The sequence below is a fragment of the Protopterus annectens genome, chromosome 7.part0 (genome assembly GCF_019279795.1).
Source record: "Protopterus annectens isolate FY-2018-M chromosome 7.part0, PAN1.0, whole genome shotgun sequence".
In the NCBI taxonomy this organism is placed as follows: Eukaryota; Metazoa; Chordata; order Ceratodontiformes; family Protopteridae; genus Protopterus; species Protopterus annectens.
In genome coordinates, this window is record NC_056739.1 from 1,256,637,362 (window position 1) to 1,256,709,450 (window position 72,089).

Consider the following 72,089-nt stretch of genomic DNA (forward strand, 5'->3'; position numbering starts at 1 on the left):
TGTGCAAATGTGCAAATTGGTACAATGTGTGTACTATGAAGTATTGTCTGGCATATAATTTTACTTGCATATTTTTGCAATCATAAGAGCAGTACATACTTTTGTCAAGTCTCGTGTGCTAAAATTCTAGCATACAAACATTACTTTGATTTTTTTAGTAAACACATTTTGTTAAATTTTTCCAAGCAAGAATGTTTTCCGCATAAGAACATACAACCTCTGACAAACATAAATAATACAGGCTTAATAGTACATTTAAGAACAAATTCAAGCACAGAAAAAAAAAACAACATTTCATTTTGAAGAGAAGCATTCAAAGAGTACGAAGAATTTAGTTTGAGATGTCAAACGACATTAAAATCAATTTTTGATAAAAATCAATAAAAACAAGCAAAATGATAATATAGTTAAATAATAGCATACCATTGTGAAAGATTGTAAGATGATTATGCTTTCAATCATGTATGAACAAGTCTATCCCATAGGTTTAAAATTTTGGGGGAAGATACCAAAATCTTGACAAAAAAGTACAGAGTATACTTGAATGATGTTTCTAAAGTTTCAGTGAAATTAGGGCTCTGTTAATCCAGTATTTCATTCTAAAAATGTCACCAAAGCAGAGCGTAACCTAATTATCACATTGTTGTCTGACCCTGAATTAATAGTGCCTATATTAAGTAGGCAGTTGAAGCAGTCCCTGTCATGGAGAAGGACATGCGGCTTCCTTAAAGAGAAGTTTAATAGTGACCAAAGTTGGTGAATTTTGGAACTCTGCTAAGAGGTATCCAGTGTATCTGAGAACCTTTTCTTACAAAATGAACAGCATGATGACACTGGGATCCCAGCAGCTGCTCATTTCTAGTGTGTGAGATATGACTTATCCAAACTATACATTTTAAGAAGGGCAGACGTTTATGAACATTAATGCCAACTGAGATACAGCATGGATTCATATTGCATTTCTCCAAGAGTTGTGGTAGTAGCTAGATGAACAGATGAATAGGAAGGTAAGTTAATTGGAGTTACATGTAAAATATGCATCATGTTTACCTTTTGGTTTAAATACCCAAGTGATATTTATATTTAATTTAGCCAAGGACATTACTGGAAGTAATTGACATAGGGCTATAATATTAGGTTTAAGGTTGAATGTTGATGTGGTTCCGGGGTCCAGGTTTAAGGTTGAATGTTGATGTGGTTCCGGGGTCCAAATGGAAGTTAGTTTGGGATCAGACAACAGATTTTGAGAGGTTAAAATCACGTTTAAATATTTTTTCTTGTTACATAGAGAAATTCTTTAGAGTTAGTGGTTTATTACTGACAGTGATATTCAATGAGAGGTTAAGTCTTAAATTCTGGCATGAATCCTATATTCTGTACAAATGCCTGTGTGCTCACCGTTGCAAGAATTAATGGCTAAACTTTCCGTAAAAGGAGATGCAAGAGGATTAACAGCTAAAATATTGGCAACTAACCTAAGTATGCTCACCCAAGACATTGAGTTATTAGGGAAATGGCTGACATGAAATTCAGCAACTTGACCATCTTTGAAAACATAAATCCAAGATTTTCAGTCCCCATTTGTTGTTGGGTTCCCTCAAGTTTTTCAGATTAGTTTTTCAAGATTTTTATAATGTATACATATGCTTAGGAGAGCATGTAATGTCCAAACTGTGTTACAAGTCAGTACTATGGAGCATTTTCTCTTGTGTAAATGCCAAAACCCGTAATAATAGGAACTGTTACAATGTCTGTAGTTATGGGTCTTTTCTTCCTTGCCTACAGTATGATGGGGCTTTGTTCATTTAGCTTTTCTCCATAAACATAAATAAATAAATAAATAAATTAAATAAATAATAAGTAAATAAATAGAATGATAGAATTCAGTACTTACAATTCACTTTCTCTTATACATTATTGGACATGACACTCTGTCGAGACCTACTTCACTGTAATACCTACCTGACAGACATTTGTAGGAATTAAAACAATACACTCTGCAACAGTGATCTCAGACTCATGGTGGCTGTCAGCCAGGGTGGCTGTCAGTCTGCCTCAAACCAGCATAATTCTAGATGAAGGAAGCTATTAAGCTATAATCCTAATTTCATTGATTATCTTTTCTTTCTGTTTTGGAGACTGTGGCTCTCAGCTGTGTGTGATGTTCTTCATGCAGCCCTTAAGGTCATTTGATATCATTGCACTGATGGCTTCTAAAGGAGATGTCAAAATTAAAGATGGTATTCCATCCTACTAGCTGGCAGGAAATTGTAATAAACTTCTCCTAGCATTAATGGTCACTGAGTGATTATATAGAATTGAATCTAATTTAAAAGCACACTACCTCACATACACTAAATACCCCAAATGACAGAAGACATGGTATAGTTTCATAATATTTTTTATACGTTTACTATTACTGTGTTCTTTTCATATCATGCTTATAATTGTGTCATTTGTATACCACGATCATTCCAGGGCAAAGATTAAAGTCTCAGCTAGCTACACATCTGTGTTAACAATGAGTATTTCAATGAATATTATGCCAGTTTATTTTTTTTTAGGAATAACATTTTTACAACTGCTTAAGACATTGTTTCTGTGTAATATATAATACTTATGATTATTTTATTTCTGTCAGGGCATATTTTTTGTTCAAGTCAAGCTACTGTCATTGTTTTTAAGTGACTTAGAATATCATTAGAAACAAAAAAAACATTATACATTGCAACATCAAGATACTATCAAACTTGGATCTACTAAAGTAGTTTATAACAGTTAAGATGTAGTTCAACAAACATTTTCCATTTATTTGTACAAAACTAAAGATGACCATGGAGTAAAACACAATCAAAGGAAACATAAAAAGTTAGATTTAATTGACAAATGAAAAAAATGTTAAAATCAAGTAAAATAGGTAAGTGCTTTCACATACAGCTTCATCAGAACATTGAAAGCATAGTCAATGTGCCGTATATTTAAATCAAAATTCAAGCACGTATAAACCAATCAGTGTTCAGCAAACAAATAAATGTAACAAAGTAGCATTGCATCAGTTTCCATTTATTGCTTACTGTAAATTTTCTTGGTATTATTTACATTTTTCTTTACTGTTTTACTTATATTTAACTGTTTTTTTTATATTTGCGTGTGTATACATGTGTGTGTATGCATGTGTGTGTGTGTGTGTGTGTGTGTGTGTGTGTGTGTGTATCTATACATGCACACACACACACACACACACACACACACACACACACACACACACACACACACACACACACACACACACATGGTTACAGCTCAAAATATTGAAAGCAGATTTGGCTGAAAGGTTTTTGAGGGGTGAATAGAACTGAAAGCACAAAATATCAAAAGCACATTTGACTGAATGGTCTTTTTTATACTGTTTGTAAGTAGAAGTATACAGAAAATGAATGTTTGAAAAGGGTATATTGTTTGATGTGTATGTGCAAATGTTCACTGGTAATGATAAGGGTTAGGTAAACGGACAGATTTACTCTTTTATGTGTTTGATGCTGTGTGTTCCTTTTGTCTTGTGTAGTGGTACTGTTAGGAGTAGGGTTTTTGTAATGTAATTTTTAAGGTCATGGCAGAGTTATGGTTAAGTTTAACACATGAGTAAGGTGTTACAGGGGACAAAGCCCTTGCTCATCTAACTCATGTGAGCTACCCCAAACCCTAGCCCTATACATTACTGAATACCCTACTTGATTTAGATTTTGTAGTTGGTGTGTGATATAGGGTATCTTTAGTTGGGCAGAATTATTCAGTATTTTGTGATTTCAGTGTTTTGTGCTTTCAGTGTTTTTTTAGATATTTTGAAGTTCAGTATTTTGAGTTTTGGATATTTCATGACATATACATATACGTGTGTGTGTGTGTGTGTGTGTGTATATATATATATATATATATATATATATATATATATATATATATATACACACAGGGGTTCCTGTTAACTACTTGAAATACCAGCAAAATGGTTCAAAGATTCACATTTTGAACTTTCATAGGTTCATGTCTGCCTGGAATGACATGCTTGAAAAGCCACGCTGCTTCGCAAGGGACAGCTTGCACCTGTCACCCCTGGGTTTCCGGATATTGGCAAAGGCTCTTGCCACCCCCATAGTGCCTTTTTTAGACAAGGCTCAAATTCTAAACCCACCGCCCTAGAAAACAATAATGGAAAAAAACTAAGGGTAATGCTGCTCAATGCCAGAAGTCTAAATCTCAAGATGCACGCCCCCGAAGCCCTCCTCAGTATGTAGAACATCGATGTCTGTGCTGTGACTTGAAACCTGGTTCAAGGCTCCTGAGAGCACCCCGGCACTATCAGGTTTTACCTCATATCATGCGTTCCGGCCCCAAAACCCGGACCGTACCACAAAAGGAGGGGGTGCATCCATATTCATCAAGGATACCCACACCTCCAGGCTGGTGGCAACTCACGAAGCATCAGAGACCATTCAGGTGCAATTAACCATAGGCAAAACTGCTCTACAGTTTGTAGCATGTTACAGGCCACCCTCTCAAACTCAGGAACCCCACACAGCCTTCCTGAAGACACTGGAGAGTATAAATTTCTCTCCAAACACCATCATATTGGGTGACTTCAACTACCCAAACATAGACTGGGAACATTACTCAAGCCCCAGTACCCTAGCCCAAAGGTTCCTGGAGTTCATAAACTCAAATGCTATGGAACAACTTGTCACCATTCCCACAAGAGGTGAAAATATACTAGACCTGATCATCACAAACATGGAGACAAAATGCTCCACACCGGAAGTATATCCCTCATTGGTGAGATCAGACCATAAACTAATCTCACTGGAGATCCACATCCCGCCCCCACCCCCAACAAAAAAGACCACAGTGAAGAACTTCTCAAAAGCCAACTTCACACTTCTTAAGACTGGTGTGGTATCCTTCAAGGCCCCTGAGCCATTGGAAACCACAACCCACGCTGCTGAATCCCTTACAAATGCTTTCTACGAGCACCTCCAGGATTGTATGGATCAAGCAATCTCAAATAAAATCAAGACCCTTTCCACCAAAGGCAAGCGCCCGATCTGGTGGACCCCAGCCATAAACAAACTTTACAACAAGAGGAGAAAGCTACTACAAGATAGAGCAAAATCCCTAAAAGGGAAGACATCTCTGATCAATACTAGTAAAAAACTATGATCACTCATAAAATCATCCAAGGCCAACTTTGAGAGAAAAATCGCCAAGGACTCAAAAGACAATCATAAGGCCTTCTTTAGCTATGTTAGAAATATGGGTGGAAACTCCCAGATATGCTCAGAATTAGTCCAAAATGATACAAAAATCACTGAACCCACAGACATTGCAAACATACTGGCAGACAGGTTCAGTGAAAATTTCTCCCCTCCCTCCCCCCAAAAGGAGAAATATCTATCCCAGCAGAGTGTAGCCTCCCAATCATCTCAAATGCCCAGGTGAGAGCTGCTCTCTCTAATGCTAAAAACACAGCATCAATGGGACCGGATGGTGTCCCCAGCTGTGTGCTACACGAACTCAATGAGGAACTAAACCCACACATAAGGCTGCTGTTTAATCTTAGCCTTACCACAGGATATGTACCCAAAGAGTGGCATACGACAACTGTGGTCCCACTCCACAAAGGCGGTGCTTCTACGGACCCTGGTAATTACCGCCCCATAAGCTTGACAAGCCTGGTCTGCAAAGCTATGGAGAGGATCATAATGGAACTCATAAATAAAGACATAGGGGACCTACAGACATTGGATCCTACCCAATTCAGCTTTATCAAGGGCAGATCATGCCTCTTGAACTTGGTCGACTTTTTTGAAACAGTCACCAAGGCCATTGATGAGGGTAAGGCAGTTCACACAGCCTACCTTGACCTTGCAAAAGCTTTCGACACAATATCCCACTCGGGTATCATAGAAAAGCTCACCATCTTAAATGTAAACCCATATGTCACAAGATGGGTTGCAAACTGGCTCAAGGACAGAACCCACAGGGTTAGAGTTGCTGGTGCCATGTCAGACTCCAAGCTGGTCACAAGCGGTGTCCCACAGGGCTCAGTCCTGGGCCCCCTCTTGTTCGGCATCTACTTTTCAGAAGTGCAGGCAAACATAGGAGGATTGTGGCTGACAAAGTTTGCAGATGACTGCAAACTGGGTGCTATAGTTGAAAATCCATCAGACACAGATATCCTTCAGAGAGGTCTCATAGAAATGGATAACTGGTGCCAGAGCCATGGCCTTAAGCTAAATGCTAAAAAATGTATAGTCATACCCTTTGGTAAAAACAGGGTAACCCCAAGTTACCACATAGGTGGCAATCCATTAAGCACAGAAGAGGTTATCAGGGACCTGGGGACCCAAGTTGACAGTAACCTTTCTTTTGACACTCACATTGCCAAAGTGGTTAGGAGGACCTTCTACATTGCCCACCTGATTATGAAGGGATTCACATCCAGATCAAGGGAGTTCATTGTTCCCCTGTACTCTTCACTTATCAGACCAATGATTGAGTACAATGCCCCATTCGGAATGTATCTTACCCGACACCTGCAGCAATTGGAAAGACCCCAAAAGTTCCTCACCAAAAGGATAAAGGGGCTCAAAAATATGCCATATGCTGCCCGACTGAAGAAACTCCAGCTCTATTCAGTCGCATACCGTCTGCTCAGAGGTGACCTGTGCCTGACATACAAGGCCATGTCCAACCCGGAATTAATGGACATGCTCCACCTCAAAAAATCCAAATCCACCAGAGCCACAAGAGCAAGAGACTTAAACCTCAACACGGATATAAATAGGATGTGTTGGAGGGACAGATTCATCACCCAGAGACTCCCTATGCTGTGGAACAGAATCCCGGTCCATGTGAGACAGAGCACCTCGCTGGCTCTGTTCAAGAGGAATCTTGACCAGTGGATGGGAGATCATAGGTTTACCCCAGGGATCATCTCTGTATCACTGCTGGACAGAGGCACGGCAAACTAATGGGTATAGTATTTTTCAACCTAAGGGGTGGTGAAAGCCACACAACTCTGGCTAGGCTTATAAATGCCCTAGGGCAGATAGCCTAGTATGAACCTATGAACCTATAGGTATGTACTAGGCTAATAGCTCTGGGGCCTTTACAAGCCTAGCCATAGGATTACCCTGGCATAGTGCCACCTGCAGGTATTTCATTGTGTGAAATTGTGGTACACTGCGGATTGAGAATTTACCCTTTTACCACTGCAATGTTAGAGTTGGAATATAAGCAGCAAGAGATTTGGGGGTACAGGTGGACTTGCCCCTTAAAAAAAGCTTCTCTTTTTGCTTTTTTTTTCCAAATCTTACAGATTCGCTCTTTTTTTCTCAATGTCAAAGTGATCGAACAGTTAATCACCTGACATATACTAATGTATATACATCATTTGATTTGAATTAATGCATTAGATTATGTTATTAGTTTTGACTGATATGTATTTCGAGAGTCTTTCTTCCCAAAAAATTTCTATAAATGGACACTTTGCAGTAGGACTACAGTAGAAATAATCCAGTTAATAAAATACAAATAATGAATACATACATGCATAGAAACATACAATAAAAGTAATGAAGGTAAAGACCTGGGTAATATTTAATTCCAAGCATCAGTGATATTGTGAGATATAGAACCATACAAAGATGCGAACAAAAACTGTGAGAGTGAGCACAGAACTGGGAATTAAAGGGGTCATATGATGATGTACCAAGCCAAGGATCTGTTTTGTACCACCCAGACCAACTTCCAATTGTTCATCTACTTACCCACTTTACTCTGCCACTTGATTTACACTCATTCATTTTAGAAAAGAGAGTCCATTTTGGAAAGTATTTTTGCAGGGCCCTTTACCTCCCTGCACCCCTAATTTGAGGCTTTGCTCTTGCACCCTTGATTACTAAGCACACATGCTTTGTCCCCATATTCCTTATTATTAAATATACTAATTTTGAGGCTGTGCTGTCTTTGAGTCAATGGAATTCTTTTTGGCTGTTCCCTTGCTTTTATTTAACCTTTACTTGTATAGTCAAGAAGTTCAAAATGGTGGCAGCTAGATGTCTATGAACTTCATGTACTCTCCAGTGTACTTTTGCTCATTCTTTTTTATTTAGAGTTTGATACTAACATTAGTGTCTTTTATCTATATATTTAGTAAATATTTATCTGTTTCCCTAAGTTTAATTATTTAGCATTTGCTTGTTTGAATTTCGCCTGCTTTGTAAAATGTTTTGTAATACGTTTTAATGAGTTTAGTTGAAATGAGTACATTCCCTTTGCTTATCTTAATGCAAGCAAAGAATTAGCATATTTAAAAATCAAGTGTGTTGGAAAAAGCTTTTTACATCAGAGAAGAGAAGGGAGTGGTTCAGCCGTACTGCAAAAATAGTAATTACTTGCCGGTTAACATTATTGTAATAGTGTGATAGTAAGCTGGGCAGAGAAAATGTGGTCAGGCAATCAAATGGTAGGACATTAATCAGAATTTTAAAAAGCTGATCCACAAGACATACACATGAATGGTAACACAATGTGCTGCTATGTGTTTCTTGGTAGATGGACAAAAGACAGACTAAAATTGCACAGAATAGATTCTTTTTGAAGAAAGGAAATTTTTAGTAGAAAGTTGTGGAAAATATTTAGAAATGTGACAGTATGTTTCACTGCAATATAGAACAAGGAAAGTGTTTTGTTGTTGGAAAGAAACATGGGCATAAAGTGGTAAATTAAGATACATGAAGAAAGTACAGCTTATGGGTTTTATTATCTGAGCCTGCAAGGTTAGAATTAACTTGATACTATGATATTACAATATCTGAATAATAATTGAAACTTATTTTAATAAAAACATGTTTTACATAAGTGCCATGGGTTCTTTACCATCTATTTAAGCTATCAACAACTCATTGGTTCAATGTCTTATCCAAAATGCAGAGCTCTCCAGTATATATCAATTGTCCTTCAGCTATGTGTATTATCAGTTAGACTTTAATTACGCTTTTATTCCTAGCAATGTTTTATCCATGTAGAAGAGGAAGATGACAACTATTGGCTATATATATAGCCAGCTAGTATTCCTAACTCCTTGTTATACACCATTAATTTTCTAAAGTTCATTACTACAAATAGCCTTTGTAGTAGAATTGAAATGTTTATGAGAAATACATCTTCACCATATTTTTTGTTTTCTCTGTTTATCCACAAAAAGCCATTTTAAGTGTGTTGAAAAAAAACATACACAACAGCTTAAACAAGTTGCCTGTTCTCTGGGTATCAGTGTGAATGTGTCTCTTCTGTGTTATTTGAAAATGAAGGCTGCCAGATTGTGATTTTGAATATAGTTTTAAATATATATTTTTTGACATTTCACTTTAGTTTTTCACTTTAATGTTTCAAATATGACTATCTTACTTTGAATTCCATGGTTTCAATGTATTTACTTTTTATTTATGTTTGTGTATCTTTAAATGTTCTATGTGGTCTGTTCAGTAGTCAGATGATGAAGTAGGCAATGTTATATAACAGCCTGGTAACGTAACAGCTGACATAATGGTTCTGAAGAAGTTTGTACTTTTTGTGAAATTATACCAACATTTATTCAACATTTCTGTTTCAAAATTGGGGGATTCAGAATACTGAGACTGTATCAAAGTGCATAGTCTTTCTTGTAAATATCTGACTGATAAAAGCTATGAGTGAAAAATAGAAATTCACCACTACTGAAGGAGGTGTGTATGATTTATGAACGTCAGTGATTTGGTAAATTATCTTCCAAAATATCAGGGGGATTGTGGAGATCCACATGAGAACTTGCTATGCAGGGCAACATGTCAGATATTTTTGTTTTATTTTGCCATTTCTTTTGCTTTTAGATGCATCTATTAGAGGGAAGGGTCACTGAAATTATTGCGTAAGACAAGTACCATTTTCTTCTTCAGTTAATGGACAGTAAGTTATAGAAATGTATAATATTTTTCAGTCTGACGATGAGCAAAGAAACGTTGTATATCTAATAACGTAGAAGTTGGGGGATTCTGTAGTACAACACCTGGTTTAAAAAAAAAACAACTCAAGTCTGCTGAATTTCCATCTTAGTAGAAATGTTGGCCCTAGGTGTGAATGTGTGTATGTGTGTGCTTTCTGTGGAAGGTTGGACGCCGGGCTGGCAACTCGACACTGTAAAACTCCACTGCCAATCATGAGCGGACAGGTGATCTGCTGTGGCGACCCCTAACCGGGAAAAGCCGAAAGAAGAAGAAGAAGAAGTAGAAATGTTTATAAAAGACATAGCTGCTTCTGGCATGACAACTTAGAGACAGGCTACTAGGATTAACCATCTAAAGTTAGAAAATGCAATATAAGTGTACAGAATACCTCAGTTTATAACTAATCAATTAAAGGAAATGTGTGGTAGATGAGAGTACTGAATACCAGAGCAATATAAAAGAGAAAATAATAAATTCTAAACCGAAGGCAAAATAGCAATCAGTAAATGTTTAGGACAAGGTGAGGATGTGTGTTTACTATGCATGAAGCAGTTCATAAAACAAGGCAGTGTTATCCTTCTGGAAAACTTGTGATAATCAGAAGCATTTTGCCAAAATATATCATGTAACAGGAAGCTGATGCACTGTAGCTATACAGTCATGTTATTGTATTACTGAATAGATGCAAGCTGACAAAAGCAAGATTTGCTTACTGGGACTGTAAATAATTTGGAAAATGATGAAGCAAATGAGTCGCATTAAAATACAGATACAAAAACAATTAGTCCGGAAGCTGGAATAGAAGTCAGCTGGTGCAGAGGATTAATGCTGTGAGCTGTTATAAAGCACCTTCCTGTAGTCCATTTGCCTACCTTATAACTCTGAGCAAGTGCCTAAATGTCATGGCAGAAAAATGTGGCATTGATTATGATAAGGGAGGAGAACACTCACCATGGTGCTTGCTATAAAAATATTCTAAATTTTTAATCTGAAGTGTGGTGTAATGGTGTTGTAGGAGAGGTGGTAAATGCCTTAAATCACAGGCTGTTAAATTTTACAGATGTTCTCTTGTTTGGGATGTGTCAAATGATGGGCCAATATTTATTTGTTATGTAACAGAATGTGTGAAGTTTTTTATTATAGTAAATCAAATTTACTTAAAAATTAATTCCCACTTTACTGTTCTCATTTAATTAAACTGGCTTATGTTTCAGTGGCCTACTGTGAGAAAAGAACGGACTAGATTAGAGTGATGAAAGACAAGAAAGGGTGTGCTTGAGTGAAAAAAAGTTAGGTCCTGTTTAATATGTCCATCCTATGGTATGAAAAAAATGAGTATTAACTAAGCAGATGATAGATTTTAAATTGGATAAGTATGTAATGTAGATAATAGCTACCTTGACTGACTTTATCTGTTCTTGCAGTTCTACACATGCACCTGTGCATCCTCTTGGTTGGGAGTTTGTGCACGTGCACTTCCACACATATACATCCCCTTGATTGGGAGGTTGGGTGTGTACACCTCCACACATGTCACACACGTCCATTTTCATCATTTTGGTTAGGAGCTTGTGCATGTGCACTTCCACACATATACATCCCCTTGATTGGGAGCTTGTGCACATGCACTTCCACACATATACATCCCCTTGATTGGGAGGTTGGGTGTGTACACCTCCACACATGTCACACACGTCCATTTTCATCATTTTGGTTAGGAGCTTGTGCATGTGCACTTCCACACATATACATCCCCTTGATTGGGAGGTTGGGTGTGTACACCTCCACACATGTCACACACGTCCATTTTCATCATTTTGGTTAGGAGCTTGTGCATGTGCACTTCCACACATGTACATCCCCTTGGTTGGGAGGTTGGGTATGTGCACTTAAATACATGCACATGCAGGTCCTCCTGGTTGGGAGCTTGTGCATGTGCATCTCCACACATGCAGAACCTCCAAGCCAGGACAAGCACTACTTGCATTGTAGACTCACGAAGCTCTTAATGCTGCAACTGCAATAAGGTAGGTGGGCTACCTCCCTCCCACATGATGGGTGTGCTGACATTAGTCATTCACAGCCATCCTCCTTTGCCTGGTCACAGCCACCCCAGCTCCAGTGCTGCAAATCGAACATGCAGTCTGGTGTACAAAATGCTTAGCTTTTTTATCTTGCTGAAAAGAGACAAGTTGTTATTCCACCACCAAGGTATAATACCTGAGCTTTTCTTTTGCATTTAAAAGATCTTGTTTTATCTGTTAAGAATCTAAAAATATTAAGTGTTTCTATTCAGTAAGAGGGGAACTTTGAGAGATAACAAGCCAGCCAGTCTTCCCAATACTTTCTATATATTCAGTGGAGCAGGATTAATTTGTTGTTATTTTTGGGTTGAAGTCCTTGTGACAGATTAAAATTGAGGTATTATAAAGCACCTGAAATTTTAATTTGTTGGGAAATCTTACATTGCCAGTGTAGCTTCTGTTACTGTATTTTGGGTTTAAAGTTATTTTACAGGAAGATTAAATATATTAGTACAGATGTGCAATCGAATGATTAGTGTGACAGTGACATCACTTCCCTACGTTATTTAGTCAGAATAGGATAGAGAGATATGGAAGGAGGCACTCAGCATTTGCCTGTGCAATAATACATACACATTTGTCTATACACATCTGTCTATCCATCTCTCTCTACATACACACAAGTGTATATATATATATATATATATATATATATATATATATATATATATATATATGTGTGTGTGTGCATCTGCATATCTGTATCCATATCTATATTTATAGCTATAAAATAATTTGTATGTGCATGCACATATGTATATTCACCCATCCGCAGCACCTTACTTATATGCTAAACCTATCCCTGCCCCTAACTCCAACCGTATTTATTATATTACTAAAGACGCTTTCCATAAGTGTACCACTATACAGATGGTACTTAATCTCAGTTTTGTAGCTGGGGTCTACTGATAGTGTTGTTTAGTGGGAGAGAACGTTTAGTGAAAAATTCATCTTTTGCTGCCAATTGATACAAATGTAAAGAAGCCTCCTCACCTCAGTTAGTGAAGAACAAAAAAAAACCCAAAAAACAAAACAAAAACAAATATATATATATATATATATATATATATATATATATATATATATATAGAGAGAGAGAGAGAGAGAGATGGCTTTCATTCTACTAATTTATGTCTTCAATTAAAGAGCAAAAAAAAAAAAAAACAAAAAAACAACTGGTACTGGCATTTCAGTATAATGCAGGGAATCTCGATCATGCCCTCTAGGATTTTGTACCTGGGGGTGTTACTCCATTTGCCCCACCCTTGCTACACTACTGATTCAGTGTTTTATGATTCAATGTTTTTAGAGTGCATTGTTTTGTGAAGTGCCTATTTTTCCTATATTTTGAGATTCATTGTTTATTATTTTCTACATTTCATGACAGAATCATACTTGTCAACATTTTGGTCATTGAGCTATTGAGCAGCAGACAGAAATAATAACTGAGATGGCCTTGCTAAAGCAATTGTATATATGGCATTGTGAAAAATGGCACATGGTCAAAAGCTGTGACCCCTGTCATATTTGACAAGAAGAGTTTTCATTATAAAATATTAAATAGTATAATGCCGCGATGGTGCAGCGGTAGCGTTGTAGCCACACAGTAAGAGGTTCTCCCGTTCGAGTCTCAGCTGGAACGCCTTCTGTGTGGAGTCTGCATGTCCTCCCCACAGTTGAGTGGCATTTGAAAGACATGTGTGAATGGGCATGCCTTCGTTGAAGGTTGGGCGTCGAGCTGGCACCTCGGCACCATAAAAGTCTACTGCCAATCATTAGCGGACTGGAGTTCTAACCAGGAAAAGCCGAAAGAAGAAGAATAACAACATTTCTGACATGACCAACTCTGTTGGCATAAAGTGATAAAGCTCTAATAACAGGCCAAGTGACCCAAGATGAATTGTTAGCTTGGGCACTGGCTAGAGCTGGAGCAGCACAGGAGAGGACAGATGAAGCTTAGCCAGCTCATCTCTCATTGGGGTCAGGCATAAGGGAGCATGTACCTGTGCACTCTCTCTTTGTGTTTCAATCTCTGGTTGAGATGAGGAATCACAAAAAGGTATTGTCTAAGAGAGGGCCAGTGCCATTTGAATACATTTGCATGGAGGCATGTACATATATCTTGATGGCTCATTGCATGCCCACCCCTTGAATGCTATACTCATACAAAGTGAATGCTATGGCTAAAAAGAGAAATAAGCCCACTCCATAACATGAAGATGACAGATGCCAGTCCTTGCTTGCTTGATTTTCACTCCAAGAAAATGAACAGACCACAGGGCTCCCATCCTAGGGAAACAATAAGTCAGTCAAATGATTAGAAGGAGTAAGACTAGATGGTGTTTGGGGATACCAAAAAAAAAGGGGGTGTTTTTGAGATGGGCAAAGCTCCTTTTGCTCTGCTAACTTCACTGAGTGGCACATGGATCTCTATCAGTCATAGAAAAATATTTCCTCATTTTGTAGTAGCATGACTGAAACAGGCTTTCTGTTCTGGTTTCACTCATGTAGTCATTCAACAGAATTATTCCAGAGCAGTAACTGTTTTTTTATTTAGATTTTTTTTTTCTAATAACCAGCATGCTAGGTTGGCAAACTACTACAAAAGTTAGCAGTGTTGCCCCATGAGGCTTGATTATCTGGACTGGTTCCTGTCTGGACTTCCTACTGTATTGCATGTCCATAGTGACCATGTGTTTACATGGGATTCTGCAGGCATCTCCGATGTCCTTTCTTATTACCAAAGAATTGATAACTGTTTAACTGGCAATACTCAAAATTGCTCAGAGGTGTTTGTGTGTGTGCATCATGACTTAGGACTGGTTCTTGTACCCATTGTGTGAAAAGATGGGCTTCAACTTTCCTGTGACCTATTAAAAAAATGAGTGAGTGAACCTTCCTGTCACCACAGGTGAATCTTGGGAAGTTTGAGTAACATGTCTAGATATTTAGAAGCTGTTGTGCTTAAGAGAAAATGTATTTTCCATATGAAAATAGGCATGCACGTAGACACACATGCACACACAACTACAGGTATAACTCTGTCTGCATCTTAGATAACAAATATTTCTCCATTTTCAGCAATTTCAGTGCAGATAGGCATATTGACCTGGTTCCAGTAAAACATTTTTTTTTCACAGATTTTTGGTTGGGTGTGATTAGCTAGCTTTTTTCCCCAAACATTTATAATCAACTTTTCTAACAAAGTCACTCTGATTGTTATAGAATAAACTGTTGTTTTAGACTAGAAATAACTTTTCATCATAAATCTTAGTTTTTCACTCAGAAATCAAAGGCACAATCAGAAGGAATAGGGACAAAGACCTGAAATCAGGAACAATTTTAAAATATACATGATACCATTTTGAAGTTATAACACTGTTTAGTGGCTATAATTCTCCCCATTTTGTCAGAAATTTTGTTGGGGAGTGTAAACTGTAAAGCAAACATGGGGACATTTAAGATGTATGTACATCATAATTAATGCATTCACTTCCGATAAAAAGCTGTGTGGACCCAGTATTTATCTGAAATTTGTGTGTAGTCCTGCTAAAAGAAAATGCCTGTCATATAGGGGAGACCCAGCACAGTGTCATCATCAACAGCCACCCTCTTCCTATTTTTTTACAGGTGGCCAGAGTGTTGTGTCAACTGTTGCCACCTCCCTTGATTCAGAACCGTTGTCCTATCTTCTTTAACAGTTAAGCCTGACAGTCACAAATCCTTCCGTCTCTTGGATGGATGTCTTCATCTCCTCTTGTCTTCTTGCTGTATGTTACAAATCTATTTAACAAAATTGTCTTCTTTCCCATAAATGTCACTGATGCACCCTAGTCTGTTCTTGAATGTCCATGCAGCCGGGGCTACTTTGGCTTCTACTCTGATATCCTTATTTCTTCATCTGTCCCACAGTGTGCATCCTACTTATGAACTTCACCTCTGTCAGCTCAAGTTTCCCCCACCTTTTCTGACTTCACTACCCAGGTTTCTGTGTCAGAGACAAGCACTGATAACACCACTGTTTTATATGCCTGACTCTACAACTTCATTGGCATCCTTCTATCACATGGAAAGAATGATCATGGAGATGATCAATAGACATATAGTAAACCTCTAGACAATGGACCCAACCCAGTTTGGTTTTGTTAAGGGCAGATTATGCCTATTCAACCTGGTGGGCTTCTTTGAGATGGTCACCAAAGCAATGGATGAGGGCAAAATCATTCACACTGCCTACCTTGACTTGGCCAAGGCATTTAACACAATATCCCACTCGGGCATTGTTGACAATCTCAAGAGGTTAAGTACAAACCCATGAGTCACCCGGCAGATAGCCAACTGGCTCGCAGACAGGATAAAGGAAGTTAGAATTGGGGAGTCCACCTCTATAAAGAGGCCACTCATAAGTGGAGTCCCTCAGGAATCAGTCCTTGGACCTCTCTTTTTGGCATTTACTTCTCAGAAGTCAAGGCCAATGTCAGTGGTCTCTGGCTGACTAAATTTGTGGATGATTGCAAATTAGAAGCTGTCATTGAATCTCACACTGACACAAATGTTCTCCAGGAGGGGCAAACACAGGCAAACAACTGGTGTCAGAGCCATGGACTAAAATTAAATGCCAAGAAATGCATAATAGTATCCTCTGGGAAGCCATTCATCCCTGCTATCATATTGACAACAGACCCTTTACAGTTGACCCAGTAGTCAGGGACTTAGGGACACACACAGATAGTAATCTAGCCTTTGATCATCATGTGTCTACAGTGGTAAGGAAATACTTCTATGTTGCTCAATTTATAAACAGATGTATGACATCTAAGTCCAAGGAAGTCATTATTCCACTGTATTTGGGAGTCATCAGACCTATCATTGAGTACAATGCCTACTTTGGTATGTACCTAACCAGGCATATCCAACAACTGGAATGTCCACAGAGGATCCTCACTAAAAGAATGCAGGGCATAAGTAAAATGTCCTATGCAGACCAGCTCAAGGCCCTATCCCTGTATTCTGTCTCCTACAGGCTTTTGAGGGTAGATCTATGCCTGGCATACAGAGCATTGTCAGACCCCACTCTGATGGACTTCCTGCATATCCACAAAACAAACAGCACCAGAATTACCCATTCTAAAGATTTAAACCTTGCCTGTGATATAAATAGGGCCTGCTGGAGAGATAGGTATGCATCCCAGGGACTACCCTGTCTACGGAACAGGTTCCCCATCCATGTGAAGCAGAGTTCCTCCCTAACCCAATTCATGTGCAATTTGGACAACTGGATGGGAAACCAGAAATTCATCCCTGGTTTGGCATCTATGTCTCTAATGGACAGAGGTAACCTGTAAATTGTTCATCTCCCAGGTCCATGCTTACACTTATCAAGGATATCAGAACTTGTCAGAGATTTGGAATGCATGGCTAGGCTTAAAAAAGCCCTTGTGGTCATTAGCCTAGTAAACACCTATGGACCTATGTCACCCCTGACACTTTGGCGTCCTTCTGTTTCATGCTACCCCTGACACTTTGGCATCCTTCTGTAATATGCTATCCCTGATACTTTGTGCAGGTGGCTGCAGCACCTCTGATTCTAGATTTCACAACCTTGTTGAGACTTGTTTGGCTTCTTCTCATTTCCCAAATTTACTGTCATGACCAGTGTCTTTTCTTATTAAGTTTCATCACACATGCCTTCAGTTTTTCATTGCAGTCTCCTCCCATTTGCAGAAGTCCCCATTCAGAATCTGTTGTAGTCCCATATTGTCTGAATACAGCATAAAGCAGTTTTGTTGATTTATCCCCTTTAACCTGTTTGCTGATCTAGTCCATCACCAGACTGAGCAGGTGTGGGTTAAGTGCTGAACAGTAACACATCTCCATTCCCACTGGGAACCATTCTGTGAGTCAGAGGACTGAGTACACTTGTGTTATTAGGTTCTGTACATATCCTATAATAATTCTACCACTATCTCTGAGACATGAAAAATCTCAACACTACTCATATCAGCTTTCTTGGGACCTTGTCATCTAAGTCTAGGAAAGCCCAGTTGGTCTCTTTCTACACTTCCAGCTTTTCTACTACCTGTCTTGCTGCAATCAATGGCTCAGTTGGACTGCAGGTAAATTATGTGTATCTGAGCTGTTCATCTGTTACCAATTCTGTTATGTGCATATTCATTTATCAACACAACACAGACCAACAGAGTCTGTTAGTACAAATAACGTACACAGTTTGCGGTAGTTGTTTACTATGAGATCAACATACTGATAAACTAAGAATGTGCAGTAGTTGAAATACAACAGCTGGAATTAGAGACTATATGTACATATATACACCATTCAAAATATATGCATCATTCAAAATATTAATTATAAAGATGGAGAAATGACTATGTTTCAGAGAGAGAGAGAGGGATATGTTTATTTAAAAGCTGCAGTTACTACTTTATTTTATGACACACAGGGATTACTTCAGAAATGCAGGTATTTCTTTCAGATTTTGCAGTGCCAATGGTCTTTGAATAGTATCTGGTGAGATACTATTATCCTATGTCCATACTGTGATATATTTTTTTTACTATATTTATTGGTTCCAACATCAGTTGTCATGAAAAGAACAATATAATCACATATAAAGCTAGACAATGGGCAGCTGCGGTGCTGCCGTGATTAGCATTGCTGCCTCACAGCAAGAAGTTCTCTGGTTCGATCCTCGGCTGGGGTGCCTTTTGTGCAGTGTCTGCATGTCCTTCCTGTGGTTGCGTGACTTTCCTCTGGGTGCTCCGGTTTCCACCCACATCTCAAAGACATGCTGTAGGTGGATTGGACACTCTAAACTGGCCCTAGGCATGAGTGCGTGTGTGTGTGTGCCTTCTGTGGAAGGTTGGGCGCCGGGCTGGCAACTTGACACCGTAAAACTCCACTGCCAATCATGAGCAGACAGGTGGTGTCTGTGGTGACCCCTAACCGGGAAAAGCTGAAAGAAGTTAAAGCTAGACAACAACTAAAGAAAATTGCAACAAAGCAATGATACAACTTCATCCAAACAAGTAAATAAAAACAGTAACACTAGGAATTGTATGCATTATCTCCATACTCAGTCATCAGTAAATGATACCCTATTAAAGAACAAAGACTATGCTCACTTTAATTAGCTCAACATGAAGTATTTATAGGAGCATTTAAGCCTTAGGTTATCTCAGGAAAGAAAATATGACCTGCCATGGGTATAGAGGTATGTGAAGCTGCCTCTTTAAAGCATGCTGTGGTGTTTTGTTCATATACATTAATATTATTTTAGTTTGTTATTTAATGTGTTTGCTAACTTTGAAGAATTCTTTTTCTTGCTTTATCTTGATAATTAACTGTAATAAAGCAATAATAGCAGCTGGATATCAATATGCATAAAAGTGTTAAATATCTAAGTTAAGTTTGAAGCACCTATAGGAAAAAAACAGTTACATGCAATTAAACATAAAATCCATGTAACTGTTATATAAAACATCTCTATACATATTTAATTATATGTAATGAAGTCTACAGCTGAAGGCAAAATCTGAGGGCTTCCTCTTAAATAAATTTTGTTGGCTGAAGATCACTCTACTTCGATCATTTAATTAGAACATAAATTGCTTTTATGTAAAAAGTACCATATCCCTTAGTTTGAGAAGATGCCAGAGTCTTCCCCTTAAGAATCTGTACCTGACTAGCTGATCATTTTATAGGCACGCTTTCATCCTAAGTCTATTGGAGTAGGTAATTAATGAGCCCTAGAGTATGTGTAGCAGTAAGAACTGTTACCTGATATGCAGCAATGCATGCTGCTAATGTAGCATTTATAAAAGAAAAATACAGTCCAAAAGACATGTAAATCAAACATTCTGATACAATCTCTTTCCATGTAAAGCTATCATGGGTGTGCCTCATGACTTAATCCAAAAAGAAGACTTCAACCACCACAGCAATGAGCATCAAAAAACAGCGTATTAAGAACAAACTTAAAAATTTAGTCACTTTAAGTAGCTAAAACTACCCCTTTTCCCTCTCATTTTCTCAAATCATACACTGAAGAAAACCCACAAAACACTACAACCGACAGCAGCACAGACCTTTTATGCCAGCATTTATAGTTTAACACTTTTACGGGGTTCTGGAAAATGTGTAGTGAGACCATTGCACACTATGCAGAACCCTGGAAAAGTGTTAAAAACTACAAATGCTGATGACAGTTACTTCCAATGTGACGTCTAAGCAGCCATAGTTGTTTGTCTTTTCGGCTTTTCCCGGTTAGGGGTCACCACAGCAGAACTCCGGTCCGCTAATGATTGGCAGTAGATTTTTTATGGTGCCAAGTTGCCAGCCCGACGCTCAACCTTCAGCGAAGGCGCGCCCATTCATGCATGTCTTTCGGAGGCCACTCGACCACGGGGAGGACATGCAGACTTCACACAGAAGGCACTCAAGCCATGAATCAAACAGGAGAACCTCTTGCTGTGAGGCAACAACGCTACCGCTGTACCACCTAAGCAGCCATAGTAATCATTCCATTTATTTTCAGCACTCATGAAATTAAAAAAAAATATCTTAGGACTAGACAGCTTGTTTTCATCTGCCAGCTTACCAGACTAAAATGAAGGGAAGGCAATTAAGCAATGACATCAGCTGTATTGCAGATAGCTGATGCCAATGCTTATCTCCTCATAATGACATGCTGTAGTTTTGCTATCTGTGGCATGTTATTATGTGACAAGGAGGGAATGTAAACTGGCTGTTGTTGAAGCTATCTACATATCTGACTAAGTGCAATGTAATCAAAGACCATTTCATCAAAACCATTTGATCAAATTTAGTTTGGATGACTGTCACATTGAATGAAAAGCCAGTTGCTCACATGCATTCATGTAGTATTTGCATAAGTCATCGACTTTAAGGTGTGACCTAGGGTCTCAGCTGGGGTTATGTTTACGGATGAGTTTAGGGCTATTAAGTGTGGGGTATTGGGTAGAAGGCTTATTGTGCCCTGTGTGGAGGATATGGGAGTTATTTGCCTTCTTAAAAACTGTTTGCACTTAAGTGCACATCTGAGTTTTATGTCTTTTTACAGAACTGCTTTTATCCGATTCTGGTGTGTGTTTTGACTATATATACCCAACAATGTTACTTTCAGTGAAGTGAGTATTGATGACTTGATGTAAAACAACTCATTAGTGCACACTTGCCATTTCTGGGGTCAAACTGCGGTAATTTTACATTAGTTCAGGGAATTGTTTCATGAATAAGAGAAGGGTCAGAAAAACAAACTGAATGTTATATAATGGTCAGTGTTTATCGTTTTCCCAGGTACAGCAGAAAGTATAGGAGAAAATTCATGTTGGAAAACAATAACACATATTCTGTCCTTAGGCAAACTCATTTGGGTGCAGTGATGCATATACTATATGTATCAGTGAACCAAATACCCAGTTCCTCAGATCAACATTGGGCAGCACTGTGGAATAATGGTTAGTCTCAGGTTTGATTCTGATATCTGTATGCTGCCTTCATACATTTTTCAGATTGTACTTGTGCATTTGTGTTTTCCCTGTGCACTGCATTTTCCTGTCACCTCTCAAAGACGTATTACTTAAGCTGACTTGCTATTGTAAATAAAAAAAAAAAGTCCCTGGGTTTCTGCTGTGGGGATTTTCTTCCTGTAAATGAGTTTTGTGCTAAGTGAAACTGAAGCAGCTAATAAAATATAACATACATAAATAAATGAAGACATAGGCATGTTCTTTGAAATTCTGGGAGGCTGCATTACTAAATTACATGCCTCTTTCCAGCAGAGTCATTTATCTCAGAACTGCAGCATTTTGTTAACTTTAAGCACAACAAATTCACATTTTGAATAAACAGCTTCTCACTTCCTAGAATTAGAATTTTCCAAGCTCATATTGCACAGGGGAGTGAATGTTGGAGGAATGAAATTTGGAACTGTACAGAAGAACAATTCAATTTGATTTAGCAGATCATGCAGAACTTAAAGTAATAAACATCACTTCAGATTTCCAAATACTAGATAAATCAGACAAAACTTTATTGCAGGATACTAAGGCATAAGCATAATTTATTAATGTCTTTTTGGTATAAATTATAGAAGCTTGGTGGATCTTAGTAGAATTGAAACTTCTGGATAATCTCAAAGCTCATATATGGCACATCAGCTGAGTTATATATTGATTTACTTTCTATGAAATTCTTATGTGTGGACTTTGACAATAGCTTCTAAACAAAACATTTTCATCAGTGACAGCTCTTATTAGCCATCACATGCAAATACAAGCAATACAGGAAAGGCGTTGAGCTGTTAGTTGTGCATGTCACTGAAGTATCCCTTCTTAAACATTACAGCTGGCTTTATATCTCAATAAAATGATGTACTTCTTTCCACTAAGAAGTTGTAGAGAGATTTACAGTTTATAAACATCAGGTCCGTACTTCAGATCTTAGAATGGTTGTAAGCTCTGTACATTTGCTAGGCCTCATGAATGCAGAGATGCCTATGATCTCACTGTTCGTAGCCACTAAATCATTACTCAACCTTCTGACCAAACTGAACTGATTAGGCCTAGGCCGAGTCAAGTCAGGGGACCAAGTATACACGCTATGCTCACTGAGTGAGATTTAGGTAGCACTCTTGGTAGAGGGTGTATTATGTACTACCATTTGGTGAGTGTTCATAATCCCCCCTCCTGTATAACGTGAAACATCATCATGGACCTCTACTCATGTTTCCACAAACGCAATCGATTGCAGATGGCTGTTATTTCTGCTTTTTTGTTATATCAGCTGGTATGTACCTGACCCCTTCCATGAAGCTTCTAAGCAGACATCCCCCCAACCAAATGAGGAGGACAGACCTCCTCCCATGCAGTCCTTCATGCACCTGCCTTTTATCAAAATGCTGTTACTGAGACCTGAGTCGCATCCATCACTGAACTGAGGCTTTCTTCTGTGACATTACCAAAGCCTTGATTCCTAGGCTTTAAGGGCAATTTAGGCAACATGGTACAAGCCTAGACAATGCCCAGCAGATTGGATAGGTTTGTGGACAGACAGGAGTTTTTGTTCATTGGATTGGAATGACCATCTGGGAACATGGTTGTGTAGAATGTTATATTGTGCTGGACAAGCAAATGGCTGTTGAATAATGTTATACGTGATCAATGGGGTACTTCTAACCAAGTTAGGCTTTTAAATGCTATACAGTGATGGCCTCTGATAGGGGTATTTGCTGCAACTTTAGCAAGGTTATTACAGCATTGTTCAAGTTTTTGCGATGTCAGAAGGTCAGTAGGATGGGAGTATCATAAAGTAGGGAGGGGAGGAGATAAGTTGTAGCATGATTAATTTAAGTTGCGTTACTGAGAAAGGTTTTGGATCTGTAAAGGATCTTTAATTTTTGATGAGTTTTTCTTATGCAATTTTGTATCTGCAGGTCAAATTTAAGATTATCATCCACTATCATTCCTAAGAATTTGCTATGTGAAGTGACTTCATTGGTTGTATTGTTAAGAGAGGATTTGGGGAAAAATACTTTTTTTGTTAAGCATGTATTTTGAGTTACAAAGCCATGTTTCCATGGCTGTTAGATGTTCCAGGTTGTCAGATATGCATATGAGTAAGGAGTCATCTGCTTATTGTATTAGGGAGGTCTATTGTAAGGATGTTTAGAGGGTGTTAGAATGTTAAAGAAGAGGGGACCGAGGATAGATCCTTGTGGCACACAGGTGGTGACTGGAAGGTATGGAGAGAGGGTGAAAGCCATTTTACTGATTGATACCTATTGGACAGGTAGCTTTTGAACCATAGAAGGTTGGAGTGCTATAGACTTAGTGAGGACATTTGAAATAGAAGTTTGCTGTGACAAAGTGTGTTGAAGGCTTTAGATAAGTCTAAAAATAAAGAGGAAACACATTTGCTGGTTATTGACAGTGTCTATAAAGGTTAGATGTACAGTTTTGGTACTATGGAAGTGACAGAAGCTGCGTTGTGTGGAAGATAGGAGTTCTTCCTTCAGGAGATAGTTTAGCAATAATTTTGGAATACATGTTCAAGTATTTTTGGAAAGGGGATAATATTGCTTCTCCTTTGTGTAGAGGGATAATGTCTGACTTTTTCAGAAAGCAGGAATGTGGGATTCCTGGATAGAATTATTTATAAGGATTGAGACATGACAGGCAATGTTGTTGGCTACTATTTTAAAATAGTTGCTTGGAAGGTCATCAGCTGAAGTAGAGCAGGGTTTGAGTTTTTTTAAGAGTAGTTTTATATAGGATGTGGACACATGTCTGAAGGAGAAAGTGGATGTTATGATATGTGGCTGTTGCACAGGGATGGGATTAGATATTGGGGAATCCAAAGTTAGGAATGCTATACTATTTATGAAATAAGAGTTGAATTCTATTGCAGTTTCGAGTTGTGAGTTATTGGGAGAGGGGTTAGAGTTAAATTTTTGACTGGGATGTACGATTTCTAATCACATATTTAGAAGAATAATAGTTATTATAAAGGATTGAGACAGAGATGGTACTTAATTAAACATAATGAACTGCAGATCTGGAGACTGCCTATAAGAAATGTTCTGCTGACTTGATATATTCTTATCCATCTACGATAAAAAAGCCACTGTATTATGTTGACATCAAATCTCCATTTGGTCTGGAATATAAATCTCTAAATCAGCTGTACCACATGAAAAATACAGAACCCATGGTAAAAAAGAGGCCTTCATTTACAGTATTACAAATGAGGAGAAAAAACAGCAAATAATCCAATACAAGAGAATGTGTGCTTTAGAGCTTGTTAAGATACATAGCACATATGCTGTATTAGTTAATGGCAGAACACAGTGGTACTAATAATGACTGTGGTTCGTGTGTGTAACTATGAAATAATGAAATTCTGGCATGATGACTGATCACCATGTGTATCAGTTGTGGATACATTTTTATATTGTGAGTTAGGAATCTACAGATGTTGAGCCCTGTAGTCATAGTACGCAGTTGTTAAACATGGTAATCGTAGAGAACTGCTCTTCTAGCAGCCATGTAGGTAACCTGTCTTACACTATGGCCCCTGCGGTTCCTCTGGCCCACTGGAACAAGGCAAGCTAATACTCTGTGCACTGTTTACAACCCCCAGCTTCATAGGCTATGCAACTGTACGGTACCTGATGTGCATCTAATGGGAAAACAGTGCAGTAGTTTAGTGCAGAGAGCTCTTTCATTTAGCTGCAGGTGGCTTTCTGTGGTCAGTGAGGCACTGTGGAATTTGAAAAAGAAAACCTGCTCATTCAGGATAACTACAATAAAAACAACAAAATGCTTCTGAACTTTTTTCCATTAGCAGTCGTCGTCATGAATAAATGACTTTTTCTAGTACTGCAAGAGGATATTCAGTGAGCTTTGCACACCACTATCTTTGTGTGCAATATTTCATACTAAACACCAACTCCTCACACCTGATTGCTGGGTTTAGCTGTGGACTGATACTGTTGTTTGGGAATGGTGTGTTTGTATGTTGACTCACTTGATGTTTTTATGACTCATGGTTTTATTTACCCCCTGATTGCTAATGGTGTTAGTGGTTACAGCTGCTGTTAATCCCATTACTGTTAGACCTGACTGAATACTGCACTTTGTGCAGAATGAAAGCCAGGCACTAAAAGGAATAAATCAGAGGATAACAGCTTTTACTGCAAACAAATTAAAATCTAGGTTAATTAAGTTTAGCATAAATTATTTTACTGCAATGTTTAATTAAACAGAGTTCTGTTGTTAACAGGTGCTACTCTGAATGTACTGTTTAAAGTGAAATTGCATGTTCCTACTCAATAATTTAAAAGCACACAGCATTCCTTTACAGTTTTGTTTATTAAATAGAAGCATATGATACAGAGCATTATAGGATTATACTAGTAGTAACACCATGGTGCATATACTCAGCAATAACTTCTAGTGAGTATTCCTACAACAAACTCCTGGTAAGAACTGTGAGCATGGACTGTGAGGGTTAATAGGGGGCATATAACATTTACTGGCGAACCTTAGCAATAATAATAATAATAAAAAATAAAACTGGTATTCAGGGTTTGTGTTGTTGTTGTGTTTAGTGAAGAATTACTTCTCACTCTTGTGGCTAAAATTTGCAATATCTGTCGTTACCAGAATAAGTACAGCCCTCATGTCCATCTGTTCTTACACACTGCCAGTTACCTTTATTTCCATTTAGTTCTGGGGCATATTGTCTCTCTAGTATTTTGATCTGTAAATATTTCATGAATGTCCCACTCCCATCCAAATTCTTTTCATCTCATACTGAAAAAGCACTTTGCTATGTGCCACAGCTGTTCTTTGCTTACTGTGATCTCAATAAATAAAATAAATAAATGTGTACATACACAGAATGCATTTGTCAGATATTGATTACTTTTCCATGGACTTCTCTGTAAAATGATATGTATGTTTTAGCTTAGCTCTGCCTCACCTTCCGTTTAGTTTATATTGAGGTTTTATTCAGTCAACGTGTTATTTTTTCTTAGACTGACCAGCTGTTAAAGAAAACATATAAAGTTTATCTCCTGCATTGCTTGATTTTTTTCCTGATCAGGCACTTTCATAAATATCTTTTTTACTACAATATATATATTTACTACATTGATTTGTTATTTGTGATAAATATGTTTTGCGGGTTTGTGTGTACGTATATGTAGGGGGGGGTGAAAACCAAAAATGACATTATTATAGTTATGAATCGTTTGAGATAGTAATGCTTTATGTGAAGAATGGCAAGGAAAAATTAAGAAATAATGAATATCTGGAAACACATCTAAATTAATCTTTAACTGTGTTAACGCATATATGGAAAAAACGTACATAATGATCTTTGAACGGTAAAAGAAAAACAGTTGCTGATCATTGCATTGCTGATTTTAAATATATTCAGCACAACATTACAACACAGAACCAACTTTTAGGAGCAGCTGTTTCAAAGGAAAGAAATCTGATTTGGATCACATTTAGGGCATAGCTATGGTGTAGTTTTACATACACAAGGAACACAAATGAAGGCAATAACTACCTGAACACTTGCAGTATTGATGTTGCTTAACACAAACTTGTTAACCTATCATATTACCTAAAATTACTCCACTCACTGCATACCGTAAATGGTATTCCAGTACTATCAGTGCAAATAATGTTTCTGAATTAATTTCACTCCAATTCTAAAATACTTTGTGCACAAGTTTAGAATATGCATTAAAAATAAAGCAAACATAGGCTTAGGTGATACTTTGCTTGATGAATTGGAAGAAATGATCATCTTAATGGTTTGCAGACTTTTATTTCATGCAGATTCAGTAATGTTGTGAGACAGTATGTATGTACATTTTCTAAAAGTAAGATTTATAACAGTGTTGTCCTAACTCCCAAATCAGTCTTCTTTCAGAGAGATCATTATGCAGTAACGCTATATACAAATAAATAGACAGCAAGCCATTTTAGTTACACTAATCATCACAATAGCTGTTGCATTTTTACCTAGTGACATCAGCAAACCAGTTTAAGAAATGACCTTGTGTCATTGGTGGCTCTTCACAGGAGAAAGACTTGGGCTTCTTGTAGTGAAAGGGGCAGTGCCTGACTGAGTCTGCAAGACACCTTTCCTTATAGCTGATCACGGCAATGTGTATTTCTGTGTGTCTGTGAGAAAGATAGACAAAGACAGACAGGCACAACAATGCATGTCCTAATGCTTAACAGAATAAATTTTCTTCCATGTTCATGAAGGGTGCCATTATACAGGACAATGCTATCCTATGAATATTCTGTAGCAAGACTTACTGTACACTGGAAGAGCTGGTGGGGTGGGCTTCACTGGTGAGAGAAACCAGGACTTGTCTGATGATGGATTATAAATAGAAAAAGAACAAACAGCAGTTACTTCATTCAAAATGAAGTAAGATACAACCAAAACTTCAAATAGATAGTTGAACTCCTAGCATAAATGTACAAAACATATAAAACAGCGTTCACTATCTGTACTAATTCTGAAATTGTACTATAGAAGACATATGTACAAATTCATTTTAACAAATAAGCAGCTTCTGCTATTACTGCAAACTGCTACATTTTCAGAGTTAGTGTATAAAGTCAGAGCCAAATCAGGGTAAAATGAGACCATAGGCAATGTAATGGCTCAGTGTTAACTATACCAGTGAACCTTTCAGCTGTGTCTGATTTTGCTTCATATGCTTTCCTAGTCCTTCATAAAATGTTTTTTTTTTCCTGATAAATCACTGAAGATTACAGTCAGTTAGTAATGTCAGACATTAGAGTCTCATACTCTTTTATTTGTTCAGAAAATGTTTTACATGAATTAGAATACTATTTAATACTTATTCCTGATTTTGGGCCTCCATCTCTACATTATTTTTGGTTTTGTCCATGATTCTTGAGCAAATAAGTTGAGAGACGGGTATACCAAACATATAATGCCCTCCATAATTATGTGTTTGAAATTACTACTAGTGACATGCTTACCAAAACCAAGCCACAAACTGCCACTGTACATGGATATTGGCCCACTCCCCCACTGACTATAAGGTCTTGTTAGCACCCCCCCCACCCCCTGAATGGTCGAGACAGATTCACCCATCACAGGAAATTTACCCTGAGGATCACGTCAGTCACCCTGCTAGACAGGGGTCCAAGGAAGTAAATATTGTGGGAAGAAATAGCCAGGGAATTGTTATGGCTAGGCTTGTATAGGCCCTAGAGCAGATAGCCTAGTAGCAACCTATGAACCCATGAACCTACATCATTCCTTGCTGCCTCCTCCTTCAGCACCTGGTCCAGTAATGAAATCTGGACCATCTGTGTCACAGTCCAGGGTTTTATCCCTCTATGCCATGAAGTCAACTAGGCATTTATAACAATATTAACATGTGTTCAGTAGCTTTTGTTCTGTGCAGTTGTTTAAAGTGAGTTACAAAAAGGCAACATTTTGCTCTCACCTAGCTGGTTAAAGTAGAGTTTATTGCAGAACTGTCATTTTAGAACTTCCTGGGGTAGTAAGACTATTTGTACCAGGTTAGTTCTAACTGGGGCTGTACACTTTTGGCTTGGGAAGTTTAAAGTTGGTTATAAAAAAGACAAGATTTTGTACTCACCTATCAGGCTAAGGTAAACATATTGCAGAAATCTCAGGTTAGAACTTGCTGGGGTGGTAAGACACTTTCTCGCAAGATAGATCTCAATAGGACTGTAAGCGTATTAATCTCAGATTAGACTTTTCTTGGGTAAGTAAACCCATTTTGTCTCAGGTCAAAAAATTTTCTGTCAATAAGCTAATTTATCCTAGAATTGTTTGACAAAATGCACTATTGCCTCAGTTCTGTAATCCTTGCCGAATCCTCTATTTCTCCCCTTGTGTCTAACACTCCTGTTGTTCCAGTGTTGGTCATTGCATACTCCTTCCTTATCTGTTTCAGGTTCCTGTTCTCAGCCTCTTTTGGGTACACTTAGTCTTTATCTGTCTTTAACTGCTGCACTGAATAGATACTATTGATCTGGATTCCCTGTAGACATACGCCTAGTTCTTTTTCCTTACTGGGTTACTTTTCTGCTCTATGAGCTCTGTGGTACCTCTCACATTTGATCTGGTTGAACAAAAAATGAGGACCAGTAGAATGACGTTGTGACGATAGGAGGTACTGCCAGCCATGCCAGGGAGAAGTAGGGCAGCGGTTGTAAGACTTGTGCCAGCACAGCTAGCTGGAATTTTGTAATTTTGCAAATAATTATATGTCATTAGTATATCAAACTGATCTGTACAAATACTTGTGCTGAAAATGTATTTGTGAGTTCTGCTTGTGTTAATTGTGTTAAAATGTATCAACAGTGCACCCTGCTAAAATGAAGAGAAATATACATGTATTATGGCAACTGAATTAAATGTTTTAATAGAGGACACTGGCACAGCAATAGTTAACCAGCTGGCTTATTATAAGAAAAATAAATGAAATGTAAATGAGCTTTTAAATCATTGAACATCACCAACCAGTGCTGAGTAAGCCCAGAGACGGTAGGACTGGGAGCAGCCATTATCTATTAGCTTTTGTAAAGAAGGGAGGAAGTGTTGTAAATGTTTCTGGCTCCTAGGCATTACCATAAAAGCAGTCTGCTAAAGTCCTGTCTCAAACTTCAAAAGGAGATATTGTGGAAACCTAGAGTCAGGTGACCAGATGAAGTCATTCTGCATGTCATTTTGCATATTATATTTTACGGGGAGTAAAGTCCTGTCTCAAACTTCAAAAGGAGATATTGGGGAAACCTAGACTCAGGTGACCAGATGAAGTCATTCTGCAAGTCATCTTGCATATTATATTTTATGGGGAGTAATCTTAGAATATATTCTGTTTGGGAAGCCTGACTAGAAAGACTGCTCATGTATTTCATCTTGTCCTGCCAAAGTAATTATTAGGGAACAGTATAATTCTCTTAGATTCAGTCAGGAATATAGTGAAGCTTAGTTTAGATATTGTTTTTCTTTATTTGCCTGAGTATGTCCTTCAATGTTCTTTTCAATATTTCCTGTGATCTGAACTTTGTGGTTTACTGTGATTGCTGGCCCAGTGTGGGGACGTCACATATTGGTGCCCATCACATAATGGCAGCAGTGGTGGGCATCACAGTTCTTTATATAAAATTAGGATCATCTGGCTACATCCTTGAGGTGCAGATGGATATATAGCCTTGACTGCACTCCAAATGGCCTAAGTTTAAATAGTGGCTTGGGTGCTGGAAGGAATGGAGTGGGAGGGTAAGACTGAGCAGTCAATTCCAGATTGACACTCCTAGTAGAAGGGAGGTGGTGCACTGCTGACCCCACCAGATGTTTTGAGAGATTACAAGTAGCATATAGGTGGACATGCACCGCAGGGTAGCCAGAAGGCATGCACATGTCTTGGTGAACACTCTTGGGAACCTCTGAGGACAGTAACATATGTAGAAACCACAAGCCACTATAAGGAAGGGTTAGGTACTTAGGAGAAGAGGCCTGCATGAATAGGAGATGTCTTACTCATTATGATCTGACTTTTGCCCTGGTAATGGAGTCATTAGTGTCTCAATAAAAGAAGAGAATGAATGGACTATAAGGCTTTCACCCTGGCCTCGGACTGAAAGGGTATGGATTTTGGTCCTTGTAGGTGAAATAAATTGGTTGAATGGTTCATGAAGGGGTACCTGATGATGGTCATGCTTAGGGATGAAAAACGAATCAGAATCAACTAACTAAAACTGAGTGTCCTACAAATTCCAAAAAATTATTGAAAATTAACAGTAACAATATAAAATGAAAATACTAGGGAAATTAATGCTAAGAGCAACCTGTGGTCAAGAAATAAAGCAGTGCCAGCAAAATCATAAAACATGTGAAAAAATAAGTGCCAAGTAAAACATATGGCACAAACGTTCAATAATAGCTCCCCAAAAAGTCCATAAAATGCAGGTCTAATATGACTGCGGCCAGCTCTAACAGTGAAGTCCTGAATGAATATGACCGGGTAACTGAATCATCCACAAATAAAACTATAGATTAAAACTTAGTAAGTCTATGTTTAGGACATTAGAAATACCACATGAAGTAAATTGTATCAAGTGAATTGAACCAAAGACTTATAATGGGCAATGGAAGTGGTCAGTGTTGAACATACAGAGATGAGCAATATAAAGATTAAAAGGGTCCAAAAACAGATAGGCTATTGAGTGTACCCCAACAAGATGCAAATCTCACTAGAGGCAAATATGAAGGCAGAATGCAGATGGCATTAAAGCAAGCTCAGGTATATGGCACCTGTCTATCTGACAAGTAAAACAGTTGGAATTTAGGTCCCAAAATTCAAGTGCAAATAGACATTGTGCAATTAAACATGGTGCAATTAATTCAAACCCATTAAAGATATAATTAACTTGTAATTTGGGCTATTGGATACAGTCCTCAAATGGTTTGTCTCTTACTTCACTAGATATACTTGTATGTTGACCAGTCTAAATGTTTCAGGTTCCCACTCTGTTAGAATGTGGCGTACTCCAGGGTTCAGTTTTGATGCCCCTGTTCTACACTATGTACATGTTGTCACTTAGGGAGGCAATGATAAGGAAAAGCATCTTTTATCTGTCTTATATTTATGCTATTCAGTCAAACTTCTCCTTCTCTTCTGAAAGTGTACCAGATTTCTCACCCTTGGAGGACTGCCTGTATTTGATCTTTGAATGGATGACCATAACTTATTTGAAATTAAACCCAGCTAAGACTGAAGCCATTCTTGTTCATGCCACTGTCTGTCCACCTCAACTTCCTCTGCTTTTCCCACTGATTACATACAGAGTGAATCAGTTATTTTTTTTTCTCTCACATGCTTTACCTTGGCTTTGTCCTCAACATTCAAGGACCAGGTGGCATCTGCTATCAAGACTTTTTATTTCCATGTGAGGAGCACAGACAGGATCAAATGCTATGTACCAACTTCATACCTGGCGATAATGATTCCTACATTGTCCTGTGTGGATTAATGCAATGCCCTCTAGCTGAAGCTTTTAGATGTTGATTTGGTTTAGCAACAGTGATTACAAAGTTCCACAATGAAGTTTATGAGTGGCAGTCCTACAGCATGTCACATCATTCATGTACCACATAATTTGTGCTGACTGCCAGTTGTGTTTTTTAAGATTCTTACTTTCACCTTCCATGCCCTTTGCAGTTTGGGCCCTGTTTGGTTCAGAGAGTTGCTGCATCCTTATGTCACTGTCCAGTATTTCAGATCAACAGCTAATGGGCTGCTGGCTGTTCAAAATACCTTGAGATCTCTGGTAGGGTATAATTTAGTTGCCTTGCTTAAATTTTATTTATGTGTTAACCTGTTAAGCCCACTAGACACAACTGTTTGTTTACAAAGGTAAATGAAGGCTGAAAAATCAAACCCTTGGCTATAGGAAGCAGCTTGTTAACAGTTCCTTGACTTAATCCCCAAGACCTTGCTGAAGTCTTCTGGAGTCACTACCTTCCCAGATCACAGTATGCAAGACTGAATCTTCCTCCTTTAGGAGGCCCATATGCTTCCATTTGTTTAAGAAAATCTACTGTGATTGTGGAGTGGTCATCACTCTTTCCATCCAGTGTTTAACTTTTTAAGCAGATATTAAAGTTTTAATTTTGTTGCTGTGCTAATTGGTTGCATGAACAGTACAATGTTACCTCACTGTTGACTCAGTTTTTGTACAATGCTCAAACTTTGGCATTTTAATAGACTTAAAATAAAAGAAAAACATCAGATATCACATTGTACAATGTTCACATGCACTCATGACAGAATGGAACCAGCAAGTTCCTTAGTGCTTGTAATACCAGAGAAGGAAACAGATTTATTCTTAAGAAACTCGCTCCAATTCCAATTCAGTGCCATTTAATATTAATCTCTTTCCTAGCTCATGCTAATTAATTTTCAGTGTCACAAGAGAACCAGCTCCTCAGAAGCTGACAAATGAACTATGTGGCTGCAAACTGTAACAAGTTCAGCCTAAAAGAAAAGAGTGTGACCTAGCAATTAAAATTAAGACTGAAGTAGAACACCACAAAAAATCTGCATCAGAATCACTTACAGTTTCTTATGCTTTCATCCAGTTTATTTTGTTCATTTTCTTCCTTTTCCACATACTATTTTTATTAATCTTGCAATCATTTACCACATCCAATCTAGAACATCAGTTGTAGTAGCCCTTCTTGCTAGTACATAAAAGCCATGAGACTTGTCACATATTCTACAGAAAGCAGGAGTTGGAAAGATGTGGTGCAACATGACTAACATTGTGGCTACCTGTCAGCTCTTTTGGTATGATTTCATATTACATTGTAGTACCACCAGACCAGTGTTTTCCTTGTGTCTGCATCATTCTTGTGGCATACAAGATGTGACAATTTTGCAGATTACCGTTTTCCAGGGTTGATGTTGTTTATTCTTGATTGGGTACCTGACACTGACGTGGTTATTCTACATGCACAACTGAGCTGGACTTTCAGGAAGTATTAAAAAAGACTATCTCATCTTGGTTGGGTGCATAAATATTTCCAGTTACCTAATACTCACATTTTGATATTCCCTGCCACATCAACCATCTGCCTGCAGAGCTTATCCTCATCCACAACCCCTTTTCCCATTTTTTCACATGTAGTTGGGGAGTTGCTTCAACGGTGACAACATAGAGCCAAGCTTCATGCTGCTGGGTGGTTAATACCCTGCTGTGGCTGTTTTTCCATAGCAACACTAAACCTAAAGATGTATAAAATATGATCACAACATCCTTTTTCCTTCTTCTGGATTATAATCTCAAAAACAATAGAATAGTCCTTTGCCTTTAATTTATGGAGTTCTTGAATCATAAGTTTAGTTTCTTGGAGATACACTACCTGTGCTTCCTCCTTCCAAATCTTAGGAGAATATGTGAATGATGAGTCAGGGTGAGAACCCCCCCCCCCCTTCCATGATAACAGCTTAATATGCTCCTTGGCTCTTGCAAAAGGTTGCCTAATTGGCTGAGCAGTAATCAAATAATGAAGATCTAGATGAGCAAACACCCTCCCCTCCAAGAACAAGAGAATGTAGTGAATCTCATGGGTGTACTCTACCTATGTCTGACTAGACTACAGTGGTATTGATTGATCAGAAATAGACAGTATCTCCTAGATTCTCTAAGCACCCCCCCAAGCCTTGCAAGTAAAAAGAAACACTCCCCTCTCTAAACTATCCAGTCCTCATCCCTACTGTGATAAGATGAGCCCAGCTTAGTCTCCATACCCTAGGAACTCTAAAGTAACATACAGACCTAAGATTAGCAGAAAAGCATAGAATAATAAATAAAGCATAAACACCTGAAAACACTGTATATATATAAAATGCATAGATATATGTGTGATACCACAAAAGAAAAGTTGAAATCTTTAAAACTGTAAAAAAAAATACAGTGCTGTTACCTGCAAGTGCACACCATTGCTTCAGACAATCCATATGTAGTCTTGAATCAATTGCCATGCAATGGCCAAATGATGTGAAATAAATCAATAAGGCTGGAGATAAAAACAATAACACATTAAGAGCCAAGAAGTCTCCCATGGTGCAAAATACTGTATGATCTTTAAAAAGATAGATTAGGTTCCCGCCACCATTATACAACAGAAGTAAAAAATTAAAAGAAAAAAATGTGGCTAGAAAACAAAAATCAGCATTACATCAGTTCAGTCACAATGCGATGGCCAAAGCACTCGCTTGAATTAACTCTTAATCAAGCACTTGCAACAATTGCAATAAAGAAAACAGGAAAACTAGTGAGTATTGACTGGAAAAATATGAGAAAATCAAATGAGTAAGGTACACAGAGATCATATTTACAGAAGCTCTATCTAAACAGTTAATAATCAGCAACGTTAACAGTTTGCAGTGAGAGTTATAAAGCAGAGGCCTTTGCACATCTTCAGATAGTTATAGCGAGCATACTTCAATGTAGAAATACCACTGCCAAATGCAGTTGCCTTACATAATGTTGCAATGAAATTCTGCAGAAAGCAAACAATAGCAGTTTTTAATGTGTTTATGCATAAATGTCAAAGAAAAAGAGAAAAATGCTCAAAAACAAATCAACCTTCACTGGCACTGTTGTCTGCTTTAGAAAGTCCCAGGGTTGACTAACGGTGCTCATCTGAAGAGTCAGAAGACTCTGAAAAAATGTCCAACCAAGTCCTTTTACTTTTAGTGCTGGTCTTCTGTGGGGAGGTATCAAACTCTAATGATTTACATCGACTTCATGAGCCTTGACACAATCATTTACGGATGTCCGTAACACCATTTGATCTTCCCAATGGGAGAGACACTGAGTTTGTTAAAGCTGACTTATTCCCTGGTGCTCATGCTAACATCATTTGCTCTTCCAATTGGGACAGACACTGAGTTCTTTAAAGCTGACATTCTCCAGTGGTCACTATAACATCATTTGATCTTCTCACTGGGAGAGACACTGATTTTGCTAAAGTTGACTCATTCCTGGGCAGTCACTCTAACACCATTTGATCTTTCCACTAGGAGAGACACGGATTTTGCTAACGCTGACTCATTCCTTGGTGGTCATTTATTTGTTGTGGCAGAATGTGAAGGAGAAGAATTCCCCCTTTGTTTAATAACATCTTTGCTGTCCTTGCCTTCCTCAGAAGTACCAGCCATGTAATCACTTGAGGGCTTTTTGTGCTGAGGGCTAGGATATGTTTGAAGAGGCAAGGGTCATTGATGCTTATCACGTGCCATCTCCTATTCCATTTCCATTTCTGACCACCTATCCTCCTCATAGCTGTCTATTCTAGCTTCAGACTGGGCTTGCAGACTCTCAACATACTGTGCTACTTCCTTTTCTGAATGAAATGTCCTTTCATTATGCTTCTTAACTACCAACACTACAAGATAGTATAGAACCACTTTGTACCCAAAATTCAACAATGGTAACATGTATGGATGTCATTACTGATCTCCTCAACTTGTAGAGTCTTGGGGAATAGTCTACCACAAACCACAGCATTACAGATTTCTAGCGCACTCCCCCCAGTTTCTCTGCTAAATTGAATCAGTCAGTTATTGGCCTTAGCGAATTGTGGGGCAATAAGCACGTCTAGGTGAGATGGAAATGGCATTTCTTCCCAGCCTCCTGTTTACCTGGTGTACTCTTTCAACATTCAGATTTAAGTCCTTCTGGGGTCTTATAAATTTATGCAGGAGAAAGTTAAAAAATTCCCGCAAGTCACCATCCATAATTTTCTCGGCAACATCTCAGACTTTGACTTTAGTGCAGTGCGATTGGTTCACCGGATCATCTGCCTTGGCCACTTAAGTGATAACCTCACTATGTAAAGACTTCACTCCCTGGTGCAGCCACCAAGTGATCTGCTGCAAGTCACTTAGTTCTTTTTTTAAATGCTCTACCTCTCCTTTGACACCCTCCAGTTTCAATTGCTGGTGCTCTGTTACATCATAAAAGGTGGTCATTTCTGATGTCAGCAGAGACAGTGTCTAAAACATAGAGTGTTTATTGCCTGTCAAGGCTGATCACAATTATTCCAATACTTCACTAGGATCCACTACTGAGTTTCTAGACTGTACAATGGTACATATCAAAACTAGAAGAAATTAAGCCACAAAACATAACTATTGCAGCTCAGGGCGAGGGGAACAGAAAAATTATGCATCAGTCTTGATCAGCTAGACATACACCTTCCACCTGGCCAATGCATTTGAGACAATACCCCACTCTGACATTGTAGAAAATCTCACTAAACTAGGTATAAACCCCCAATGTCACCTGCTGCATAGACAGTTGGCTTATAGACAGAACCCATAAACTTGGACTAGGGGAATCTTCCTCCACAAAAAGACCAGTTACAAGTGGGGTGCCTCAGGACTCAGTGCTGGGGCCACTCCTGTTTGCCATCTATTTCTCTGAGGTCAAGTCTAATGTCAAGGGTCTCTGGCTGACCAAGTTTGCCGATAATTTCCAATTGGGTGCAGCCATTGAATCCCTCCAAGACACAAATATCCTCCAAGAACGTGTGGCACAGTGTCATGGTCTAAAACCCAGTGCCAAAAAGTGCGTGGTAGTATCTTTTGGTCAGATCCAGAAAACAATTGCATTAACTGTAACCCCTAAGAGTAGACTCAGTAGTCAGGGATTTAGGACCACATGCAAATAGCAATTTGACATTTGACCACTGTAATCAGGAAATCATTCGGTTGCACAACTTATAAGCAGGGGTATGGCATCCAAATATGTCATCATTCCTTTGTACTCTGCTCTCATAAGACCAATCATTGAGGAAAATGCCCTTTGGTGTATACCTGGCCAGGCACATGCAACAACTGGAGTATCTACAGAGATTCCTCACTACAAGATTAAATGGTGTGGGACGCAAGTCCTAGCCAGACCACCTCAAAGCATTGTCCTTATATCTGGGCTCCTACAGGCTGTTTAGAAGAAACTCCAAAAAAGAAAGAGAGTATACCACAGCTGGAGTGCTGTAAAAAACTGTAATTCACCATAAAACAATAATAATCTTCTTCTTCTTCTTTCGGCTGCTCCCGTAATAATAAAAACAATAAAACACGGTAAGCGCTTTCACATTCTATTATACAACTGCTTCTTCAGAACCACACACAGCCTAAGCTCATTTATAGTAATAAAAGCCCAATCAGCAAGCAGCATTAATTAAGGCATTTCATTCACTCAGACGGATTAAAACAAACATTGAAACTTTTAATGTGTAAGGTGTTGTGCTTTCAAAACTGGTTTCAAAGAAACCCTGTCATTAAGCCCGGGGGACTTGTCACTATTCAAACGTATAATCCACTCTTGTTATTTCAACTCAGTAAAACTTTTAAAATCTCCCCCTCTTGAAGAACTTTTGGGATTTTATTAGTATAAATGAGATTAGGATGTGTGTGGTTTTAGGTCTGAAGAAGCAGTTGTACAATAGACTGTGAAAGCGCTTACCGTGTTTTATTGTTTTTATTGTTTTATGGTGAATTAAAGTTTTTTACAGCACTCCAGCTGTGGTATACGCTCTTTCTTTTTTGGAATTTACTTGGACTGTTTGAACAGAGTGTATTTTGCCAGTTTCTGGAGGGTTCCTATTATATACATGAAGAGGAGTTTCATCGAACGCCTGTTTATCGACTGTTAAATAATGAAAACACAAAACAGCGAATGATCATATAAGCAATTTCTTTCCCTGGGAAAGAAATCACTTGGCCACCTCTGTTACTTTGCCGTTTTCTCCACTATAGTGCGATCTCGGGGTTGGTATATTTAGTTTGGGGGGTGGGGGGCACAGCCCCCCACTTTGTATTGTTCGCAGTGATGTGTTTTTTTGTTTAGGGTAAGCGATTTCTTTCAAAGGGAAAGAAATTGCTTAAATACATGTTTGCTGTTTTGTGTTTTCGTGCTTTACTGGTCGATGAAGAGGAGTTTGATGAAACGCCTCTTCGAGTATCTAATATAGACTCTTTCTGGATTTTTTTACTGTTATTGTGTTTAGAAGAAACCTATGCCTGGTCTACAAAGCATCCTATGATCCAGTACTAATGGACTTGTTGCACATCCATAAACAAATTACATCAGGAACATCCAATCCTGGAACCTAAAACTTGCATGCATCATAAATCGAACATGCTGGAGGGATAGGTATGAGTCTCATAGCCCTTTCCCCAGGATTCCTATAAATGTGAAGCAGAGTTTATCCCTCAACTTATTCAAGTGAAACCTGAATTAGTGGATGGAGAAATGTAAATATACCCCTGGTCTGGCACCTATGTCTCTATTATAGAGAGGAAGTTTGCAAATGCTCAGTCACCAATGCTCAATTATATTACCCCCAGAAAACCTTTGGGAACCAATACCTATCAAATTTTATTGGGAAGCACGGCTAGACTTAAAAAGGCACCTTGGGTTAATAGTCTAGTATTATGCTATGATACTTTAATTCATCTGCTGAACAGAAAGAGGCACGATGGCATCATTCATTTTACCCAGAGCAACATCATGTTGTTGTAGTCCTTCACACTAGATGAGTCAGATGTAGATGGATGCAAAATGTGTGACAGCTTTGATGACAAGCAGGCTTACAACCTCATAAAGGCTGGCATGGAGCTTGTATTAGGCCTGACTGGATGGGGGAGAGTGCAAGCATAACAGGAATAGAAGTGGATAAAGTACCTCCTGATATCAGTCCAGCTGAGTGGACTTTCACTAAAAGCTCAAGCCTCCTAATGGAGACTCGCTGACATGTGTAACTTTGCCAGAAAGAGGAACAGGACTCCAAATTTATATTACTAGGCTGGAGTTGGTGGCTTTAATTAAGTCTTTTCTCTCTTTCTTGCTTGGCTGTCACATACAGGTGAGTTACCTAGAGTGGAGACATACTTTGCATTTTCTTCATACCACATTAGATATGTCTACATTACATATTTCAGACCAATGTGCAGTATATAGCTTGCACATATAAGCATAATTGCTTGCATATTTTATAAACAGTACTGACACCACAGGAACTGTAAGACAGTTTGCTGGATGGAGGAATTTCCTTCATGCATTACATATATTAGTCAGTCATATACCTCATGCAAAGTGAATAGCATTTGCACCTGAAATACATGGAACTCATCGGATGCTTGTCTCAATGAATACATCCCATGGTTTTAGCCTCCCGCCATCCTACCTCTTCTCCCAGCCTTACCAGGTGATGACACATGTAGACCAGCAGACGGAGACTGAACTTGTATACCCAGGTATCTGTCTGTATGTGGTATACATTTATTGTGGTGGATTGTGTGTGGTATGCGTTTATTGTGGTGGATTGTGTGTGGTATACATTTATTGTGGTGGGCTGTGTGCAGTGGTTGTTTATCCTGATTGACTGTGTATGGTGTTAAGTTATTTTGATGGGCTCTGTGTTGTGATAATTTATTCTTATTTGCATTTCTGTTTAGACTTTCATAAAAGTTGCCCATTTGATTCGCTGGTACGGTCAGCTTCTGGCCTGAGGATATTGAATGATGGGTAGGACCCCTCACTAGTCTAGACAGACAAGCAGAAATCTAGAAGAATAGAAGAGACATCAGCTGTGAGGAAGAACAAAGGACGGGTAGATCATGAGTAATGCCTGATACTTGAAGGAGTTGATGGCATTGACAATGAGAGTGCCACTGCTTTAATTACTCTACAAATGCAGTTTGGTGTGTGTGTGTGTGTGTGTGTGTGTGTGTGTGTGTGTGTGTGTGTGTGTGTGTGTGTGTGTGTGTGTGTGTGTGTGTGCGTGTGTCACAGCTGACAGCCTTTGTCACCAGCCAACTCAGAGCTGTGGGTTGGGACATAGGAAGTGAGGTAGCCACACCATTTGAATCATCCACATTACCCACAATGTCTTGTTTTATAGTCCAAGCAAGGTTCAAGTGCTGCCAGTCACTGTGAAGAAACAGGCAGGGATGTCATACCTCAGGCAGGGGAAAAGCCTGCTCAAGGGAACCCACTACTGTCTGACATGCAGTATGTGTACAGATATAGGACAGATTCATGTGATGGCATGAGTGCATTTCCAAACACAGCCATAATTCACTGCAACAAGATGATGTCCAAGACCATCCATTACTAGAGCCACCTTGTCAAAATCTTGTCTGGACTTTTAGTATGCTGCACAGGCATCATACATCGCACATCTGTGTGCCAGTGTTATAGATTTCACACAAGTTGTTCATGGCTGCCAGACAGGATGCTGTTGTACATCACACACAAGCTGTGATGAAACATACGTTAGCTGTGCAAGAAATGTGGAGCTATACTGATGTCATACCTGAATGGGTCATACACCACACACAGACTGTCTTCGTACATATATATGTTGTACAGGAAATGTGTCATTATAATGATGCCTTATCAGAGCCCATTGTGCAGGACACACAGACTGTGATGGAACATATATAAGCTGTATGGGAAATGTGTGATTATAATGATATTATACCTGAGTCCATTGTGAGGCACACACAAGCTGTAATGGAATACAGATAAGCTGTGTAGGAAATGTGGGACTATACTGATGCCATATTTAAGTCCATTGTGCAGCACACATAAGCTGTGATAGAGCATATATAAGCTGGGAGCTATACTGATGTCATACCTGAGACCATTGTACAATTCATATAAGCTGTTATGACATCATTCATTGCACTGACCAGTATTCAAGAGCATTTGCCAGGATATTTCAAGTTTGTGCCAATGATAACAGCACCAACCAGGTATTTGCATTTAAAGTGTCAGGACCGCTGCTGCATTGTTTTGAGGTACACCAGAAGTAGAGAAAACCACAGCATGGGTATATTGTGCCTGTTGTGCAACATGTACTAGTAATGATAATTTCTTTGTGTCCAGCTCTTCAGCATCCAGATGTATACCATGAGCAGCTTTGGCATGCACAATGTGTCAGCACCTTTTGCATCATCATCATCATCATCATCATCATCATATTGTGTGGAACAAGACAGGTCAGGAACATCTGTGATAACTTCAGCAGTGAGTATTGGGTGTCATTCTTTGAGGCATTTAGACATTTAAATTACCCCTCTAATTTGCCAAACACACAGACTTTGCCACTGTACTTGTTACGTTATAAATATGTATATAGCTTTGTCTAATTTCAGCAAACCATTCTGGATGTTGCATATAAGGTTATCAGCTAGGGTTGTGGGAGGTAGATATCAGGTCCTGTAAAATAAGCAATATTTAGTTATTGCAAGTTCCCTGCCCATGTAATATCTCATCATTAGTGTTATCAGTCTGTTGTGTGGCATGCTTACTTACCAGCAGCATATCCCTGTGGTTTGTGGCCCTGGAAAAAGGCTTAAGATGGGCTGCCCATTTCCTATAGTATGTGGGCAATATTGCACTACCTGACTGCTTGTTGGAGACACTGCTGATAATGCTGTCCATATAACATATCAGCTGGCAGTTGCTGGAATGGCTCCACTTCATGTTCATATATGCTATCTGGCTTCAGTCTATGAATCTGTAGGGTTACTTTCATAGTGGTTGATCATTTCAGGGGGTACAAAGGAATATGATTAATTTCCACATATGGTACAAAGGAATATGATTAATTTCCACATATGGTACAACATGCATATGGAGTCTGCGCCCAGTAGCTTTGATATAGGTAACTGTGATATGCCTAGTGTAGCACATGGAGACCACTAGAATGGTGGGATGTAGACTACAGTATAAACCTTGGTGCCAAGAATGATAGGCCATGCCTAACAGTCCAGCTGGCAAGAGGCCCACTATAGATGAGCATCCAGCATTGTCCTAGGTACCCAATACTGACCAGGGATTTCGTGATCAAAAGTGATCAAAACTGCAGAATTGCTGGCATCAGTGCTGCCTCTCTCCATTTGGACAACCCTTCTACCCACCATCACCAGTATATACACTATATTATTATTATTATTGTCATTATTATTATTACTTCATTTGTTTGTGCATCGTAAAATGTTTTGGTGTGCATCTCTTCCCAAGAGCATGGAATAATCCAAGCTTTTATACTATTCAACAATTGTCTGCAACTTGAAGATACCCTGCAGTCTTGCGTATTGCCATACTGCCTGCTTTTGTTGAAGCACACTGTACATTCATTACTAAAATGTCTATAATATGTTGTGACTACATCTGTAACTTTATTAATTACACAATTTTGCATTTTCAGTGAAATGGTCTCTGGTATCATATGCCAGTTTGCACACGTATACTTAATTCAATAACTTCTTATTAATCTTACTCGTGAAGGTTTTAGAAATAGCATCTTTGCTCTAAAACACTGCTTGAGATTTATGAATTAGCATGTTAGCTACTGTATAAAGGAAACAGCAACACTTTGGTCTCGGTTGAATGTTTTGACAGACTTTCCTATAAGATGCTTTACTGAGCTAAGAAAGCTAAACTTAATATTGGAACAAATAAATTAAAATTGCAGTAAGTTCTAATTATTTGTCTGTACAAACTAGACACTAGCTTATGCTTTGTAGGAATGTAAACTTCTTCCAAGTGAAGAGCTTACAGCAAAGACCTTTTTTTCATGATGCAGGAATGTGGTGATTTCACAACTTGCTGATGATAGATTAACTTGCTTGTTTTCACAAAGCCAAGTCTTTCAGTGTGTAATATTTCCTTCTGACACACGCAGAACATATATTTAGAAAATACTTCTGTCACAGCTTTACTGACATATACCTGTAATTGGTAGGTCTGGACCCTGAGGCGTCAGTCATTCAGTGATGTCAGATACTGGCAAGGATTTCATGCAAAAAAGTAGCCAGCATGGAGCTGATAATTTATGGATAGTCGTAATCATCTCTGAATAGAAAGTGTTCTACTTTTTCCCTAGTGAGACTTATTGCACTGGCAAAAAGCATTTAGTCATAGCAAAGCATTTCTTTTACAATGCATAACAGTTGCTCTAAATCCACTGCTTACTTTTCTGTAATTTTATAGTTAACAAGAACATATATTCAGGTAGTTACATTTTTTTTCATAAAGAAAATAAGTTTTTGTCTAAATGGTAATTAAAGCTTGCCCTTTTCTAAATGCATGCAATATTATATCCAGGGGAACTTGTGTGGTTTTCTTCTTCACTTTTCTTGGGTAATACAAACCAACAACTGGATTGAAGATGCCCTCGTGGAAAGATTTGTTTTTGGAAACACAACAAGGACTGTATGTATAACCATGTCTTTAAATGCTGTTGGAAATTTGGCACTCAGTAGAAGTGCTCAGTCCAAAAATGCCGCAAGCCTCACTGATGTATTAAGGAGATGAAAAATGTAAATTACTGAAATGCAATCCATACTGCTCAGGCTGAGCAAATGTAAGTTTAGATGGGAACAGTAACAGGCCATTGTTTCTTCAGCTTGTGTCTTAACACCTTTGTGTACTTTGTACTCAAGCAAAAGAAACAAACAAACAAAAACACAAGTGAGTATGGCGACATCTAGAATTGACCATGCACGCTATTAAGTATTAAGCATTGCACTAAAGCTATCTGGAAGAGCTAAGAGCAAATTTGTTGCATTATTGATGATTATTATGACATTGTGCATTTCTGAACCATCATACTGAAACATTTTCAATTTTAGGGTAATTTATATATTTCCCATCCTACCATGATAACGAGGGAGGTCTGCAAATATTTTTGTACGCACATTTTGTTTTTTGCTAGGGCTCTTAAATGATGGTTCTCTATGCATAGCTTTGTTACTTTTGCTTTCCTGTTTCCCATTTAATGCCAGGCAGAAACAGGCTCTGCTGTGTGCAAGCTTGCCATAGTAGCTAACACACTGACCTGAGATACAAGCAGAGATCAAGGATGATGCTAATTTTGTTGAGCTCTTCTACAAGAGCAGTTGGTTGAGGGGTGCAGTGAGTAAGAAAGGTGCAAAGACTATAAGGGTGAAAATGAACTTAAGTTCAAGACTTCTGCATTTAGCAGTTTATTTCCATACCATATGTGTGCATGGCTTAAATTTAATAATTGTTTTTGTTACTTTTTTATTTAATTTCCCATATTCCTTCAGTCTTGCAGTTGATTCACTGTAAAAAGAAGTTATGTACTTGCCATAGCGTTCTATCTATGTTGTCAATCTTCATTTAGCCATGACATATGGGTTCAGTTCTGAACATCGGAACTGACTTGGCCGTTACTACAGCCTGTGAGAACCAAAATCTCTTGAGCTTAAGTCCTACCCAGAGTGCTCCTCTCCAAATTACCTCAGACTTGAGTTTGCTGATAGACATTACAGAAAAATAATCCTAATAGCACCTTTGTCGAGACCATATCTGGTGTCATATATGAAAAAATATATAATTAGCACCATAATTCTTTCCACCAGGAGGGAGAAGAAGGGTGGGGTGTCAAGAATAAATGAAGATCAACAACATAGATGGAACTTTATGGTAAGTACATAACTTTCTTTATCTTATGTTGGCAATCTTCATTTATTCGTTGACATATGGGACAGAGTCCCTAGCTACCTTAGATCTTGGAAGGACTCACAGAAGGATATTCCTGTGCACCATAGAAAGAAGGACGCTCTTCCCCTAGAGACCAAATCCAGTTTGTAATGAGTAATATAGGTATGCGGGGTAGCCCATGTCACAGCTGCACAAATATCATCCATGGAAGCCTTAGAATGAAAAACTGTGGAAGTAGCTATGACTCTAGTAGAGTGTGCCCTAACAGGCCCAGGTAATTCGTCTTTCCTCTTGTGTACGAAGGAATTACAATCTTTTAGCCATATAGATAAGGTAACCTTGGTGACTGGCTTAACCATTCTGATATTTGAAAAGGAAACAAACAATTGGTCAGATTTTCTTATGTCTTTTGTTCCATGAAAATAGAATCGCAATTGTCTATGAACATCCAATGAATGCAAGCAGTATTCACCTTTGTTTGAGAAACTTGAAAAGAATACTGGTAAATTGATTGTCTGATTGATATTTGTTTCTGACACCACCTTTGGCAGAAAGAAAGGGTTGGTTCTCAAGGAAACTCTGTCTTTGTGAAATATCAAATATGGTGGTTTGCATGATAAGGCTTACATTTCTAAAATTCTTCTGGTAGAAGAATCTCTACCAGAAAAATATTTTTTCAAGATAAGTATTTCAAGTTGCAGTTGGCAGCAGCCTCAAAGGGAGAATGTACTATTGTTTGTAATACTAAGTTGAGATCTCAGGGTGCAAATGGATCCTTATATGGAAGCTTTAACATCAAGGTCCCTTTTAAGAATGCCTTGCAAAATTTATGAGAAATGAATGAGTATCTTTTGAAACCCTTATGAAAATTTGAAATAGCCAGTAGCAGAACTCTGATAGTAGAGGAAGAGACTCCTTCATCAAAGAGCAAAGCTAGAAATTCTACAATTTTGTCGATAGGAGATGAGAAGGCATCAATGTTATTATCACAAGACCAGTAGGAAAATCTTTTCCATTTACTATTGTAGAGTTTTCTGTTGGAAGGTATATGGGAGGCCAAAAGAATGGGGGAAGATAGATTATTATGCCTGACGATCAATGGAACTGGAGAAGCCAAATCGTGAGCTTGAGGTTCTGAAGATTTGGGTGAACCAATCCCTCCGGATGGGATTGGAGATCTGGATCTGGGTCCAGAGTCCACGGTCACTGAATCAGGTAAGGCCAAATACAGAGGAACCAAATCTTTCAAGGCCAGAAGGGGGAAATGAGGATTACCCTGCTCTGTCAACTTGACTGGTTTCTTTAGAGACTGAGGAATTAACAGAATTGGGGAAGAGGTGTATAGAGGTCCTGAGGACCAATCATGCAGGAGAGTGTCTCTTGGGAACTCTCCCAGAGGGGGGACCAGGGCAAAGTAGCTTCTACACTTATTCAGGGGTGATGCAAATAGGTCACAGCAAGGCTGGCCCCAATGATGAAAAATCTTTACTGCCACTTTGGAATTGAGAGACTACTCATGAGGCAGTAGGATGCATCTACTCAGTTTTTCTGCTATCACATCGGAACTACCAGGAACATGACAAACTCTGAGTGCTTCTTGACAAAGGGGGTAAGACTTGGCTCCCCTGCTTGTTGATGTACCAGATTATTAACATATTCTCTGCTTGAATCACAATTATTCCCAAGGGGAGGGCAGTTTGAAAAGCCTGCAATGCTAAAAGCACTGCCCTCAGCTCCAGGACATTGATATATAATCTGACCTCCATTAGGGGCCAAGTGCCGTGGACCGTCTTGCTCAGATAATGCCCCCTCCACCCCATCTGAGAGGCGTCCATGGTCACTATGGCTTGAGGATAACATGGGAGAAGAGAATTTCCTCTAACTGAATCCACCAAGTTAGATTTTTGGTAATTAAAATCAGATCTAACATTGGCGGATACAGTATGGACCACTGAGAGGCTAGAAGCCAGTGTAGAATTCTCATGTGAAATCTCACTAGGGGAACCAGCGTAATGGCTGCCAGCATCAAAACTAAAGCTTGTAAGACTATTTGTGCAGCTAGTCTTTTGTTTCTGACAATCTTTCTTAATTGGGCCCTGATTTTTTGCAATCTTAGATGAGGTAGGTAAGCTATGCCAGTATTGGTATTTAGTACCACTTCTATAAACTCTTCAGTTGTGATTTTTCATAATTTATGGTAATCCTCAAGTTGGCACACGTCTGGAGAATGTAGTCTCTTGCTTGTTCTAGTAGATGCTTGGTGGGAGTGGTAATGAGCCAGTTGTCTAAGTATGGAAACACCCGAAATCTGTGCAGTCTTAAGTGAGCTGTTACCACTTCCATGCATTTGGTGAACACTCTGGGGCTGTGGTGAGACCAAAGGACAGAGCTCTGAACTGGTAATGACTGACTCCCAGCCAAAAGCAGAGAAATCTCCTGGAGCATTTGTCCATTTTTATGTGGTAACTTGTTCAAAACACTCAGATCCAAAATTGGTCTCCTGTCATCTGTCTTCTTTGGCACTAAAAAGAATCTTGAGTAAATTCCGTATTCTATCTGGTCTGACGGGATGACACTTTTTCTAGCAGCTTGTGAATTTCTAGTATTGCTAGTTCCCTCGGACTGGGTGGAACATCAGGGATTTAGTTGTAATTGTTTCAAAAAGAAAGGAAGGATATGGTGTATCCTCTGGTTATTATCCTTTGCACCCAAGCATCCAAAGTTATCTGGAGCCAGGCATGTTGGTGCAAGGATAGACACTCCCAACTGCTTCCAGAGGAAAGCAACCAGGCCTTCTTTCAGGGGTGCTGGTAGTGTTTGCCAGGAAAGGAGTCGCTGGAGTCTGGAGCCCTGATTTTGTGGGCCATCTCTGCATGGACAGAGTCTTCTGTTAAAGCTCCCCCCTCTCACTGGGAGAGCCACTGCAATGTGTGCCCTGAAAAAGCCCTTCAGACTTTCTGAACCACATTTTCTCACTCCTCTGGTCCCTGGAGTAGGACTGCTGAGGGGTAGAAAGATGAACGACCACTGCAGAAAGGATCTTTCCATCTTTATCACACCTTGACAAAGTTTCTTAAACTTTAGGTCCAAAAAGTGACTATCCGTCAAAGGGTACATTGACAAATGAAGACTTGAATGGCTCTGCAAATTCACACAAGCACATCCAGGTGTGTCTCCTTGTGCTACACCCAGTGCCACTGCTCTAGTCTTCCCTTTGGCTGCATGTGCTATCTGCCTCATAGACACATTTGAAATGGACTCCAGGGTGGCCAACTGAGAAGCAACCTTATCTCGGACCTCTTCAGATACAGCTGCTGTGTAAGTATCTGATAGCTCTTTAATCAGATTCCTTTGAAGTTTCGTGAAGTATGCCATAAAATCCAAAGACCGTAAAGCAATGGTCGATGAAGCATAAACCCACTTTCCAAACCTAGCCATTGTCTGAGACTGTCTATTAGGAGGATGGATAGTGGAACTTTCATCTGCCAGTTCCTGTTTCATGACTGCTACTACCACCATGGAATCAACCAGAAATCCCTTTGTCCAAACCTGATTGTCCTTGGATGCAGTTAGAATTTTATCTGGCCTCTTGCAAATGGGTTCTATGGTATCAGCAGCCTTCCACACACACTGCTCATCAGTGGGCGGAGTTACCCAAGAGGTAGATGGTTGAGTGCTGAAAGCCTGCAGGTACATTGATTCCTCTGAAGAAGGTTTTGGGGACTTCGAGCCACTTCTCTGTTTAAGAATGTCAAGAGTGTCTTCAAAGGAGACGTTTCCAGGGTGACCATGGGGAATCCTCTCCTTCATCAAAATCAGTGCCCTCCATGATGGATTCCTCCAGGGAATCTAGGTGTTTCCTCTTACACTTCCTCTTCTGGGGGACATCCTCAGTGTGATGATCTAGGGAGGTATCACAAGAGGACAAACCCTGAATAGGTGACTCCTGCAGTTTTGACGCTGACTGCACAGGTGTTGGAATTGGTTGAGGGTCTGGACAAGGGGAGGGGTCAGGGAACTCCTCTGAGAAGGAAGGAGCCAACTAGATGCCCACAGTGGACAGAGCCCTCTTCATGCCATGGAAAGCTGGTCCCCTAAAGCGGGAAATGAGCCTGGAACTGAGAAAGACTGCATTGGAACTGTAGTCCCTCCTCCTCTGAAGAAACTGCCCCAGAAGCTGAAGCAGGGGTGGAGCTAACATGTGCCAAATGCTCCGAGGTGCAGAGATGGCTCTAAAAATGCTGGAGTTGAGCCCTGCCCCCTGGAGCCAACAGCGTAACCATGACCCTGAGAGTTCTCCAGATCCAAAAGAGCTGAAGAACTCAGGGGAGAAATCAGAACCAGAGAAACAGATCTCATCGGAACAGAAGCAGTCGGCACTGGGAAACTCAGAGCTGGGATCTCTAAGGTCTCAGAGGAGGTCAGAGGAGGAAGACTAGACAGAAGGAATGGCTCCAGTTCTGGATGGGAGTGGAACTGTGGAAGTACCTGCAAGTCCCCTCACCTCAAGGAGCTGATCCACCAACCTCAACGCATCCATTTCTGTCAGACTCTTGGTGCAACTAATTGACTGGATAGATGGAGATTTCGGTCTTTCCAAAATGAGGCTAGGTACTTGACCTGCAAAGGGGCCCACTGACAGAGAATATCTGGTCATAGGAAGAACAAGGAAAGAAGATTCAGTATTCTCAGTTGTCACTGAAGACAACAGTACCAAAATGGGAGATGGCACTGAGACTGTCGGTTCCATTGTTAGGTCCTGTGTCTGCTCCAAGAACTTCGACACTGATGGAGAAGACACTACTGGTGCCAAAGTCAGCATTGAAGTGGCTTTTGAACTAACTGTTGGTTCTGCACTGGTGGAGGAAACTGAAGTTTTAATTCTTTTGGCTGTCAGCGCTCAGGGAGAAGCTTGCACTGAAATACTCCTGTTCTTGGGTTCATAGGTGTGTACTAGGCTAATGGCTCTGGGGCCTTTACAAGCCTAGCCCATAGGATTACCCTAGCATCATGCCACCCGACCTTAGTTCCCAGTGCCTCTGTTGAGTAAAGCCACTGGAGTGATCCTTGGGGTGAATTTTCTATTTCCCATCCACTCATCAAGATTTCTCTTGAAGAGGGCCAGTGAGGTGCTCTGCTTGACATGTATGGGAAGTCTGTTCCATAGCATGGGCAGTCTCTGGGTTATGAAATTGTCCCTCCAGCATGTTCTGTTGATTGTGGTAATGAGGTTGAGGTCTCTGCAGCATGTGTTGTGGAGGGATTGGGATTTGTTTAGATGTAGTATTTCTTACAGAGCTGGGTCAGACATGGCTTTTTTAAGTCAAGCAGAGATCGCCTCTATGTAGGCGGTATGAGACAGAGAATAGTTGGAGTTTTTTTAGTCTGTCCATATTGGACAAATGTTTAAGGCCTAGGATCCTCTTTGTGAGGTACTTTTGCGGCCTCTCCAGTTGTTCCAGGTGTTTAGTGAGGTACATGCCAAATGGGGTATTGTACTCAATGATTGGACTAATGAGGGAAGAGTAGAGGGAGACAATGACCTCTTTCTTCCTGGATGCAAAACCCTTAGTAATGAGATGTGCCACATAGAAGGACTTTCTGACCACAGTGCCAATGCGGTGGTCAAAAGAGAGGTTGCTGTCAATCTGTGTTCCCAGATCTCTTATAACGCCTTCTGTGTTCAGTGGACTACCATTGATGTGGTAATTCATGGGAACTGGGTTTTTCCCAAAGGGAATGATGACACATTTTTTGGCATTGAGCTTAAGGTCATGGTTCTGACATCAGTGAGGCCTTTCTGTAGGATGTCAACATCACTTGGGGAGTTAATAATAGCTGCCAACTTGCAATCGTCTGCAAACTTTGTCAGCCAGAGTCCCTTCATGTTGGCCTGGACTTTAGAGAAGTATATACCAAGCAGGAGGGGACCCAGGACCAAACCCTCTGGGACTACACTCGTGACTGGTCAGCAGTCTGACTTGGAGTCAGCTACTTTTACAATGTGGGTTCTACCTGTGAGCCAGTTTGCAACCCACCTAGTGATATAGGGGTTGATGCCTAGCTTAGTGAGTTTTTCTACAATTCCTGAGTGGGGAATTTTATCAAAGACCTTGGCCAGATCATGGTAGGCTGTATGAACCACCTTGCCTTCATCCACGGCTCTAGTGACTGACTCAAAGAAGTCAACCAAGTTGAGCAGGCATGATCTACCCTTCACAAAAACAAACTGTGTCGGATCTAGAGTTCGGAGATTCCCTATATCCTTGTTTATTAGGTCCATGATGATGCATTCCATAGCTTTGCATATCAGTCTCGTCAGGCAAATGGGACGATAGTTCCCAGGGTCTGTAGTCACTCCTCCTTTGTGGAGAGATATGACTGTAGCAGTGCACCATTTGGTATGGACAAAGCCTGAGCTGAGGCTGTGATTGAACAGGGCACACAGGTGAGGTGCCAGTTCACTCTGTAGTTCATGTAGAACACACCCAGGGATATTGTCAGATCCGATAGAAGCTGTATTCTTGGCCTTGGACAGTGCTGTTTTAACCTGTGCAGCAGTAATACTGGGTCCCTGGAAATCTACTGGTATTGTGACTGGTCCCTTGGGGGGATGAGGGGAGTAAAGTTGGCACTGAATCTGTTGGCCAGTATGTTGGCAATATCTGTTGGCTCGGTATAGGAGGTACCATTGTGCAGTAGCTCAGAGCAAATCTGGGTATTGCTGTGGAGATTTTTTTAAATAACTGTAGAAGGTCTTGTGGTTTTCTTTACTATCTGCTGCAATTCTGTTTTCATAGCTAGCTTTAGAGGATTTGATGAGGGATGTCAATGTTTTGTTGAGGCTGATAATTGAGTTTTTTCAGTCTTGGGACTTCACCTTATTCTGCATCAGTTTCCTCCTTCTGTTTTAGAGTTTGTTTATGGCAGTGGACCACCAGATTGGCTTCCTTTTTTTGGAGGAGAGTGTCTTGGTTCTGTTGGGTATGGTGAGAGACATGCATTTCCTTTGCGGCGGGGTAGGTGGTGGGTTGGTGGGAGGAATGTGGATTTCCAAGGTGATTAGTTTGTGGTCAGATCTAACAAGGGAGGAGTTGACTATATGTGTAGAGCAACAGTTGTCCAAATTAGTAATAACCAGGTAAAGGATGTTGCTACCTCTAGTGGGGATCAGAACGAGCTAGTCCAGGGCATTGAAATTAATGAATTCCAGGAAATGTTGGGCAAATGTATTGGTACATGAGTAGTTTTCCCAGTTAATGGAGGGGTAGTTGAAGCCGCCCAGTATGAGAGTGTTAGGTTGGACACTAATATTGTCCAGGGTGCTTAAGAATGTGGAGTGTGAGTCTTGGGACATGGTTGGGGACCTATAGCAGCCTACGACCTGAATCACTGTCTTACCCAATGTTAGCTGCACCTGAAGTATCTCAGATGAGTTATGTTGGGCTACTAGTCTGGAGGTGTGCACATCCTTTATGAAAATGGAAACACCACTGCCTTTGGAGCTTTGGTCTAAGTTCTGGGGCTGAAAGGTGTGGAATGAATTATAGCCTGGTAGTGCAGGGGTGCTTTCTGCTGCCTTGAACCAGGTCTCTGTTATGGCACAAATGTCGATGTTCTGCATTTTAAGGAGTGCTTCAAGTGAGTGCATTTTGAGATTTAGACTTCTAGCATTGAGCAGCATGACCCTCAGATTGCATTTGTTTGTAGCTGTTACAGTGGTAATTTGGTCTTTGGAACACCGCCTAAAAAGGCACTATAGGGGTGGCAAGAGCCTTGGCCAGTATCTGGAAGCCTAGGGCAGACAGATGCAGGCCATCTCTGGCAAAGCATCGAGGTCTGTCAATCATGTCATCCCAGGCAGACAGATACTGGATCCCCTTAGAATGACACCAGAAACTTAGCCAATTGTTTGTCAGGTTTCAAAGATGAGGAAGGGGAAGAAACATCCATTTTGCTTTTAGACAAATGACAGATAAAGCCTCCTCAAAGGAAGATTTTTTTCATCCCTTTCAGCAAAAACTTATTCTTCCTTTCTACCAGGACCCAGTGACTAAAACCATGACAAATGGAGCAATCTTCTCGGAAGTGCAACGGGCTCAGGCAATAAACACAAAGTGAATGCCCATCAGAATTAGGCACTTTGCAGTTACACTCCAGGCATTTCTTAAACCCAGTGGTACCTTTACTGTTATCTGTCATGATTCAGCCACAAGAATCACACACACACACACACACACACACACACACACACACACACACACACACACACACACACACACACACACACACAGTTAACCACATTATAAAAGTGAAAAAGGAAGACAGAGATAAGGGAAAGAAAAGGGACTACCAACAATAGTGGAAAGGAAGGAATACCCAAAGGTACAGAAAGCTACCAACAATGGTAGGTAAGACTGCAGTGTAGAAAGGAAAACATAAACTAATACAACCTCTTTTCTTTTTTTTTAACAACAGAAAGTAAATAAAGACTACCAATGATGGTAGTACAGAGTACACCGATCATATCAGAGAAAGCAGTGAGGAAACAGAAATCGCTACTAGAAAAGGGTAGGTTATCAAGAAAAAAAACACAATATTGATCTTAAAGAGAAAAAAAACCCTTATACAACTATACAGAAACTAGAAGTATAGAAAAAAAACCACACACTTGGCCCCAGAGCTATGGCAATGCGTCTGTCACAGTAAAGTGGCAAATGAGATAGGAGGTAATTTGGAGAGGAGCATTCTGGGTAGGACTTAAGCTTGAGAGTTTTTGGTTTTCATGGGCTGTAGTAACGGCTGTTTCGGTTCCGATGTTCAGAACCAAACTCATATGTCAAGGAATAAATTAAGATTGACAACATCAGATCAGTAGTCAGTATACATTTGGATTTACAGCATACTGTATTAGAGTTCTGAATGTTATTACACATAGTTAATTTCTACATTATTTGGTGTTAGCATAAAGAGTGATATTCATTTAAACCTCCCGCAGGATTTTGTCTCCATGTTTTTTCCCCCTCATAACGTTCTGGGATAATTGCTGTAAGTAGTTATTTCATCTCCTTTCGTAACCTATTTCCATTTCTACCATCTCTTATACTTACCCTGCATTAGGGTGGGTCCATTTGTCTTTAGTATGTCTTGCAAATTTGTGATTGCTACCCAAAATGCTGAGCAGCATGAGGAAACTGGAACTGTATTCTAAGTCTGCCTTGGTGTTTGGCAGTCTCTTAGGAGCAGAGTTAATGAACTCCATTGCATTTTGTAAAACATCAGTGCAAACATTAGATGGTTTCTTTGTGCACTGAAACAGTGAGTTCAAGGGATTTAGACACAGGGCCAGATTCAATAAAGCCTACACTAAGTGTACACGATATGTATTCAATAAAATTCTTAGCACATTTATTTTGCTTTCTAGTCACACCAAAAGGTTAGACTAAGTGTACATGTAGTCTAGAATTTGTGGTAACCTTTATGAATCCCTGTCAATATTTAAAGCTGCAAGAATATCAGTAGGCAAACCAAAATTAGGAAGAAGAAGGTGTGAGTTATGTCTGTGTTGTCTGTTCACTCAGGACAGTGTACACAGTGTAGGCTTTATTGAATCCCGAGGACAAAATAGTGGATTTACATCTGAAAAATGCATCTCTTGTATCTGTTGTATTTTACCACACTCCAACAGATATGCAGTAAACAAATGCAATATCCATTTTTCATTCATTCTATTTTGATTAGTTTGTTGCATTTCTTTGTTGCTATAGTCCTTTGTTCTCGCAGGTGCATTTGCTGTATCTGCTTTGCATTTGCATGAGTTAATACTGTATTTATATAGTCTGATGACTTTGCCTGAGTTTACCATGTTATCTTATACATACGTACTTGTAAGCATGAGGCCATGTCAGACCATCAAAATATATCTTACTGAAAATTGGCTTGGTTGGTATCTATTTGACTGCCTCTTCTTATTCAAAATGTTCATCTTTGAATGAATTTCACAAACATGATTTCAACATACTGTGAATTTGCAGTAACATAAAATGCAAATATGTGAAGTTAATTATGTAATAAAGCAGGGGAGAGAGGTAAGGCCTCATCCTTTTGTTGTATATTAGATTTTTTTCTTTTCTACTGTCACAAATGTGTTATTACAGAAGTATTGTCAAACACTTCATAATCAAGTAAGAAATTGTTGATAGATCAGCATATACCTTATGATGATCACAAAATGTAATCAAAACAGTTTTTGAAGTGGTCTTCTTTTCCATGGTAAGCAAGTCTGCAATACTCACCATGCAGGGAATGTTGTCCACAGCACCCCAGAAATTAATATAGGTTCTACTCAAGCGCTCGAGTCACACGTGCTCGAAAACCATTGTCTTAGAGAAACGCAAGTGCCTTGTAGGTCATACAGGATTCCACTCCCACTGGAACCTGAATATAAATTCAGGCAAGCAGCTTCTGCACCTTACCTGAATGCATTAAATGAGTTAGAGTGAGATGACTGCTGCAGCCATAAGGAAGTAATGGGAAGAGGATTTCAGCATTAGGGAGAGAGAAAGGAGTTTTAGGGTGAGGGAGTGGTAAGGGAATTAAATGATTGGTGTGCTAAGGAGGAGTTTTATGTTTAGGAAGTGAGAGGGGGGTTTAGGGTTAGGGTGCACTCTGAGAATTTCAGTTTAGGGAGAGTGCTGGAGTTTAGCGTAAGAGCGCAACTGAGATTTTAGGTTTATGGAGAGGGATGGAGTTTTAGTTTTGGAGATTGAGAAATTTGGTTCAGAACTAAGTGGAAGTTTTAGTGTTAAAGTTAGAACTCTGATAGGAATATATAGTTCAATAGGGTTGGGTTTGTGGGACCTAAATTGTTAAGTAAGATTGAGCTAGTGGGATTTAGAGCACTTCCATTTTTGAGCAAGTATGTTGTGAGCTAACAGCACATGAGCACTTGTTGTCAACCCCTTAATATAACCAGCTGTGAGGATACTAATGTTTGGGCATTGGTAAAGCCCTAACCAAACCAGCCTACTTCAGCGAGTAGATGCCTTAATGTAACCAACTGTGAGGTTACTAATGATTAGGCAGTGGTAAAGCCCTAACCAAACCAGCCTGCTTCAGCGAGTCAAGCTCTTAATGTAACCAACTGTGAGGTTAGTAATGACTGGGCAGTAGTAAAGCCCTAACCAAACCAGCCTTCTTTAGCGAGTTGACCCCTTAATGTAACCAGCTGTGAGGTTATTAATGATTGGGCAGCAGTAAAGCCCTAACCAAACCAGCCTGCTTCTATGAGTTGACCCCTTAATGTAACCAACTGTGAGGTTACTAATGATTGGGCAGTGGTAAAGCCCTAAGCAAACCGGCCTGCTTCAGTGAGTCAACCCCTTAATAAAAACAACTGTGAGTTTACTAACATTTGGGCATTGGTAAAGCCCTAACTAAACCAGCCTACTTCAGCGAGTTGACCCCTTAATGTAACCAACTGTGAGGTTACTAATGATTGGGCAGTGGTAAAGCCCTAACCAAACGAGATTGCTTCAGCGAGTCAAGCTCTTAATATAACCAACTGTGAGGTTACTAATTATTGGCCAATGGTAAAGCCCTAACCAAACCAGCCTGCTTCAATGAGTTGACCCCTTAATGTAACCAACTGTGAGGTTACTAATGATTGGTCAGTGGTAAAGCCCTAAACAAACCAGCCTGCTTCAGTGAGTTGACCCCTTAGTATAACTAACTGTGAGGTTACTAATGACTGGGCAGTGGTAAAGCCCTAGCCAAACCAGCCTGCTTCAGCAAGTGCACATTTCAGACAAGGGCATGCATCTCATAGGATACCTTTTAAATATGGTTTCCATTTAGTTCTGCTGAAACTAAGATCTATAAAATTATTGATTTACTTGTTGTATGTCTGTTTAATATTAAGAGTTTAATTCACATGTATTCCAAATAAACCTATATTTATTTCCATGTTCATTATGTTACTAGACTGAATTAGGTATTAAATGGACCTTTATGAGAGGCTATATATATATTTTTTGTTACCATGTACTTGTTGACACCTAGATGTATCTGTGGTTGTTTAATAAAAATTTAATGATAATCACTGAATGCACTGACTATATTTGAAAACCAAGAGAAAATAGATTATTTATAGTAACAGTTATATGAGATAGCTTTGTTAGAACAAGCATAGCACTTAACCTTTCACCTGTAAAATGGGACAAAGCCAGAATTAGCGAGGGACAATTGTTTCAAAATAGAACTTTTTTTAATTATCATACATTGTTTTTTTAATGGGCAACAGCTTTCAAAGCTGTTTAAGACAGGTTCAGGCACCTAAGCAGTGAGACATTTCCCTGTGATTCATTTGGTTGGGGACACCTTGCTGAAGTGACATACAGCTGCAGAGAAATATGGCTATTGTAAATTCCCCATGGGCAAAGGAAACATTGTGATACCATGCCCAAAACTTCAATAACCAAATGCATGGGGGGAAATGATGTCCATGGCCCCCAGTGCAACATGAGACAGCAGGCAGTATGGCACGCATCAGCAGGAGGCTGTCCAGTGGGCATGGCAGTGGCCGTAAAAATGCAGTGCACAATGGGCAGTGCCTTTTATAATTGATGTGTGTGGACCACTACTCTCTTTGCAGTATCTAAGTGACATTACCTAAAATGCATACTGGAGCATAAATGTGACTAAAGTAGCATGCATGATTTCCTCCATGCTGTAGCACACTTCTGCATGTTGTAGTTACATAAGCATGTACTGTACAGTGAGCACAGCACTCATTACTTCCCCTACCACCATGCTGTGGCACACTTCTGCATGTTGTAGTTACATAAGTATGTACTGTACAGTGAGCACAGCACTCATTACTTCCCCTACCTCCATGCTGTAGCACACTTCTGCATGTTGTAGTTACATAAGCATGTACTGTACAGTGAGCACAGCACTCATTACTTCCCCTACCTCCATGATGTGGCACACTTCTGCATGTTGTAGTTACATAAGTATGTACTGTACAGTGAGCACAGCACTCATTACTTCCCCTACCTCCATGCTGTAGCACACTTCTGCATGTTGTAGTTACATAAGCATGTACTGTACAGTGAGCACAGCACTCATTACTTCCCCTACCTCCATGCTGTGGCACACTTCTGCATGTTGTAGTTACATAAGCATGTACTGTACAGTGAGCACAGCACTCATTACTTCCCCTACCTCCATGCTGTGGCACACTTCTGCATGTTGTAGTTACATAAGCATGTACTGTACAGTGAGCACAGCACTCATTACTTCCCCTACCTCCATGCTGTGGCACACTTCTGCATGTTGTAGTTACATAAGCATGTACTGTACACAGAGCACAGCACTCATTACTTCCCCTACCTCCATGCTGTGGCACACTTCTGCATGTTGTAGTTACATAAGCATGTACTGTACAGTGAGCACAGCACTCATTACTTCCCCTACCTCCATGCTGTGGCACACGTCTGCATGTTGTAGTTACATAAGCATGTACTGTACAGTGAGCACAGCACTCATTACTTCCCTACCTCCATGCTGTGGCACACTTCTGCATGTTGTAGTTACATAAGCATGTACTGTACAGTGAGCACAGCACTCATTACTTCCCCTACCTCCATGCTGTGGCACACTTCTGCATGTTGTAGTTACATAAGCATGTACTGTACAGTGAGCACAGCACTCATTACTTCCCTACCTCCATGCTGTGGCACACTTCTGCATGTTGTAGTTACATAAGCATGTACTGTACAGTGAGCACAGCACTCATTACTTCCCCTACCTCCATGCTGTGGCACACTTCTGCATGTTGTAGTTACATAAGCATGTACTGTACAGTGAGCACAGCACTCATTACTTCCCCTACTTCCATGCTGTGGCACACTTCTGCATGTTGTAGTTACATAAGCATGTACTGTACACAGAGCACAGCACTCATTACTTCCCCTACCTCCATGCTGTGGCACACTTCTGCATGTTGTAGTTACATAAGCATGTACTGTACAGTGAGCACAGCACTCATTACTTCCCCTACCTCCATGCTGTGGCACACTTCTGCATGTTGTAGTTACATAAGCATGTACTGTACAGTGAGCACAGCACTCATTACTTCCCCTACCTCCATGCTGTGGCACACTTCTGCATGTTGTAGTTACATAAGCATGTACTGTACAGTGAGCACAGCACTCATTACTTCCCCTACCTCCATGCTGTGGCACACTTCTGCATGTTGTAGTTACATAAGCATGTACTGTACAGTGAGCACAGCACTCATTACTTCCCCTACCTCCATGCTGTGGCACACTTCTGCATGTTGTAGTTACATTAGCATGTACTGTACAGTGAGCACAGCACTCATTACTTCCCCTACCTCCATGCTGTGGCACACTTCTGCATGTTGTAGTTACATAAGCATGTACTGTGCAGTGAGCACAGCACTCATTACTTCCCTACCTCCATGCTGTAGCACACTTCTGCATGTTGTAGTTACATAAGCATGTACTGTACAGTGAGCACAGCACTCATTACTTCCCTACCTCCATGCTGTGGCACACTTCTGCATGTTGTAGTTACATAAGCATGTACTGTACACAGAGCACAGCACTCATTACTTCCCTACCTCCATGCTGTGGCACACTTCTGCATGTTGTAGTTACATAAGCATGTACTGTACAGTGAGCACAGCACTCATTACTTCCCCTGCCTCCATGCTGTGGCACACTTCTGCATGTTGTAGTTACATAAGTATGTACTGTACAGTGAGCACAGCACTCATTACTTCCCCTACCCCCATGCTGTGGCACACTTCTGCATGTTGTAGTTACATAAGCATGTACTGTACAGTGAGCACAGCACTCATTACTTCCCCTGCCTCCATGCTGTGGCACACTTCTGCATGTTGTAGTTACATAAGTATGTACTGTACAGTGAGCACATCCCTCATTACTTCCCTACCTCCATGCTGTGGCACACTTCTGCATGTTGTAGTTACATAAGCATGTACTGTACACAGAGCACAACACTCATTACTTCCCCTACCTCCATGCTGTGGCACACTTCTGCATGTTGTAGTTACATAAGCATGTACTGTACACAGAGCACAACACTCATTACTTCCCCTGCCTCCATGCTGTGGCACACTTCTGCATGTTGTAGTTACATAAGCATGTACTGTACAGTGAGCACAGCACTCATTACTTCCCCTACCTCCATGCTGTGGCACACTTCTGCATGTTGTAGTTACATAAGCATGTACTGTACAGTGAGCACAGCACTCATTACTTCCCCTACCTCCATGCTGTGGCACACTTCTGCATGTTGTAGTTACATAAGCATGTACTGTACAGTGAGCACAGCACTCATTACTTCCCCTACCTCCATGCTGTGGCACACTTCTGCATGTTGTAGTTACATTAGCATGTACTGTACAGTGAGCACAGCACTCATTACTTCCCCTACCTCCATGCTGTGGCACACTTCTGCATGTTGTAGTTACATAAGCATGTACTGTACAGTGAGCACAGCACTCTTTACTTCCATACCTCCATGCTGTAGCACACTTCTGCATGTTGTAGTTACATAAGCATGTACTGTGCAGTGAGCACAGCACTCATTACTTCCCTACCTCCATGCTGTAGCACACTTCTGCATGTTGTAGTTACATAAGTATGTACTGTACAGTGAGCACAGTACTCATTACTTCCCCTACCTCCATGCTGTGGCACACTTCTGCATGTTGTAGTTACATAAGCATGTACTGTACAGTGAGCACAGCACTCATTACTTCCCCTACCTCCATGCTGTGGCACACTTCTGCATGTTGTAGTTACATAAGCATGTACTGTACAGTGAGCACAGCACTCATTACTTCCCCTACCTCCATGCTGTGGCACACTTCTGCATGTTGTAGTTACATAAGCATGTACTGTACACAGAGCACAACACTCATTATTTCTTCTCCCCCATGCACTTGCTTATTAAAGCTGTGGGCATGGCAATGTGTGCTTCTGGTTGTCCACAAGGATTTCACAACAGCTGTATTTCTCTAAAGCTGAATATCACTTCAGCCATGTACCCCCAACCAAATGTGCCACAGGGAAATGTCTCATTGCCTAGGCACCTGAACCTGTTTAAGATGTTTTGTATTTCTACATTTTTTGACTGGTAATTGAAAGCAGTCAAAGCTTCACTTGTGTTACAAAGAGTTATGAGCATGCCTTTATTTGTAAGTATTTTTAATGGGTTCAAGAAATTTCACCACTATAGCTTTGTTTTCATAGTAAATTTATTGAACCTGTTTCTTGAATATATAATGACTTGGTTATAATTGGGGATCCAGTCATTATTCTCTGTTATAGCCAGGTTCTTATGTATGATTCCTACTGCTGTAAAAAAGGAAAAAAAAACTCATGTTGTCACAAAGACACAGAGGAACTTCATCAGAAAAAGAAATGATCAGATTAAAAGTTGTTAAGGTACCTTACTCTTGTCACACACAACATTCACATGAGAACAGCATCAGAAACCAACTAATGACTTTAAAAGTTATCACATTTGCCTTACCACAAAAATGGCAGTCAGAAGTGAAGTGCATCTCCAATCAGCCACAGGCTTTAAAACTGTCACACACCTTGCACTGATATACAAACTCTGTTTTTAAGTACTAGTATTATATAGGGACAGATGAATCATATTACAAAACACTATGATCCGTCCACTGTCATAACCAATTCAAATCTCCCTGCATCTCCAAATCAGTAAGAAAAATTACAGGGAACCATATCTATCTATCTATCTATCTATCTATCTATCTATCTATCTATCTATCTATCTATCTATGTATCTACAGTGGCTATAAAAAGTGTACACACCCCTGTTAAAATGCCAGGTTTTTGTGATATAAAAAATGAGACCACAATAAATAATTTCAAAACATTGCCCATCTTTAATGTGGCCTATAACCTGTACAATTCAAATGAAAAACAAACACATCTGTTAGGGAAAAAAAAAATGTACAATACGCTGGTTGCATGTGTGCAACTTAAACTAATACTTTGTTGTATGTGCATACCCTTAAAGTAATACTTTGTTGAAGCACCTTTTGATTTAATTACAGCATTCAGTCTTCTTGGGTAAACACCTGTCATCAATTAGAGACTCTGATTAACCCCAAATAAAGCTGCCCTAGTAGAATTTTCCTGACATTTACTCAGTTGCCTGCTACAGCAAAGGCCATGGTTTGCAGAGAGCTTACAAAGCATCAAAGGGATCTCATTACTGAAAGGTATGTCAGGAGAAGGTACAAAAAATGTCCACAGCATTAGATACACCATGGAACACAGTGAAGACAGTCATCAAAAAGTGGAGAAAATATGGGACAACCGTGATGTTGCAAAGAATAGGACATCCCTCCAAAATTGATGAAAAGATAAGATGAAAACTGGTCAGGGAGGCTGCTAAGAGAGCTACAGCATTACTGAAGGAGCTTCAGGAATTTCTGGAAAGTACTGGTTGTGTGCTACATGTGACAACAACCTCCCATATTCTCCATATGTTTGGACTATGGGGTAGGGTTGCAAGCCTGAATCCTTTTCTTACACAGAAAACCATCCAGGCCCTGCTAAAATTTGCAAAACAATACATGGTCTCCCAAAAGCATGTGGGAAAATGTGTTATGGTCTGATGAGACCAAGGTTGAACTTTTTGGCCACAATTCCAAAAGTCATGTTTGGCACAAAAACAACACTTCACATCACGAAAAGAACACCATCCCCATGGTGAAGCATGGTGGTGGCAGTATCATGGTTTGGGGTAGCTTTTCTTCAGCTAGAACTAAGGCTTTAGTCAAGGTGGAGGGAATTATGGACACTTCCAAATACCAATCACTTTTGGCCCAAAACCTTCAGGTGTCTGCTAGAAAGCTGAAGATGAATTGGAATTTCACCTTTCAACATGAGAATGCCCCCAAGCACACATCCAAATCAACAAAAGAATGGCTTCACCAGAAGAAAATTAAAGTAATGGCCCAGCCAGAGCCCAGACATGAATCCAATAGAAAATCTGTGGGGTGGCCTGAAAAGGGCTGTGCACAAGAAATGCCCTCACAATCTGACAGATTTGGAACACTTTTGCAAGGAGGAGTGGGCAAATAGTCCCAAGTCAAGATGTGCCATGCTGATAAACTCCTACCCAAGAAGACTGAATGCAGTAATTAAATCAAAAGGTGCTTCAACAAGGTATTAGTTTAAGGGTGTGCACACTTATGCAACCAGCTTATTTTACCTTTTTTATTTTTTATATTTTTCCCCTAACAGATTTGTTTGTTTTTCAATTGAATTGTATAGGTTATAGGTCACATTAAATGTGGGAACAGGTTTGAAATTATTTATTGTGGTCTCATTTTTTATATCACAAAAACCTGGCATTTTAACAGGGGTGTGTGTACACTTTTTATATCCACTGTATCTATATATATGTAAAATGATCTAAACAACATTATACTAAGAGAACAATATTTAAACATAAAGGAGTCTAAAATGAAAAATATCTAAACACATAACACTGACAAAATTCAAGTTATACTAGGGGAGGCATTAGGTCCTTTCCCCACTGTTGTGTGACTTAGGAGTTGGTATATATAATTAGCGTAGTGGGGAGACTTGCTCACCATAAAAAATATGGTTTGAGTTTGTCAGATTTTTAAATGTATGTGTGTGTGTGTTTGTGTGTGTGTGTGCATGTGTATATATATATATATATATATATATATATATATATTTTTTTTTTACACAGACACACACATACACAAAAGCATAGAATTTATACACAAAAATGTATGTTTATAGGACTGAATTCCTAACAGCCCAACAGAACGGTACCAGCACACATGCCTTTTGAGGCAAAATGACACGAAAGTCTTAATGCATTCAGGCCAAGATGCCAGACTCCACTAACTGACACATTTCATCCTTTGTCTTGGCTCCACAGTGTATCATAAGTTAAGAATCTTGTTATGTTCTGAAGTAAAAACACAATCAGATCCTGTGACTTGCACACCAAACTTTTAAATAAAGACAGCTTGCATCACAAAATGAATCAAAGCCCCAGATGCATTGACACAGCGGTAAGCGCTTTTGCATTACATAAAACAATGCTTCATCAGACCAAGAATCAGCAGCAAACATCTCTTAAAATATAAAGAAGAAACCACTCCCAATCAAACACTTTAAAATAAAAAGAAGTTATGTACTCACCATAACATTCCATGTGAGTTGTTCATCTCACCTTCATTCTTACAGATGGGTTCGGAGCCGATCCTCAGCTCCGACTCAGCCAACTGCAAAGCTCGAGGTCTTCAGACAGCTCGAGGCCAAGTCCCTATCCCATGGTGCACCTTGTGTTACCTCAGACCTTGTTTGCTGCCTCTAACAATACCATATGCCATTCTATCCCTCTTTAGGTAAGGAAACCATTGGAAAGACAATCAAATCATGATAAAACATGAATCTTGGTCCTCGAGAAAGCCTGGAGGGGGTCGGAGGGTGGGAAGTAAGAATGAAGGCGAGATGAACAACTCACATGTAACGTTGTGGTGAGAACATAACTTCTTTATGTGAAGTTGTTCTATCTCGCCGTTCATTCTTACAGATGGGTAGTGTCCCAAGCACCATCTTTCTTGGGTGGCTCACAGGAGTATGTTTCTCAGGACAGTGGAACCACAGGAAGCCCTGTCCCTGGAGGCCCTATCAACTTTGTAATGAATGATAAAAGTATGAGGCTTTGACCAAGTGGCTGCTGCACAAATACTATCTGCTGGTTGCCTGGCAGTAAAGGCTGAAGATGTGGAAATAGCTCTGGTTGAATGAGCCTTTATTTTGTGTTGCAGAGGTATATTGGCAGCTGAATAAATGAAGGTGATGCAGTATGATAACCATTTTGACAGAGTGGTTTTTGCCACCATGGTACCTTTTCTGGAGTCGGAAAAGGAAACAAGAAGTTGTTCCGCTCTTCTAAATTTGTTGGTTCTATCTAGGTAAAATCAAAGTTGTCTGTGAACATCAAGTTTGTGCAGCATATACTCCAAGTTATTGGTGTGTTTGGGGAAAAAAACAGTAATTCTATGATTTGGTTAAGGTTAGCCTCAGTACAAACTTTAGGTAAGAATGAAGGATTTGTTTGTAGTGAAACTCTATCAGAATGAAAAATCAAATACAGAGGTGTAATAGACAAGGCCTGTAACTCTGAGACTCTTCGGGCATATGTGATGGCTACTAATAAGACGGTCTTCCAAGACAAAAATTTCAATTCGCATGAAGAAGCTAGCTGAAACTGGCAGAATGATGTGTGAAAGCATAAAATTTAGATTCCAAGGTGTATAAGGGGATTTGGCGTGTGGTCTAAGGTGGAGAGTCCTCTTGAGAAAGGCTTTGGATAGGTTGTGTGACATTAGATTTAAGCCTTCAGTACCAAGATGAAAATTAGAGATCACAGCAAACTGCACATGAATGGTGGCTGCCGCCACTCCCTTGTTGAAAAGCATAGTCAAAAATTCTAGGATGGAGGAAATCGGGGCTAGGTACAGGTCAATGTTATTTTGAGATGTCCATATAGAAAATCTCTTCATTTTCCGAGGTATAATTTCCAAGTAGATGATTTATTAGAGGATATTAAAATATGTTGTGTTTCAGTTGAGAGGTTATGGAACCTGGCTATGTTGGGAATTGGAGCAGCCAAGCTGTCAATTTCAGGGACTAAAGAGAGGGATGAAGAGCCCCCGATGAGTGCATCAGATAGCCTGGAACTGGGGCTAGAATCCAAGGCTCTTCCAATAGATGAGGTTGAAGAAAGGGGAACCAAATCTGATGAGGCCAGTGGGGGTCTGTAAGAATGATGGTCCTTCCCAGGGCTTTGGCTTTTTGTAATACTTTGGGTATCAGGGGTATTGGTGGGAAGGCATAAAGGAGACCCAGGGGCCAATCATGTATGAGGGCATTCCTTGGGGCATCTCCTGGAGGGGGGAATTAGGGCAAAATAGCATCTGCATTTTGTATTCATGGGGATGCAAGGAGATCGCAGCAAGGTTGGCCCCATTTATGGAATATTCTTTCCGGTATTTCTTCTTTAAAGGACCACTTGTGAGGCAACAAAATTGCCTTGCTCAGTTTGTCTGCTATCATGTTGGATTTCCCTGGGATGTGCATTGCTATCAGAAAGTACTGGGTGGAGGTAGCCCACTGCCATACTCTTAGGACCTTTCAACAAGGGGGGTAGGATCTGGTTCCTTCTTGTTTGTTTATGTACCAGACCACCGACTTGTTGTCCTTCTGAATTGTAATTGTCCCCAGAGGGAGAGAGTCCTGAAAGTACTGCAGTGCCAAGAGTACCGCTCTCATCTCCAGGACATTGATATGCAGATGTGTCTCTTGTTCGCTCCATGTGCCTTGGGCTGTTCTTCCCTGAAAATGCCCCCCCCCCCCGATCAGGGAAGCATCCATGGTCACAGTCGCCAATGGGGAGGGTAGGATAAAAGGATGACCTATCATTACTTGGAGAGAGGTCAACCACCACCGAAGATCCTTTTTGCAGGAGTTTGTTAGAATGATCAGATGTGACATTGGGAGTTCTTGATAGGACCATTGCGTGAACAGGAGCCATTGTAGAATCCGCATGTGCATACTACCCAAGGGAATTGCTATGGTTACAGCTGCCATCTTCCCCAACAATTTTAGCACATCTGAGGCTGGTACCTTGTCTCTCAATAGGAGGTTCAGAATTTGTTGTCAAAGTACCAAAATCTTTTCTGAAGGAAGTTTTAAAGGGGTGGTGGTGGTGGTGTCCAAATCTGCTCTGATAAAAACTATATGTTGCGATGGCGACAAGGCAAATATTTCTGAGTTTATGGTAATCCCCAGTTGATTGCCAAGAATAAGAGTGGTGTCCCTGGCTTGTATAAGCTGATGCCTGGTGGTGGCGGAGATGAGCCAATCAACTAAGTACGGAAACACCTGGAATCCCAAATGCCTCCGGTGAGCCATGAACACTGCCATACATTTGGTGAGCACTCTGGGGGCTGTAGTGAGACCAAAGGGCAGGGCTCAAAACTGGTAATGATTGGCTTCCAGCCAGAAGTGCAGATGATCCCTGGATGGTCTGGCCATTTTTATGTGGTAGTACACATCCTGGAGATCTATTGAGCATATCCAATTGTCTTTCCCTAAAAAGGGAAGTATCGACTGTAGCGTGACCATCCGGATCTTCTTCTTGACAGATCTGTTTAGTCTGCTGAGGTCCAAAATAGATCTCCAGTCCCCTGTTTTTTTTGGAACTAAAAAGAATCTTGAGTAAGTTCCGGATCCTATCTGGTCTGCAGGGATTGGTTAGATGACTCTTTTTTTCTAGCAACCTTTGGACCTCTATGGTTGCTTGCTCCCTGTAACTGGGTAGCACGTCCGGGATTTTTGTTATCAAGGGAGGTGGAGTGGCAAAGGGAATAAAGTATCCTCTGGATATTATGCTTTGTACCCAGTTGTCATTTGTTATTTTTAGCCAGGCATCTGGGTACAAAGATAAGCGACCCCTGACTGCCTCCAGAGTTGGACAGTCAGGCCTCCTTTCAGGAGCGCTGGTAGGGCTTCCCAAAGAAATGATCTCTGTTGTCCTGATTCTGCAGACCCGCTATGCCATGGGGGCTGCATCTTCCATTATTACCCCCTCCTCTGCCCCTGAAGGGTGGTTCACCACGTGTACCCTGAAAGGCTCCTTGGGTTTTTCAGTACAACATCGTTCCTCCCTTTTGACCTTTAGGGTAGGGTCTAGTGCAGGTGGAAAAACTGACCCGATGGCAGACAGAGTCTTTCTTTCCTACTCACACCTGCTAAGAATTTCCTTTACTTTGGGCCCAAAAAGAGACGAGACATCAAAAGGGGTGTTCATAAAGGATGACTTAAAGGGCTCTGCAAAGGAACATAAGCACATCCAGGAGTGTCTCCTAAGAGCAATTCCTGTACCTGCTGCCCTACCTGTTCCATCAGCTGCATATGAGATCAGATGCATGGAAGAGTTTACTATGGAATTAAGAGTAGCAAGCTGGGAAGCAACCTTGTCTGCAACTCCCTCAGCTACCGTACCCTGTAGAGAGTCTCCAAGCTCTTTTAGGAGATCTCTTTCCAGTCTCGTAAAATGTGTGAAGTAGCTCACTGATCGCATGGCAAAAGTCGCTGAACTGAACATGCGCTTCCCGTATCTATCCATGATCCTAGAATCTCTGTTAGGAGGATGGACAGATGAAGAAGTTTCTGACATTTCCTTTTTGGTGGCTGCTGCCTCTGCCATGGCATCAACAGGCACTCTTTATCTTGAGGAGAAGAAATAAATTTATTAGGCCTCCTAGAGACAGGCTCCACGGTGTCCGGAGACTTCCACACCCTTTGTGAGAACAGATCCATAAGCTCATCAAAGGGCGGAGACACCCAAGAGGTGGAGGGCTGAGACCCAAAAGCTTTCAGGAGGACCGACTCATCATCAGTAGGGTTGGTGGGCTTCCAGCCACCCCTCTGCTTTAGCATTTCCAAGATATCTGCAAATGAGATATCCTCAGAGGGGGACTGTGGGGACCCTTCTTACTCATCCAAGTCAGTGTCTGAGGTGACAGATTCCTGCAGGGAGTCTAGATGCTTCCTCTTGCATATTCTCTTCCTGTGAACCTCATCAGTGGGAGCTTCTGGTGAGGTCTTGTAAGAGCAGAGTCCGCCCAGTGGGGCTTCCTGAAGCTCAGGGTCTCTACACTTCTAAGGGATCTGTGAGGCGGAAGTAGACACAGGTGCTTTAGGGGAGGAGGTAGTTGGTCCTAAAGTTGTGGATGTCCTGGGGGACATTACTCTCCTCATAGCATCAAAGGCACCCCTGCTCTGATGCGAAGGAACCCCTGGGTTCGAAAAAGCGGATGATTCCCTTGGCACCAGAACTGTGGGCTCCGATCCAGAGGCAAGAGCCGAACTCATCCGCGCCAAAGCTCTAAGTGGTAAAGTCGGAACCAAAAGATCGGTCCGACTGTCCTCCCCGGAACCGACCAGCAAGTGTCGGCTCCTAGACCCCTTGATAGGTACTGAGGAAGTCTGAGTAGTCAGCACCAATGACACTGGAACAGGCGTTGGTTCTGAAGGCTCCACGATCATCAGCTCTAACTCCTCCATCTCCGAAGGACCGGTTTGGGTCGGAGGAGGAAAAGTAGATGGAGGAACAGCTGTCAGTTCCAAAGCCACTTGGGTCAGAATCGATAACAATTTGGCAAATGTCGGTGCCTGTAACAAATTCTGCACCACACGATCCACATCCAAATCAGATAGACTTATCGAGGACCGAGATGAATGGATCGATGATGCCACCGATTGCAAAATTGGTGATTTCAACACTGCAGAGACTGGTCCCAGGACTGGGGACTGGCTCCAAAAAGTTACGAACTCAGCTCCGAAGGCTGTGGAGCTGATGTCGATAATTTTTTGGTGGTGTTGGAGCAAAAGTTCTATGTTCCGAGGATGTCAATTTCGAGGACTTGGTAGATTTTGGAGAGTTTGATGTTTTATCATGATCGCTCAAAGATTCTTGAAAAGACGTTTTTAATAACCCTCTGTCAATCAGCTTTCTCTTTCTTTCCTGTAGAACATGGCTACTGAAAGAAGGGCAGATGGAGCAGCTCTCTTGTAGGTGTAAAGCACCCAAACAATAAATACAGTTAACGTGACCATCCATCACAGACATTTTCTGTCCACACTTTGGGCATTTTTTGAACCCAGATTTGGGATGTTTTTCCTTCTCCTGGTCAGCCATAAGTAGCTGTCTACTGAAGAAAAAAAACAGTTTAAATTACTAATATGAATATCTCAAAGAAAAACAATGTTCAACAAACACACAACTATTCTAATTCAAACTTTCAAACAGTAACTAGCCCCTAAATAAAAACGGGCTGTACAATTCTAAGCAAACTTCTACTACTAATAAAACACTCCTCTAACGTTTTAAATCTAAAGGCACACCAGAATAAGGGAAGGGAGATAATAAAGGCCTAATAAAATGACGGCCAAAGGAGGTATAGAAAGGCTTTGAAAATAGGAAAGAAACTACTTCTACAAATCCTATAAATGTTTCTAAATGGAAAGGAAACTTAATAATCTATAATTAAAAGTCTTTTAGAAAAAAATTCTTAAAGAAGAAAACTCTACTGGCCTAAGCTGTGAAGTATCTCCCAATCTGTTCCAGCAGCAAAGTAGATCTGGGGTAAGACAAGGTGCATCATGGGATAGGGACTTGGCCTTGAGCTGTCTGAAGACCTCAAGCTTTGTAGTTGGCCAAGTCAGAGCCGAGGATCGGCTTTGAACCCATCTGTAAGAATGAAAGGCAAGACAGAACAACTTCACATCAAATAGTATACCTTAAGATATAAAATTAAATCAAATTACCTTCCCTTCATCACTCGCCGTATACAGGAACTCAGGAAAACCTCTTCTCTTGTATATGATGTTATAGCCCTATAAAAAACAGCATTGCTCATTATTTTAAGGTAACCACAGTGACTATTAAATTTCATGAAAATAATGCCTCCTATCCCCTTCATTACTTGTCACTGCTATCTGCTCATGTCCCTCCAGCTTCTCTTTCCTCTTTTCCTGGCTACATCTCTCACTTTCTCCTTTTACCTTACTCTGTGCAAAACCCTTGCTTTTATTCTTTTGATAACGTCTGTCAGTGTCCTCTGTCTTTCTCCTGTTACCTTTCCTTGCTCCATCCTGCCTACTGGCCTTCCGCAACCTCCTCTACACTCCCATTCATCTGTTATTCCTCTTTCTAACTAGTCCTTTATCATCTATAGCTTTCATATTCTTTCATGAAGTTCCTTTACTCTACTGACATCCTTTACTACTACAAAGATCCATTATTCAAACTGCTATCCCATTTGCTGACCATACCACCCCACTCTTGACCACTCGTTTCTGCCCTGACTTTCCTGTTCTTTTTACTTTGTCCTGTTGATGCATCCCTCACTTATATTTTCCTTTTCTAATTATTATTTTTTTAAATCATATAAATTTATATTTCAGAAAATAACTAGGAGGTTATCCTTAAGAATGTACATCGGTGTGACCTGTTAAGCAGATATCAGTTGCATGACAAGTTAAACGGTAATGAAGAGTGACAGACAAACACTTAATACTTAATTTACCTTACTTAGGGACAATGAGAAGTCAACTATTAACAGTTCGGGTATGAGACATGTCCTAATCAAGCTTACCTCACTTATATTTACC